Source organism: Neopsephotus bourkii, unplaced genomic scaffold (assembly GCF_033783945.1).
Source record: "Neopsephotus bourkii isolate Nb327-2 ecotype Australia unplaced genomic scaffold, CSIRO-AGI_Nbou_v1 NB_95, whole genome shotgun sequence".
Lineage (NCBI taxonomy): Eukaryota > Metazoa > Chordata > Aves > Psittaciformes > Psittacidae > Neopsephotus > Neopsephotus bourkii.
Window position 1 is genome coordinate 1224882 of NW_026900612.1, and position 72089 is coordinate 1296970.

Below are 72089 nucleotides of genomic sequence, written 5' to 3' on the forward strand. Positions count from 1 at the left end.
AATAGACTTTCTTGGATTTTGATGTCTGTTCAAAAAAAATGAAGAAAACAAGACAAATGATAGAAAAGACTTAAGACATTATTCTAAATTTTATCAGAAATTTCTGATAAAACATATGGGAACACCTCATCTGGTTTTAATAAGCTTGAGATCATCATCAGCAATTAACTGCAAAACAGAATAATGTTGCATTGACAAGCAAGGGTAATTGTGCTCATTATATTGCTAGAGATGCACTTGATCAAAAAGAAAAACACTGTTTTCCCTGAAGTTCATTTACAGTATTAAGGTGGAATCAGCACTGAGTTCATGGGCATTAATCAGACAAACTGCTTCACAGGGAAACTGCTACCAACCTGTGAATGCCTTGCACGCTGTCAACATGCACTATGGGTCTCCCACTGGACATGTGTATCTCTTTTTCCAAGGCTGACAGTGCTATTTTTCCATTTCACCTGAAATACCCATATTTATCCATCAAGAAGCAACACCAGCCTCTTCTCATTCTGCATAGTGGAAAGAAAGTGTGAGGAACTGCAGGGTGCACAGATATCTCTGTGAACTGCTCTTTGAAGGAAAACAAATTGCAGTGAATTTATATGGAAAGGAAAATATAGCAGAACCTTGTTACTACAAAAAGTGAAAAAGCTGATGGTGACATAATTACAGCCATACAAGAATGTGAAAGAGGCGATGTCTGCAGGGAGAGGGAAGATCAGCTAACATAACTGGGAAAAGGATAAACTGCAGGACACAAAAATAATTTGCACAACAAAAATTGTCATAGTTTTTCTAATTTAAAGATGGGATTTTCAGTTTTGACTTTTACACTAATCTCTCTTTCTGGGATGGGACAAACTGGATCACCCTGAAAATTTACGTTTCTCTTTTTAGCCAAAGAACATATGCAACCAGTAAATGGTGACTTTATAGAGGAATTGCCTGCTTTGTTTGGGCCTTGTTCTGCATATGAACAAGCACTTCACCCATTCCCCTTGTCCTTGCCTCTTATTTCCATAATTACCTGCATTTATTGCTTACTGTGAATATGATGCATTTAATGCCTCAATTTATTCAAATGAAGTCTGCAGCTGTAGGTGCTCAGTGTTGCACCTACAGTTTTCCTCCATGGCTTGTACTTGTTTTCTTATCCAGTGTAACCAAGTACCAGTTTCTTCCAGGGATATACAACAACCTCTTCTCCAAGCTATCAAACTTCTGGTTGTGTCAGTACTTACTTAGTAATGTCTATTTTTTGTTTAGGAAATATGTGCCAATATGATGCCTGCACCCATATTTTCAACAGAAAGACCTGTCGTTTGAATTATAGCTTTTATTCTACCTACTGTCAGTGCCATATCTTTTTAAGCTCTTTTTCTGATTTTTTTTTTTCTGGTTCAGAATAAAGAAAGATCATTACTCTGTTTTTGTGCAAAATTAATCTTTTAATTTATAGTGAGCCCTTTAAATTTCCATTTTGTGTAAATATTTTGTATGAGAGTCACATATGCAAACACGCAAAACAATTTTTAGTATTCCATGAAGATACATGGAGGAGACAAAGAAGAGCATACGACAGAGTTCATTGCCAAATTCAAATCTGCATCCAATAATTCACCACTGTGATTCCACCAACGACAAGAATGTTACATGGTTTAGGGTAACAAAGTTCAAGGAAAAGGCTCTGAGCCTTTAAGCACAGAGTCCTTTTATTAAAAGAGTCAGGAGGCAGCAATTAAACTCAGTTACACTGGGATGAATGTGCCCTCCCCATGCCCAGCTCAGAGACCACACACACGCCTGATGGTTCTTGGGGGATGAATACACCCTGCTCCAGTGAAGGGACGGGTCAGTTATAGTCAGAAGTGCTTTGCAGTTTTGGCTCAAAGGTGCAGCCCTGTGAAGTACTTAGAGATACAACCCCGTACCATGTAGTCTTTTCTGATGGAGTTGCCATTTTCAGAGTATGCAGAACACTGATCCAATTTGCACAGACCCTCAGCATTAGCATAGACCCATTTCATGTGAGGTCTTTGAACACTAGTTGCCTCCAAATTCCATTACCTCTCTCCCTGCTGGGTTTTGTGCTTTAAGTATCAGACAGGGGCTAGGAGAAGAAAAGAAAAGCAAAAAACCCAGTAAATTAAATCCTAAACCCAAATAATTAGACATGTTTTGGTTAGTTCTCCAAACTCTAACTTACTGCTGTGTCTCTATTTGGCAGAATATAATCTGATTTTTTTCTGTAGACTTGACATGCAGGTCAGTTAATCCAGAGGTTCATAAGTATGAATGAGGCAGAGAGAGAGGCAAACACCAACTTTCTATGTGTTTGTTGCAGCACTTTGTCTTTGTTTGCAGCCTTGTCTGATGTACAAGGAAATTTCAGAGCCATCCTTGCTTAAGGTATGCTGAAAAAAACTTCATTTGGAGAGGGAAAGAAATGCAGGACAACTCTGCAGTCTGGCTTAAGGTAAAAATATCTCATCCTTTGTCACTAATGAGAGGTAGGCTCGTAGTTGCTGGATAATTTTAGGAGGAAAACTGCTCATAGAAATATGCTGTGTGGACAGAGGAGAGTTTTAGCTCCACACTGAAGGTAGCAGGCATTTTTAATTAATCCAGAGGTGAAGATCCAGCCCTGGCTGGGTATGAAGGGGACTCATTGCTTTTGAAAATTAGATGGAGTGCAGGACAGCTGAAGGAGTAAAGTCCAGCTAGTTTGATAACCTAAAGCTTTTTTACTTCTTTGTGTTCAAGAGCAAGTATTTAAACTTGATGCCCAGAAAATACAGGGAGAAAGCCTATTTCTGCTATGTATCTGACACTTTGGTGTGCTCTGAATCATCTCTGCAAGTGAGGGCACCAGTACTCAATGTCTCTAAAAACCTATTTAAATGTAGGACCTACCAATCAAAGGCAAGCGAGTCTCCTCACACGGACTAGACCTCTGCCATTACAGGGTGTTTTGACTGTATTCATTTCAAGTAGCCCGCAGCATGACCCACAACATGCTAACCCTGGCGTTGCAAACTGTAGACCTGCAGCTTCTTTTCATAAAGAAGTTCTTCTACTGCAGGTTAGAAGGGAGGGGAATTTGCACTGCACATATTCTGTACCACGTATGTCACCCAATCTTGTACTAGCAGCAAAGTCTTTGCTAAATGGGAAGATCATGGACAGTTTGTTTAGGGTAGGTCCCTATCCTTTGGCATGACTGGCGTTACAAATCTGACCCCTAGTGCAACTCAGATACTTTACATGAAACATACACTAAGCATGTCTGTATGGCATCTCAGTAGAGTGTGTATCTATGTTATGATGCAGTATTTGCACTGAGACCCTGAGCACAGCATGGCATTTCCATTCATATACTGATATACTGGTTCTTCCACTGTGCATGTCACTGAGCACAACTGTTTGCTTTTCAGCAGTGTTTGCTGCATTGGTTGGGTTTTCTTCAGAAAGAGAATTCTTACTTTGCATGATTCAGGCACATACTGGGAGTAGAAGGGAGTGAGGTTTGTGGTTCTCATTTCTTCTTCAGGGAGCGAACTTTGCACTGGCTTTCAGGGAAGTTGTATCTCTCACTCAGGGGCTCTTCACCCTGTTAGGGCTCCACAATTCACAGGAGCAGATTCTTGAGGGTAGCGCTTGGATCCATGAATGGCTTTTTTCCAGTAGCCTTTTCACAAGACTTCTTGGACCTTGTCAGCACAGAGCAGACTATGAATTGGATTTCAGATTCTCTGGAAAGCCACTTGCAGGACTTGAAGTAAGATGCAGTTGAGTAGCTGGTATGATTAGGCAGGTACCTCATAGCATTTCTTACCAGCTAGAGTTTTCCAAATGCTGATGGCTTTATGCACAGTTCTCTCACACTGCTGCAGTTTTCCTGCAAAAAAAACAAAATACTGCAGGTACAAGGTAAGGTCACCACCAGAGGAGGTAGAAGTCTCTGAGTTGGAAAGAAACAGCAGAGGATATTACTTGTGCATGCTGCTATGTAAGAGATTACTGTCAGGAAAGACTGAGCTGAATTGACACCTTCAACAAAGAAAGGACATTGCTGCAGCCACATACTTTTTTAAATCCTTTCCTCCAAGCAACAGCATTACCTCTGCCTCACTAAGATTCAGCTTCAATGAGCTCTTCTTCCTTCCTAAGACTGTCCTGATGTGTAGGATGTAGCTCTGTGGGGTGACAAATAGGAAAGGCTGTGTGTTATCTATGCTGCTGGCACTCAAAGCAATGGTACCTAATCAGTTTATCTTTGGGTTTCACAGAGATGTTGAAAGAGGCTAGAGAGGAGCTGACCTTTGTGAGACTCCACAAATAAAGGACTTGGAGGTCTTTTATATGTAATAGCTTTGTTTAGTCCATTTTAGCATTTCATCCTGCAGTCCTGACATCTGCTTGTCATGACAAGGCAGACCCACATAGTCTCCAGGATCAAAGCAACTTCATGAGGTTGTTAGTTGGTGTTTGGTTAACTACACAGACCTTGCTCAGGAGCGGGAACTCAGCCAGTGGGTGGCAATAAGCTGGAACTGATATACCGTGAGGCAGGAGGTTTCCTTCATGTCTGCAAGATGGAAATGGCATGGACTGCATTAAGAAGACTCTGGGGGACAGGAAGGAAGGGCGTATTTTTTACATCATCCAGAACTTCTCAGGTGCAACGGCATGCTCCCTGGGAGCAAAGACTAGCTGTTGACTTATGTGTACAATGTACTTCATTTCAGAAAACTCATACACGAAGAGCAGCTTTGCCTAAGAACTGCAATTTGAATGAAGGTTACCATAACAGTTTTGCATGGAGCCTGGTTTCTCACCATACCTTCTCAGGGTGGAAAAATAACCCACGAGGCTTAAGTCCTGCTTTTTCTCTTGGTGAAAGCTGCAAGCCCAAGTGGGGATCAGAATTTAATTTTGCAGATTCTTTGAAAGTGTCACCCTGCTCATGTGCTCCTTTTCATGTCATTACCAATATCCACAAAATATAGCCTGCTTTGAAAGCATTTCCAACCTTGACAAGAATAGAATTTCACCCAGGAATACATAGATTTTAATAGTTTTCATCAACAGACTGTGGACTTGCTAATAAGCACAAGAAACGTGATGGACGGGAAACATGAGAAAACTCCAGAAACTAAATGTTGTGAGGATTCATCTTCTTGAATGGTGATTCATGCATGCAATTCCCATGAGTATTACCAGGAGTTACGGATATAAATCCTAGCACATCAAAAGGGGACTATAACTCCTAGTGGTTAGGAATTAAAAGCATTCTGAGGGGCGCAGAGTCTCATCTTAAGACACAGAGTCACTGTGTGCATCTAAATCCCTAAACACCGAGATGTGAAGATGTTAGTATCACAGTATTAACAATGACTATGCAGCTTCTGGTGCTTTTTGATATTGTACGACACAGATACCTCTTTCCAAACTAGTGATTTAAAATTGCAGGTGGCTGTTGCTTTCAGTTTTCATCCACCCTGTAACCCTGGAGATGGTTTCACTAATCCAGCGCTTCCCAGATGTTTGCATCACAGGTGTGCAACAGAGTTCTTGTTGATGAGATTTAAACGCTTTTTTTTTTTGGTACTGCTTATGATAGGAGCAAAGATAACTACATCAGGTCAGATTTTTCATTATCACACAATCTTCCTTTCTTCCTTGCATTACTGATGCTGGGTTTAATTCTTTTAACCTGTTTTTGATGTTGTACATATATTTGTGTACAAGGTATGTCCTTGCCTTGAACCAGGATAGTAGTTTCTGCCTTCATTCACTTGTAAGCACTCTCTCCATGTGCACACTTGCATCACAGTCATTATTTTACCAGTGACTGTTAAACTACATTATTAATGACTTTTTGTTTGTTTGTTTGCAGTGCATCTACTTGTTAGGATTGTTTTTTTTTTCTAGTTTTGAAAACCTTTGAATGTTGTCACAGCACCTCCATATATTTTAAAGTCTGATGGCTACTCTAGTCCCCATTTATATTCCTGAGGTTTACTTCATGCCTTCTTTGCTTGTCTAACAGGGGATGACAAACAACATTTTGGTTGGAGTGAGATTCATCAACATCAGATGAAACATATCTTAAAAGTGTCTCTTTGTTCCCTCTGATTCTAAAAGGAGTCCAGAATAATTGGCTCGGGTGATGATGGGAACTCTGTAGGCATTTGCAGTCAGATGAGATGACTCCTACCTTGTGTGCCAAATACAAACAATAAGAAAACATGACTTAGAGCAGCCAAACACTGAAACTCACAGGAAAGTGGCCATAATCAATACATACATTAGGAAAGAATTCAAGTGATCCACAGACTTAACCATTTCTATTTTCTTTTGCCATTCCCACAAGTTGATTTGTCTTTCTCACCACTTCTCCAAAAGGAAGAAGGGGCAGACATTTCTCGAATCCACACCAGCGAGTATGTTTCAGAGCTTTCTCCCAAAAGTTTATCAACCTAAGGCCCCAAATATGCAGTAACTAGACTAACAAAACTGATCATCTGACAGTCAAAAATCTGGCAACCATGTAGGAGCAAAAATTGTGCTCTGAGAGAGGTATTTCCCCACATGCATACACATAAACATATTTATAAACCTGGAACATCCCACACTATCACATTTTCTCTGAACTTTTTATGCATTCCAAAGCACCCTGAAATAATTCTAGGATTTCTAGTTCAATTCTTGCAATCTAGAAAGTCAGACCGGTATGCAAAAGTGCCTCACGATCACCAGGTCCTCTACATTGATGCACCCAGCTTGCACCTGTGAAGCATTTTTTATACTGTATGGAGAATTTGGGGAGTTGTGCTTAACTTCCCTTAAGATATGGTCAGGTCCACCAACTTTAAAACTCATGGTTTTGAAGCAAAAATGCCAGGGTAAAGTTCAGGAAGTTGTATGGGACTTGCATAACTTTTGCTCCTGCTTTTAAATGTCTGAGGCCTGCAGACAAATAAAAACTTATCCATATAGGGCTATAGTATGAATTAAACAAGCAGGTACTTTCCATGATATTTTGTACAACAAGCAGCAACATAGGCGGCCCCCTTCTAAAAGGACTGCAGGATGGCAGACCAAATTTTGACCAAAATACCCTTAGAATGAAATAAATCCATCCCTAATCACTATCAAAGTTCTGAGTTTGCAGTAGATATCTCTCTTATCAAGGCCTATAGCTGGATGTGCTGATGTAGGTAACTTCCCAGGCATTTACTTGCCAGAGAAAGAGGTCATCTACGGGGTAAACTGTTGCCTGGAAGATGAAGAGGTGTGACCCAGCAAATAAATAAGTGTAGGAAAAGGTCTGCCTATACAGCAAAATATTACAGTTATAAATTATAATTCCTTAAAATGCCAGGGAGCTGGATTCACAAGACTATTCCAGCTACGCATCTCTATGTCTTACATTACACCCCCCCACCTACACCAGCTGCAACATTTGCCTTCATGAAAATAACCTTAAAGAGTATTCAGTAAGAGAATGATACTAGAAATAAGCACTATCAGTGTTCAGGTTTGTTATCATGCCAGCACCTGCCATTTTTAGAAAATAAAATAAAAGCCGTGGAGTACTATATTTTGCTTTTTCTTCCTATTACTGAATGAATTACTTTCCTAGTTATTCCACTGTCATTTTTACTGCCAAGGAGCAACCTGAATTTGCATTTTCCTCAAACAAGAATCAGCTGAACCCAAATTTCCTTTATAGCCTCTTGAAACACTGCAGTGAGTGAATCCACATTTCCTTTTTTCAAGTACTGAAACTAGAAACTTGGCCTTAGGAGTCACACTCAGCTACTGCTGGCACAGAAGCACTGCTGGGTGACATCTGTCATCAGCCACCGCTGAGCTGAAATATTCAGTTTCTAGCAGCAAGTTGTGCATTAAACAAGCAAGCAAGCAAGCAAACAAACAAAAAGCCTTCCAAGAATTCTCCAAAAGCAGTTTGAAGCAGAAGTGAATTTGAGAAAATTTAATATCTTTTTCAGACACTCATCCATCAGAAAAATTCACCTCAAGTACCATGTGAATTGTGCACTGAGCTCTGCACAGATTAGTTTGAATTGCAACGTGAAAAATGTCAGGCAGCAATTCTGACCGATCTAATTGTGGTTTATAGCACTTGTCCAGACAGAGGATTTTAAGTGGCACTTTAATCACGGGGAAATGCGTGGTAGACACATGCCTTTTAACTCCTCTATACAACTCTCCTAGAAAAAGATGTATAAAGAAAAATTGCCTTGAAAACTCAGCCATAGAAATTCCAGAAATAAGGTAAACATTTATAATATTGAAAGTGATTAATTCTAGTGACAAACATCCAGCAAAATGTGGAACTGTGTAGCATTTAAGGCCTTCAAATCAAGAATGGACAGGACATTTTAACATCATAAAATGTTGAACTTTACACCACCTTTAAATTAATAGGGTGATCTGCTCTGGGGTGTTCAGTATGTCAGATCTAAGGTTCACTTACCCTTAAAGTGCTGATTCCATGAAAGCAAACGGGTGCACATGGCTCTGTGAATGCCTCGTGAGATGGACCCGTTTGTCCAGAGCTCTAAACCCTGGGCCAAAAATGATTTAGGGACTAGATCTGTTCTTGGCTTAATCTGAAGCTGTTGGGAAGCTGTCTACCTCAGAAAGGCAGATTATGTGTTAGGCAAGACATGCTTCAGCATTTTCTATATATCCTCAGGGCCCCACGAACATATCTACTTAAACATTTTGCCATCCATTGCTATGGGATCCACGGGTTCCCTTCTTGATTCACCTTAGACCTTTGATATGGTCCCAAGCATGCTGGTTGTCCCACTCTGCTCCCCCCTCCTCAGAGTCAAATCCATTTGTCTATTTAAACTGCAAGCTCTGTGAGCAGGACTCTGATCCTTGGATTGATGCAAAATTTGTCCTAATAACACTCCTGACAGGTAAGACCATAAAACATTTCCATCACAACTTTCTCTTTCATGAGTTCTAAATAAAAATATATAAATAAATAAATCCTACTGCATTTCCAAAAGTGAAGTTAAATGCCTGATTAGAGGGCAACAAAATACTTCTTGTAAAGAACAAAAATCTAGCCATATTTAAAAAAAGGTATAAACCTGCTGTGGGTAAGAGTGTAAGTGTTGACAGGTTAGGTTGAGGTTTAGAACATTATTCTTTGCTCATATTTACCAGATTTCTTACCCACCATATTATCTGCCTTTTCAGATGTGCACTGCTTTTGATTTTTAATTGTTCTTATTTACCAAATGACTTACTCATTAGACTATCTACTTTTTCAGATGTATTCGCATTTTGATTTCACTGTGAAGAGAACTAGCATAATGAAATAGTGACACACGAGGCTTTCTCAGCCTTTGTACCTTTGATGCAGTGTCCACTGCTCCAGCAATTTAGTAAAAGGCCCTTTCTCCCTTATGTGGTCTGCAATTCAACTTTGCTATCTTCTTGCTCAGCATGTAAAGAGCATTGACCATGATGGGGCTGAGCTAGAGATGCCAGAGACTGTCTCCTCCACACCTTGCTGATGCGTGTTTCTGTCTTTGGTTTCTATCTTTGCCGAAGGTACTGTTTGAATGATTTGTGTCCCATTTAAAGGAACAACTTCACCACCTGAAATGGTTTGTAACACTGCATTTCTTTTCTCTAGGCTGATTGCTGTGGCAAGCTGGTCTCATGTAGTCAGCAGCAGAGCAACAGAAGCAGCCAGGGGTGTTTAGTTTCTCAATGCTAAACATGTTCTTAACTCTTCTGCTGGAGGGTACTTGAGAAGATGCTCACCACAGCCTGAGCCTTTTTGTAGTGGTGCTAAATGTGGTTCAAATGCACCACAGAAGATGGGGCTGCCTGTCACAGGCTGGAGTCTTAATGTGGGAGTCCACACAGGCAGTGGCTGTCGCTGGAGATGGATACTGCTCTCCACCATCACAGGAACCCTACACAATGTTCCCACATAATTCCTATCTAGATAGGGCAGAGCCATGTGATATCTCTCACAGCCACCCACTGCAATGGCATACCACTGTGCACACATCCTGCAGACCCCAGTTTGGCATGCCTGCACTGCCATGGAGCAGTAAGGGGAAAATTGCTTCAGTTGTGGGATTTTTCATATTTAACCTCATCTTCATGAGCATTCTTCACCCCTTGGTGCCTTTGAATTTGCAACAGAAGTCCCTGAGGTGGGAACAAAAAAGGCAACTTTTGTGTGAAGAGCAGTTAACTCTGTGCAGTAGGTTGGAGGTTGAAGTTACTGTTTCCTTATACAAGAAAATCTATTTTTTTCCTGAATAAAACACAGCTGTTTGCACTGACTGCTTAAGAGCCCTCTAACATTTAATCTAAAAACCATCTTCAAGTGAAAGTTTGCTCTAGACCTTCTGGCAGCTAAAAATCTAGAACACAAGGGATATACTTTTCTAAAAAAAAAAAAACAACAAAAACACAACAAAAGATAAAATCTCTCAGTGCATTCTTGAGGAAAGCAAACAATTTTCCCCCAAAATTCTAATAATATAAAACTCTGGAGAAATTAGCAATAATTATAGACCCTGCTGTTCAGAGTTTTTTTACTATGTTTATATAGATCTCAACATACTACAAGCCTCTCTATAGTTTCAGATCTCTGGAAGTAGCAAACAAGTCTTAGGAAAGTATAAAAACCCTTAATATTACTTAAAAAAACCCTCTCTCCTGTCCTATGAATCTAATGTAATAACAGAGAAAAACAGTGGTAGCAAATATCAATAGTCTATCCTTCTGGATACTTCAAATCATTGTTTTACTAAAAGCTGTATTCATTTACAGCTTGAAACAGGCAGGCTGAATTTTAATGCATTTTACCCTCTTATTGTTTCATCTAATAAAAATGTCCTTAGCTCATGACAAACACAATGATGAAAACTGATGGCTGGATATGCAAACTTTGACCCACAGCAATACCTTACTATGTCACCAGCCGGGAAAATGCCAAGTGAAAACATTTTTGACAATAAGCAATAAAGGAACAGCATTCCAGGGAGGAACTCACACTTGAGGCTGACAACTAGGCGAGAGATTAAAAAGGAGAGAGTGAATTTTAATGACCTGGAATTCTCTGGAAGATAAGTATCAAAAAATTACAAGAAAGAATACAAACACGATAGAGCCCAAATACTTGTGAAACTCTAAGGGCCTTAAAAAAAAGGAGAACTTAAGTACTGTTACACTGCTCCTCCACTGCATACAGTGTATTTAAATATATCTTTGCTAAATTTAAGAAGGAAAGCTTTGGTTTTTCTTCTGTCTCTTTTCTGTCACTTATGAATTTTTCTGGAAGAATGACTTCTGAGTAGCTACCCTCCCAAAATAACTCTATCTCATCTTGACACCACTGGAGCTATATCAATACCCTTCACGCATTTAGACTGTCAGTGCCCACTATTGATACTGTCAGTGCTGGGGCTGATGTCAGATCTTCCTCTTAGTTACATGATGTATAACTGAAGTATAAAAGCATTTTGGAGTCGGGCGGCAAGGCAGAAGCTGCAGTGAGGGATGAGCAGATGAAACAACACCTTTTCCTGAAAGAGCCCAAAATCTCCTTCAAATAAAGAGACAAATGAGTGACCAAATGGGGCAGGTCAAAGGCACACTTAGCTCAGCATCCCCTTGCTCACATGTCTAGCAGCAGATGTCTAATAGAAAAAGGAAAAGAGCAAGCACACCTCTGTGTTTCCCTTGGCACGTCCAGAAGTTGTATCTTGGAGGACTATAACTCTGCTGGACTTCTGTTCCATTGATTTGCCTTTCCTTATCATAAATTTGAACATGATTTCTTGCACCTACTGAGACATTTGTCCAGAGAAAGATAATGACTTTTACCCAAAGATAAGGAGATTGCAGTCTTCTGAAGTCAGGAATCAGAAGGAGCTCACCAGACCTGCAGCAGAATCAGTACAAAGATCCCCCGCTTGGTGGCCAGGGTCCCCATCCAGCTTGTGCTCTGGTTTAAGAGCAATCTAGGGACATACACATGTATGCATGTGTACGCAGAGATGAATGTGACTTGTCAAATCAGAGCCCACATGTTCATCTCAGTCAAAGGGGATTCCTCAAATAATATTTTTCTAATCTTTCTTGCCTAAAAATCCACATCTGCCTGAATTCAGAGCAGAAGATGAAGGTGTTTTGAGGGCTGAAGGCTGATGAGACTCTTATAACAATTAAAAGCACCAGGACCCAGACACTTCACATGGGGCACCAGTGACTTGCCAAAAAGCTCTAGAGAGATTATTAAGGTTTCTTGTGGACATTTGACCATGAAGGTGCTTGGCTTTTCTTCCCTTCATCAGATTCTACAGTCTGTAAGTACTAGCATTTACCGAACACTTTTCTTACAGGGGTGGGGGTGAGAGGGTGGAGGGGGGCAGGGAAATGAAAAAGAGTAAGAACTGTACAAAAAAATAAATCCTGCTTTTGTTCTGGATAAAAGTAGGTCAGTGTTTTCCATCCTCACTGTCAGTTTTCTGCAGTGTTATTTCATGCAAAGCATCATCATTCCAGCAAAAGGTATTTATAAAGTGAGCTTTGACAAAATAATTGTATATTTTTTATTGCCAGAAAGGCTTTGGCATCTGTCACTGACAGGGAAGATTTAAGATCTAGCTAGAATTTTCATCTCTCACAATGACTTGGCCTATATTGTCTAGATCTAATAGATCTGATGTTTTAAAACCCTTTGTGCAGTAAAGCACTATAAATCGCTGCTGTTAGAAATCCCACTCCTCCATGGAAAACTTTCAGTGGGAGCAGTATAAATGTTTCCATGATTTATCTTCACCTGGCAACCCCACAACCCCTCAGTTCTCTTGATTCAGATTCAAGAAAATAGTACCACAAGAGAGCTGGAGCATGCCAAAAATAGTACCCCATGGGACAAGGAGGGTGCCAAGAACACAGACTATTGTGGGCAGGGGGCATGACAGAGGTTCTGCTGAAAGAAATCGGACAGCATTTTTACCAGAACTGGGGAACAAAGACAATTTTTTTCATTTCTCCATAATTTCCAACCAACTGGTAAACCAAGACCCTTTTTCCACACACATTTCAGTCCAATTACACAGAAAAAAAAAAAAGAAAAAGAAAAAAGTGATACTTGAAATTTAAAAACAAAGAGAAAAATATCCATAATATTCTTGCGATCTTTTTCAATGTGCATATAATCAGGACCAGCCAAGGCTTATCACATGCACACAAAATATTCATTTCAGAGCATTTACTCCATTGTAATGACACACAATCACTGCAAAGACAATGTCTCCACTTACTCCACTCTTTCCTCTTCATTAGGAATATACTGTGTCTGTAGAGTCCTTGGGACCCTTACCTGTTCGATGAAAGAGGATCTGCAAGTATAAAATGCAGCTGGGGTAGATGCTTATCATTGGTTCTCCAGTCACATCATCCTTAAATATATGAGAGACTCACCTACTGTTGATACATAAAACAAGCACAGAAGATCTGTATCAGTCACAGAAACAAAAGAAATATGGATTGAGAGGCCCAGAGCTCACTAACATTTATACTTCAAATAAAAGTGTGGTGCAGACTGATCAGCAAGACAGGAAGAGTTGAAAAAGAGGCATGCACAAGAGAGAAGCACAGGAGACCTGCACTGGCAAATATAAGAGACAGATGAAGGAAATGGGTTTATCTGTAGAAGCATTAGTAAAGGCATTGCAATCTGGCCTGCATATTTTCACTGTGGTTCATGCTTTTGGAGGAGATGACAGAATAAGACCTTAGATGGAGAGCGGGAGGAAAGGGGCCCCCCCCCCAGTTTAGCACATCCCTCAGCTTTGGAGACAAGGCAGGAGCCATAAACTAGTTAATCCCAAAAGCTTCATCTGAAATGTCCTAAACCAAACATGCCACCAGAAAGCATTCCTGCAGCCCTGTAATAGCTCAGCATTGCTCACAATAGCCACAGCATGTCCAGCAGAAGAGCAAGGTTAGTCAGTAAATCAATGTTATGTCAAATCCCAAAGTCAATCTGAGTCTGATTCATCGTGAAAACACAGCTCCCATGTCTTCAAACACAGCCAAATTCTTTACAGGAAAAAAGTCTGTGCTTCCCTGGGTGTTGTGGACAAGTAAATAAGTCTAGCAAAATCCAAACACAATTTGGCAGAATATAATACTTGTTGGGGATAATCCTACCTGCTGAAACTTCCTTTTAACCTCAGTGAAGACTCCAGTAGATGCTAAGTATAATCAGGACAGATACCAATTCTCTCCCACTGGAAAGCAGAGTGAACAGTCTTCAAAATATTATTCTTTTGTGTCAGAGTACAGCAGTGAAGGAAAAGTTCTAGAAATAGTTACTTTGTGCAATTTTCTTCTGAAAAGCAGGCTGGGTGATTTTGACTGTGGAAAGTCCCCAGGGTACTAGCAACATAATTCAGCCCATGCTTTTCAGGCCATGGGGAACCAGGATGTTCCCAAGTAGGGGAACTGCAGATTTCCACAGCAGGAGTTGGTCCAGTCTCTGCTGAATCCACAGCAGGTTGGGAAGCACCATGGTAATGCTGTTGTCAGCGTTTTTTACCAGTTGAAATTACCTCACTACAACTTCTGCCATGCCACCTAGCTTGAAAATGGCTCTCAAGTATTATAGGATAGGGATGACTGCTGTGGGCATCTAAAGATACACTTTACAAGTAGATTGTCCCAAGATTCCACAAAGAAGTTTCCTTGAAATGCCCATTATGTTACACAAAGTATTTATTCAACTTCAATTGAAGTTCTGATCATGCATTAATTGTAAATTTTGTTGAAAAACAGCATGAGTTTCCTGATGATTAAAGGACTGATATTGCTATTCTTAATTATCATTTGTAGTATGGAAGGAGGCAGTGTGATTTCCCCTGCAGAAGCAGGTGCAGTATATACCCACCTGAAGAATCATCCTGGATCTGGAAAACTCAGAAACCTAAACACACAGTGCAGACAAAAAAGCTACCATTATCTTCCTTCTCCAGATGGGGAACTGAGGCACAGAGAGATTAAGTGACTTGCCAACATCTGTGGAAGAACGGAAGATTAAACCTTGATCTCCTGAGTCCAAGTCTGGTGTTCAGTCACCAGACCAGCCTTACTGTTCCTGCTAATGTGTTATTGCTATCATCTGCTCCGTAGTTTTTCTACTGATTTCTACCTAATCCCTTTTCAAGGTAGCGCTTCAGGGACTGTTACTTATGTGGGTCAGGGCTTGATACAGCCATGCCAAAGAGGGACATACTGTTTCTTCTTGTGGGCACCACTGGCTTTGCTGGCAGGTGCCACTGCTGAGTGGCATCACAGGACAAGGACTCACAAAGTCATTTCTACTTCAAGGCAGAAAAGCCTGCTGTGAAATCAGTAGGCAGAAGGGAAAGAGTAGACTGTTTGCTGTGGCTCTCACTGCATCCGCAGTTCCAATCCTAGAAAAGCCTAAAAAGAAGCATGTTCATGTAGGAAGAAGGCTTGTAAGATGGGGCTGTAAGACAAGAAGAAAAAATCTCGAAAGCTTACACTGGATGGATTCCTGGACTCTCAGTATTTATTTCTTGCGCTACAATACCACCTGCAGGCCCCAGTCCAGGACTGGATGCTGCTGAGAAAAAACGGTCTTATAACCCAAGAGGACAGGCCCCAGCCCTCAATCTCCAAGGGAGCTTTTCCCACTGCCAGGGAGGTTTTGGATGATGCTCTGCGTACTGTCAGACAGGTGTACCCCATGCTGCATCATTACATGCATTGTCCAAAACGGTCCCCTCAACCCAACCAAACACCTTGCAAAAAACTCTGTATGGAGAAGGTCTGCAATGAAAATAAGCCTGAAAATGGTCTTTGAGGTGGAAAGCTGCAGGAACCAAGTAACAAAGTTATTTCCTGCACTGGTTGCAAAAGGTCCTTTGTCTTCCACCAGCAAGAGATACCTCAGCATGTGGACCCAAATAAGATTGCCCTGCTCCCCCAGCCCATGCCAAAATGGGGGGGAGAGTGGGGGAGGCTGCCACCACCAGGCCCTCTCTTCAACGCCTGTCACCCCGATTGCGGTGGGCGAGAGATCACAGGCAAGCAGCGGTATCTGCTCAAGAGACATCAGATGTCTTCTGAGCAAGGGTAATCCATTTAATTCTAGAGAAGTTTTTCCACTCAGAGATCATACACACTGCAGATCACAGAAACACATGCAAGCATGAAATTTTGTTTTTAAGAATTCTTTTCCTGGGGCTTCCATGTAAAGTGGCAGTGAATGGGAAAAACTATAATCATGACAAGACAATTACAGAGGGGTTTTTTGCTAAGCATGAAACTTTGAAAAAATATTTTGGGAAAAGGGAGGTAAAAAAACAAACAAACACAATTTTTGTCCAGTTGTCTTGTTGCACATTAGACATCATGTCATATAAATTACTTTAAAAATAATAATAGGCTTTAAAGTACCCAAGTCAAAGAAAAAATAAATGTTTGAGTTTGAACTACTTTTCCTGCTTTGGCTCTTTTAGTGACACACCGAGCATACAAATGCAGAAACAGCCTGCACCCTCCTAAATGCTGCAAAACACACACTTGTGCTTTTAGCATGAAAGGACTAGGAGACATCCATTAGTATTTCTGGGATTATAGTGAGAAAGCAGGAGTGATAACTTTGATGTTCTTAAAAAAAAAAAGAAAGGTGAAAAGACAGAAAGCAATGAGTGTTTTTTTTTTTTTTCTCTTGGCAAAGCCCCCCAGGAAAGAGCTAGCATGGAGAATGAATTCCCTCTCATCTTCCAGAGAGGTAATTCCTCCCCTTCCAGCCTAAGTTCACTGACATGGCTGTGTGGGGAGCTGAGATGCTGTGTGTCTGAGCCCTGCTTAGCCTGTGGATAAACAGAGACATTACTTTCTACAGCAGGCATTTAAAAGTTATTCAGTAGCAAATATTCCCTGCAAAATGAATAGGCATTGTAAAGAAATGCAAAATAGAACCATGAAATGCATGATCTCTGCCTTGATGGTCTCAAAGATAGTAATTTGAACTCTGGGGAAGGTTTCTAACTTGCTTGCTGTTAAAGCTGGTCCTTTCTTGATGTACGTCTCTTCTGATATAAGGACAACTTCTTAGAGGTTTTCACAACTGCCTTATTCATAACTGCAGCATCCCAGTGGCTTTGAGTAAGAAATTGAATGTCTGGTAAAATCACAGCCATAGGATTCACTGCTAAAAAAATTGCTCTGAAATTTTTCAGCTGTCCTTACTTGAGAGGCAGGGGTTTAATGCTGGTTGCTTAGGAGGAAAATGGCATAAAGCAGAAAGTCTGAAAGGGTTTACCTTGATTTTGTAGCATTGCAGCATCCTTTTAGGTCTCTCATCCCTGCGTCAGACAATGCTCAGCGGCGATCAAAGATGTGGGAGCTACACTCAGCTCCTCCAGATCTAGAGACAATCAGCAAAATAATTTGTCAAATTGTCAAAACTTAACAGACATGGTAGAGGATCAGACCAGGGAAATCTGGATAGACTGTGCCTTCACCCAGTCCTAATCTCACCACTGGAGGCTGTAAACATGATGGGTAAAGTGACAGTCTGGCTACAAATCTGTCTGGCAGCTTCATTAGACATCTTTCGCCTGACTGATTAAACTGCATTTAAGACTCACTTTCATTTTTTCAAGTCTTTTGTTTAAATTAAAAGGTCACGTTTTCAAGTGAATGATCCGCTGCCCTCTTCAGTCTCCTGCCACAATACAGTTACATTACTACTAGTGTTTCACAAAGCGCTGTGAATAAGATCCACAGACACCAACAAATGTCACAGCCATCGGAGGTTACAGAAAGGGTTTTTTGTCTGTTCACTATATGCCACAGCAGGGATACAAACTTGAAACGTACCCCAGCCTCAAACTTAGGCTATTTCTGTTGTGCACCAGGGCACTTGCAAAGAGGACTTGCTACTTTTGCAGATTTATTAAAGCAGCTGGCTTTGCTTTGTGCATCTCGCTCCACCTTGTTTTTATTGCTTCCTCACCACTCAGAAACTGAAAGGGATTTCTGATGGTTAGACAAAAACAAAACAAAACAAAACAAACAACAACAAAACCAAAACAACAATCAACCAGGACCTGCGATCTGGGGTCTAATGCTGCCAAGTGCTGAGTGCCATCTGTTCCCACTGGCTCTGAGTGGCCGCGGGGCTGCTCCAGAGCTCACGGGATGGGGCCCCGGCGTGGCGGAGCCCGACGGAGCGAGGCAGCTCTCCAGAAGATGTAACACAGCATCTTGGGAGAGCTCCCAGTTTACACCTCTGCGTCTCTGGCCTGCAGACAGACTGCACTTAACCTGCCGCCCTGCAGCCAAGTGCTGCTCTGAGCTCTCAGAAAATGCCAAGTGCACTCAAAGCTGAGAGAGATGTCCTGGCTGTGCCTGAGACTTATGTACGCTCTGTTTCTAACTAAATAGAGACAAGGAATTCCCTATTACCTGTGCTGGGAGGTGATGATGCACAAGCATTGCAGTTTCTTATGTCAGACTGACGCCACTGATGCTGGTTAAAAAAAAAAAAAACAAAAAAAAAAGAAACACAATCCCCCAGCCTCACTCACACTTTTCCATAGGTTTTTGCTTGGCAGTGTGCAGCACAGGGATGAACCTGAGGGTCAAGACATGGAGTTCCTGATGAGGGCGATGGCTGAGCTGTGTGCTCGTCTCAGGTGAAAAGCAGAAAGCAAGGGAATCAAATAAAAAGGACTGAAAGCAAAACATGGTGTCACTGCCTCAGAGGAGTCCTTGCTTCCTGCTGACAAGTTTAACTCCAGCATGAAGGGGTCAGTTGTGGCTGGTACAAAAACTCACTTTACACCAAGGGGATGTAAAAGTTGACTGAATTTTTACTAGGTAAGATGAGCCTCGCAAGTGCTCTGCTATAGATGAGAGTCCTCTGCCCACTGAACTGTTACATTCCCTAAACTGCAAGTCTGTTAACGAAGAACATTACAAATGTGACTTAATAAACTGAACTGTAGCTTGGTTTGCAATATCCATTGTGTCCTGTGTCCAACATGCTTCCGCCCAAGTCTTTTTTCTATAAACCACATTGCATAGGAACTTTGGCTGTGAAATTTTACACAAAAATGTATTTGGTAGAGAGTTACTTCCCTTTATTTTCATGTACAATTAAATCCTCAATAATCACTGAGGCTTTTAGAAGTGGTGGTGACATCATAATCTCCCAGATACAGTGTTTCCTGGAATTCAATCGATAACAAGCACAGGTATATACTGATACTGCAAACACAACCCTGCCTGCCTGCTGCATTTTTAACTAATTGTGGGGGTCAAAGGATGGTTAGGTATAACATGTATGTTATTACCCTAAAATCAATCTGGCTTTTCTGACCCACCAGCACCGAAGATGTTGATATCCTGTAGTGTAACATTTGCTTTAGGCCTACTTTTTTTTAATCAATATGCCTAAGATTCACATGCATGTATTGACAGCAGAATAGATCCTTTAGCCAGTAAATCCTTGACATTTTTATATCATACTATAAGCCCGATTATCCTCCTTTTCCTCTGTTCCTCAATCAGAAATTTGAAAGGCAGAAGAAAATCCAGAATACACAGTAAAATTTTCCAAGTTGTGTGCATGACTGTGAATAAGAACAGTGAATATGATCCAGGAACAAGTAAGAATATTTTGGATATCAACAGAGCTAAAGTAGTGTTTAAGGCTTGTCTGAATGGGCTTGCTTTTGTAAAGCCAGAGGACATTATGCAGTTAATGTATAAAAATTAAATAAAGTTATCTTTCTTTTCCATTACCTAAGAGAAATACTTCTGAATGACCCTTTCCTTTTCTTCACACAGCCTACTTTTTTTTCACAACTAGCTGACTCTGATAGGCACAACCATTCCAGTAAGCCCTCAGTTTGTGCTGCTAAAAATTATATCAGTTATCCAGGCCCTTACATGTCATTTAATAGCTACTTTCACAGAGAAGGAAGAAAGAAACAACTACAATAAAATGCAGTTAATTATGAACATGTTTAGAAAAGTCTAATGAATAATAAACAGTGTTTTATTTCCTCTGCCTATGACACAGTGGCAAATAATTAAGTATCAAAAGAATTCAAAGTATTAGGTAACAATCAGAAAACTTGTGCAAGATTTTTTCTGCTCAAGTTTAATTGGTTCATTGTTCCCATGAACTATAAACCACGGGGTTGATAGCAGTGCTAAAGTTTACTTCTATAAAGGAAGATTAACATATTCAGGAACTTTACCCTAATCCTTGTTTTGCGTTAACTCAAGCATATTGGATTAGTAATTCTTACCTACCACCCACTAGAGGAAAATGGGTTTCTCTTCTCAGACAACTGGCTGTATTGTACCTTCATGTGCATTATCTGCACTGAAAGCATTCTGCAGAAAGAAATAATATGAAGTGAAAGGGAAAAGAGTTTTACACTGTGATGGCAAGAAATAATTGCAGACATTACAGAATCTGAGCTCTACTGAAAAGCTAGACCCATTCCTCCCCAGCTCCTGTGCTGTTATTTCATGCAAAATGAGAACAAGCCTTCCCCAAATTTCTCATTCAGGAAAATCATGAAAATGAAGGAAAGTTGATTTACTAGTTCTGATTTGGAGGCTTGTGAGGTGTGCTGGCAGAAAGGGAGCAGAGCTGGTTTTGTGGTTAACTGACTCTGCTGAGTGCTGGCTGTTAATGCAAGAGCTGCAAAACCACTGGGCATCTGCTTGCTCAGCCCTGCTGGGAAAAGGAACAGTTGCTGCAGGAAGCATCCTATCCTCGTGGTCCTCCTACTGTGTGGACATAGTGCAGTGTGGACCAACCACTAGTATCGGTATAACCCCTGGCCCAGGGAAATACCCCACTGAAGAGTTAGACCCAACAGGTGTCTCCCATACAGCTCATGCCCCATTTTCACTAATTAGAATCACAGCATGGTTTGGTTTGGAAGGAACCTTAAAGGTCATCTGGGCAGGGACACCTTTCACTAGACCATGCTGCTCAAAGCCCCATCCAACCTGGCCTTGAACACAGACAGGGATGGGGCAGCCACAGCTTCTCTGGGCACCCTGTGCCACTGCCTCACCACCCTCACAGTGAAAAATTGTATCTAATCTAAATCTACCCTCTGCCAGTTTAATTGCCTGAACAAAGCCAGGTCCTACTTATAGTGAACCCAGTGCCACATCTTCACCCCTGCAAAGAAGTTGCAATTACTCGCTCTCTTTGTAGTTACTTTTCTCCCAACTTTTGTCCTCTTCAAGAGTCTATATCCCAGGCCCTCCTGCTCCCCCTCCATACACAAGAGCTATCCCTTTACCCCAACAGGAGAAGGACAAGATCATGAAGGCCAGCAGAAGGACTCGATGCCATGCAGGTTTCCGTGAAGCTTGGTAAGTCCCAATCATCTTCCTTCTTACATATATGGACAAACTTAGACCAGACCCTTCTATCATTAATCAACAAGTTATGCCAGGAAATTTGAGGAGATTTTGAACAAGAGAGATGAGATTGAGACCTAAATTTTCTTGGCTGCACAAAGTAAATTTATTAGAAGCTGATTTACTGTCCCAAAGGTGGGGGCTACGTGCTCATCTCTGCCCTATCTGTAAGTCACAAACCCTGGTGCACCTCTGTTCTCTAGCCCAGCTGCCTGCAGAGTATTCATCCTCCACCACCCTTCATTTGGCTACAGAAAATACGAATTTTGGGGTGCAACAGATGTGCAGTGCTTCCTATAGTAGGACCCTGATCTCATATAGACCTGTTCAGTACAACTTTAAAGCTTGTTAGATTACAGCCAGACCTGTAGTGAGTTACTTCCCTATGTCTGTGGAACAGCAAGAAAATGCCGGGGTGTCCTGACAGTCCTGCAGAACCAGAAACAAGCCAATGCATTTCCGGGGGAAATTGAGGGGTTTTCAGAAACACATATGTGATCTCCCTTTGAGCTGTGCACTGCTATCACTTGAAAGCTTTTTCTTCCTGGAGAAAACGTTTCTTTTGCCATATCAATAAAAGGAAAATGAGGAGTGGATCGATAAATTACTCAGACACTTCCTGCTGACTGTTATGAGAGCTGCCCATACAAATTTTCCACCTTCTTCCTTTTTCATGGCTTTCCACCAAGCTGTGCCAAATACACTGCATATCACTTACTGTTTGGGATTTTATGAAGGAAAAAAATAAATAGAACCTCCAAGTACTAATTTCAAACTGTTGTAGTGAACTCTCATTTTTTATTACATAATAGAGCCTTTTGTCCTCAGTTTTCCATCTGTTTGCTAAGCATTTTTCACTTGAAGACTCAATTAGGACAAGAAACCCCCACACAATCATTCAATTCAAAAATTAATTTGGAGATCAAGGGACTGACTTAGGCCTATACCAGTGACTAAAAGCGATTCAGCCTTTGTCACATGATCCAAGAGAACTGAGCAACAACAGTTTAGCTGCTTTAATCCTACTTAATTTGAGTGCAAAGAAACTCACATGTGCTCCTAAGAACATTTTGCAAGTACACTGTGTCCATTTTTCTGGGTCCCCACGTTCAAAGACTTTGTTTCATTGAGAGCTCATGACATCCTTGATTAATAACCCCCGTACAGACAAATGAAACACACATTATTTTGCAGAGGTAGCGAGCAACCTACTCAGAAAATATCCTGCTGAGGAAGAGGTGGTTCGGATAACACATCTTATAAGCAGGAGTGATAGCAAAACCGGCATCTTTAGGGTTTTTGGTGGTTGAAGCAGGTCCCACTGTGCCAGGGAATGTAGAAAACAAGAGATACCATCAGTGACCCAACAAGAATATTTAAAGAAATAATACAAATATGTCACAAGAGGTCTTAGCAGTGTCTTTCTAGTTTTATAACTTTTTGCCCATGTTTTGTGCAGGCTATAGGGTCATTAGCAGTGAAAGGCTATCTCCTCACTAGCTATCACCAGGTGGCAGGAGTATGTCATCCCAGGGCCGTGTAACAGGGTATCAGCCCACCTGATGCTTGGCTACAGCCTGTTCTTACAGGGCAGCCAAGCAAATTTTCATTAGATGAAGGAAAACTTGCAAAAATCCCATCCAGGAAACACACACACGTACATGTACCCTTTCCCTCTCTAATGCCTTGTGCATTTGCTGGGTTTGGAAAAACTTAATTAAAGTCAGTTGTAAAATTTCCAAGTAAAAAAATGTAATCCCTTACAGTAAATGTGCTGTGATTGTTCTGGCTTCACCCTGCTTCTCCCCCTTGACTGGTCTCATGGTGAGACAACATAATCTGAGAGATCAAAAAGCTGAAACTGGCCATGTTTGCTTTTCATCCTCCCTCTAATGAATCAAATGACATTGGAGAGGACTTCAACTGCTTGATCCAAGCAAGGAGCCATGGTCATCCCTGGATCTAGCAGTTCCACAAGTTCAGTAGCTGGCTGCCCAGTTCACATAAATGCCTTTCCTGGGCATGAAATGTTCTCCCTGCAGGAAACCTCCCTTTCCAGGAGCATGATTGCAGAGGACAACTTCTGATAATGTCCTGGTTTTACCCTCTGTCTACAAGAGAAGTGCAACATGAAGATATAACTTCTTTTCTCCTATCCCCTTCAATCCCTAGATGTCTGGAAAGGAGTCTCTAGGGGTTGCATGGAGTGCATGGCACCCCTGCTCAACCTAGAGGACAGAACTGCAGGCCTTCAGCTGAAAAAAATGTGCTGGGGCAAGGGGATGAAAATGGGGTGAGGAACCCAAAGAAAACTCCTGGGCAGAAGCCCTGATCAAGGTGGGACACAATGGCTCTGTGCTGCAAGGCACATATTTCTCCCTTCTTGCTGTTCTGCTGGGACTCAGACTATGTAAGCCTGTGTTTCTAGGTCCATGACTTGTCCAGCTCTGAAGGCACCAGTTTTCTGGGAAATGTGCAGCTGTAGATGGAGTCCCACTTACAGATGTTGCACAGCAAGCATCATAAGCAGACAGTTGGGACTTAACATGGAGAAATCCTCCTTGTCCTCACCTTTTCCTTAATTTACAGCTGCATCAAGATCACTGGTGAGCTGATGTTCTGGGAAAAAGTGCATAGACACAGCCATTTTCAGGAATTGGTTCATCTAAATTGTATGTGGCTCTGTTAAAGAAAGAAGCCATACAGAAAGGTCTGTGTCAGAAACCCAACCAATTCAGCATCAAAGAGAGAAGAAATAACAAGCAAACCTTGCCCTCCTCCCCTTACCCATGTGGCATATTTTATCTAGTCGGAGTGGCGGTGCTGGTGTGGTGCCAGGGTTCTTGCCGATAGACCCAAGCAGCTCTGATTAAGAAATATAACCAAAGTAATTAATGATGGGGGAGGACTGACTCCTGGTGCCGATGGTGGAGCTGGGATCTGCCTTGTTCTTCGCAACAGTTAACCTCAGAAAGAGTCAATTAGAGCAGGACTTCCCAACCTTTTGCAACAGACACTCTCACTTTCTATTAAAATGGCTCACTAGGAACTCAGAGAAGCAAGTTTGAGTCAGCAGGCTGCACAGAGCATCAGGCTACCTGGACCTTTGTAGCTTCTGACTATATTTCTCTGACATGCCAGTTTTTAATTTTCAAAAATATTGTCTGGATTTCACCCAGGATTTATAGAATCATAGAATCATAAAATAGTTAGGGTTGGAAAGGACCTTAAGGTCACCTAGTTCCAACCCCCCTGCATTGGCAGGGACACCTCACACTAAACCATGTCACCCAAGGCTCTGTCCAGCCTGGCCTTGAACACCGCCAGTGATGGAGCATTCACAACTTCCCTGGACAACCCACTCCAGTGTCTCACCACCCTAACAGTAAAGAACTTCTTCCTTATAGCTAACCTGAACTTCCCCTGTTTCAGTTTTAACCCGTTACCCTTTGTCCTGTCACTACAGTCCCTGATGAGAAGTCCATCCCCAGCATCCCTATAGGCCCCCTTCAGATACTGGAAGGCTGCTATGAGGGCTCCACGCAGCCTTTTCTTCTCCAGGCTCAACAGCCTCAACTTTCTCAGCTTGTCTTCATAAGGGAAGTGCTCCAGACCCTTGATCATCCTTGTGGCCCCCTTCTGGACTTCTTCCAACAGTTCCATGTCCTTTTTATATTGACGAAGACAGAACTGCAAACAATACACCAAGTGAGGTTTCATGAGAGCAGAATAGAGGGGCAGGATCACCTCCTTTGACCTGCTGGTCACGCTCCTCTTGATGCAGCCCAGAATACAGTTGGCTTTCTGGGCTGTGAGCGCACACTGAAGCCAGCTCATGTTCATCTTCTCATCGACCAACACGCCCAAGTTCCTCTCCACAGGGCTGCTCTGAATCTCTTCTCTGCAAAACCTGTAGCTGTGCCTGGGATTGCTCCAACCCAGGGTTAGGACCTTGCACTTGGCATGGTTAAACTTCATGAGGTTGGCATCAGCCCACCTCACAAGCTTGTTGATGTCCCTCTGGATGGCATTCCTTCCCTCCAGCATATCAGCTGGACTACACAGCTTGGTGTCATCAGCAAACATACAGAGGGCACACTCAATCCCACTGTCCATGTCACCAACAAAGTTGTTGAACAAGACCAGTCCCAACACCCACCCCTGAGGGACACCACTTGTTACTGGTCCCCAGACAGACATTGAGCCATTAACCACAACTCTTTGTGTGCGGCCATCCAGCCAGTTCTTTATCAAATTGGTCAAATTGATGTCTCTCCCGTTTAGAGACAAGGATGTCGTGTGGGACAGTGTCGAACGCTTTGCACAAATCCAGGTAGATGACATCAACTGCTCTACCCCTATCCACCATAGAAGGTCACCAAATCGGTAAGGCAGGATACGCGCTTAGTGAAGCCATGCTGGCAGTCACAAGGCACCTTGTTGTTTTTCATGTGCCTTAGCATGCCTTCCAGCAGAATCTGCTTCAAGATTTTGCCAGGCACAGAGGTGAGACTGACTGCTCTGTAATTCCCTGGGTCATCCATTTTCCCCTTCTTGAAAATGGGGGTTAGATTTCCCTTTCTCCAGTCATCAGGAACTTCACCTGACCACCATGATTTTTCAAATATAATCACAGTGTCTTAGCAACTTCAATAGCCAGCTCCTTCAGGACCTGCAGATGGATTTCATCAGGTCCCATGGACTTGTGTACGTTCAGGTTCTTAAGATGGTCTCAAAACAGATCCTCTCCTACAGTGGGCTGAGAGTCTTCATTCTCACAGTCCCTGCATCTGCCTTCCAAGACTTGGGTGGTGTAGTCAGAGCATTTGCCAGTGAAGACCGAGGCACAGATGTCATTGAGAACCTCAGCCTTCTCCAAATCCAGGGCAGCCAGTTCTCATAGCTTCCGGAGGGGGCCTGTGTTGTCCCTAGTCTGTCTTTTATTCATTACGTAGCTATAGAATCCCTTCTTGCTATCCTTAACATTGCTAGCCAAGTTTATTTCTAACTGGGCCTTAGCTTTCATAACCTGGTCCCTAGCTTCCCAGACAACATCCCTGTATTCTTCCTAGGCAGCCTGTCCTTGATTCCACCTTTTTTAAGCCTCTTTTTTCCTTCAAAGTTTCCTCAGCAGCTCCTTATCCATCCAAGGAGGTCTCCTGGCCCTCCTGCTGCAATTCCTTCTAGTCAGGATGCAACACTCCTGAGCTTGTAGCAGGTGATCCTTGAATATCAACCAACAGTCTTGAGCCCCCCTGCCCTCTAGGGCAATATCCCACAGAACCTTACTAAGCAGGTTCCTGAAGAGGCCAAAGTCTGCTCTCTTGAAGTCCAGGCAGTGAGCTTGCTGCATGCTCTTCTCACTGTCCTGAGGATCTCAAATTCGACCATCCCATGATCGCTGCAACCAAGGCTGCCCTGGAGTGCCACATTTCCAATGAGCTCTTCCCTGCTGCTGAGCAGAAGGTCAAGCATGGCACCCTTCCTTGTTGGCTCCTCTATTACTTGCAGAAGGAAATTGTCTTCCACACAATCTAGGAACCTCTTGGTTGTGTCAGGAACATACAGTTGTTCCAACACATGTCAGGGTGGTTGAAGTCACCCATGAGAACAAGGGCCTGCAAGCATGAGACTGTTCCTATCTGTGTATAGAGTGCTTCATCCACAGAGTCCTCTTGATCAGGCAGTCTGTAACAGATCCCCACAATAATGTCCCCCATAGCTGTTCTCCTTTCAGCCCTGACCCACAAACTCTCTGTTGTTTGCTCACCTGTCCCCAGACAGAGTTCCATACTCTCCAGCCTATCCCTAACATAAATAGTGACTCCCCCTCCCCACCTGCCAGGCCTGCCCTTTCTAAAGAGCCTATAACCATCCATTCCAAAACTCCAGTCATAGGAGCCACCCCACCATGTTTCTGTGATGCCTATTATATCATAACCTCATAGACATGCCCACATCTCTAGGTCTCTTGTTTGTTCCCTATGCTGCGGACATTTGTATAGAAGCATCTGAGCCAAGCTCCAAATGAAGCCGGCTCATTGGCTGATGCAGCTGGATATCTCTATATTGCTCTGAGCATTTATTAGAGGTTCTGGCAGCTGACTGGGTGTGTTGGGATGGAATGATGCCCCCCTTCCCCAACACATCTAGTTTAAAGCCTCCTTGACCAGTCTGGCAAGCCTCCTACCAAAACTGCTCTTCCCCTTCGTCAGACCCCACCAGCCCCCATTAGACCTGGCCTACTGACTTGGGTCCCATGTTCTAGGTACCCAAACCCCTGACTATGGCATCATCATTCTAACCATTTATTAACCTCGCCAATCCTCCAACCCTTTTTGGAGTCCTCCCCTGTATCCTGGAGAATTGACAAAAAGACAGTCTGAGCTCCAGAGCCCCTAACCACCTCTCCCAGGGCTCTGCAGTCCTTCTACAGATGGTTTTCACGGCTTTTTGAGCTCTGGTCAATATCCTGGACAAAGTTCCAGCCTCTCCAGTGTTAACAATGGCACTTGCTCTGATTATCAAGGCAGATCTTGGTTCTGTCTGTATTTAGGTTACTGTTGTCAAGAAGGTCCACATATCTTAATGCTGGGTCAATATTCAGGCCTGCTGTAGGTGTGTAGATCCTCAGTTCTTCTGGACGGGTGCAGCTTTGTCCATCCTCAGATCACAATGCAGGGCGGGTTTTGGCATATTGAAGCTGATTTCAGCTTACTAGATTCATTATTATTTTGGTTCAGGTATTCTTTGTAAATTCAGTAATGGCTCTAGCTGGTTTCCCTCAATATAGGGCAAAGGCTAAGAAATAGAGCCTGAAAAGCAACTTTAATCTGTTTTCTCTTACACCCTTTGCACCAAAATAATAATAAAAGAGAGAACTGCAAAGGAATCAGTATTTTTAATTTTTCATTTTATTTTCCTCTTTTTGTAGTTTCTTTGAGGAAATCTGAGTGTCACACAGCAAATATCAAGTGACCCCAGTAAGTCCAAAACATTCAGGACTCTTCCTGGCTGGCCCTACTGGCTCTGCCAATGGGCAGACATGGATTTATCCCTCGTTTTCCTTTATTTTCCCCTTGAACTTCCAGACTGTCCATGTCCTGCTTAAGGAGTTATATGCAGAGTTCACCATGAGATGAAATCAGGCACAGGTTTAAAATAAAGGCTGATTTACTGCACACTGGAGAATGAGTCCCTGCTTCAAGCTCCTATTGCTGTTTGTGCTGGAAGTCTGTAGGCAGCTTCCACACAGGCAAAAGCTCCCCTGGATTGCAAGGAGTCTCTGTACTGTTTCCTTCACAAGTGAGACTTGGTTTTATTTAGCTTTGGTTTATGATCACATAGAAAACCACACTGTGTTGAGCATCAGCATCATAGTATAGAGGTAAGATCTGAAGCATTATTCTCCATTTTGGTCCAAACATAATCACTCTAAAACCCCCAAACTGAATATTTACCCTATTGCTGGAGACACTCATAGATTTAGTCTCCTTCCTACACCCTGTTTTCAACGCAAAACCCCAAGGTACATTTTCATTACATTCCTTTATGATCTTCATCTCAACTGGAGAAGTCATTTTCTAGCCTAGAAGGTAGAGGCTTTGCTTTATATTGTCAAAAGTAGCAAGTTTAAGTCCTGTGGTGAGGGTCATATTTTTTATAACAAACCTTTCATATCCATTATTATCTCCTTGTTAAATGGTTCAGTACATTAATTATCATTATCATCCACTATATTTTGTGCAGAATGAAAATATTTCAACAATGCCTTTGTCTGAAGAAGCAAAACATAATATACTATTTTATGAGTAATTTTCATGAAATTCTGCATGCATCCAGATCTTGTGAGGTAGGGAACACACTTTGTTTGAACTTTATAGCCTTCTTATTCAGTTTTCATTAATAATTTTTCCTTCAGTTCTCAATAGGTTTCTGTAGCATTGAGGGAATAATATCAGAGCCCTCCTGTAGCTAATTTAATATCTGTAAATTTCCATGGCTGATAAGCAACAACTGCGCAGACAAATAGAAAACTAAAATAGTGAATGTGGGAAGAAAAAGGACCGCAAATGAAAGTGGAGACTGCAAGATGCTGTGAAGTGATAATCATTGCAAAAGATTTGGCTTCATCATGTAAAACCACTAGCAGAAGAACAGTGATTATTATTTGTCCTCTAAAATAAAATCAAAGTTATACATTTGCTTTTTTTATTTTGTTTTTGTCTCAAAAATCATTCCCTTGATAGTTAGAAAATGTTTTTTTCATGGAGTTTTTCACTAGCCCTTGTTCTGGGCCATGGTCACATGCATCCTTAGCTTGCTAGAGGCACTGGTAAGGACAACAGTTTTTCCTGGTCCAATAAATAATTTTCTACTTCTTCCTCTCCTAAAGCATGGCTCTGACCCACACTCCTATCCCTACTCCTCTCCTCTAGACAAACAAGCCCAAATCAGCATCAAAGCTACCTTGTCCTTGCCAAACTTCCTGCTACATATTTCAGGACCACTCACAAAACTTTTTCATTCCCTCTCTGAATTCAGTTGCTTCCCCCATCCTCCTTACCTCCTTAAGCCCCAAATAGAGCCCCTATTATTTATCTTCTTATTACTATCTTAATTATCTGAGAGCTCATGCTCTCAGTTGCAGGCTCTGAAAAGCACACAGCAGAATTTGGAGCTGGATTTGGGATCAAGAGACTGCAAGAAGATGCCCAACCCAACTTCTGAGGACAAGTAGCATCCAAAGCAGCCACATAACATAGCCTGTGTCTCATTTCCTGTCCTCCCACACCATTGCAGGCAGTGTAAAGCCCTGGGCTGCACACTCACATGAATTTGGTCGCCACTTCAAAGGTGAACACAACATCCTGAACAAGAAGCAGCTCTACAAACACCATAGACAAACCCAGCAGCTTTGCAGTGTCTGTTGCTGTTGCTCTATTCACAGAAACTCCCACCTTTATTAGAAATATTGGTTGCTGCTCTATAGCAAACAAATCTTCTAGCAACAATGGTCTGCTCAGCAGTAGCTTGGGGAAAGGGCCCCCCTGGAAAGGATACTCATGGGTCTATCAATTTAAGATGTGTTTTTAAATCCTTGCCTGCATGACATAACTTGTTCTCATAAACTCCCCCCGTTGCACAATAGTTTGTTGCAGCCATCACATGAGAGAAAAACTACACTGAGATAGAGGACAGTGTATTGTGGAGTTTTTAACAGGGGAAAAGTCTGTAGAAGGACCACAGACCTTGCTGTATTAAATCATCCCTCCACAGCAAAGTGTAAATGGTCTATAGGCAAATGCAAGCTGGAGCGTGCAGAAAAGGTGTAATTCTGCTCTCTCTGGACAAGTCACGCCTGGTCGTACAAGCCAACCCATCCTGCCCAGACAGGATTGGAGCCCAACATTGGGCCACCAGAAAGACAGGATCTGCAGGAGGAAATAAATTCTTCTGGAGCCATGGCATCAACCATGGTGCCAGTCACCAGGATGTATCAACAAGCAAGTTATTCTCCAATCCTACAAATAAGCAAAACCCTGACGTCCGCAGACCTCACATCTCTAATTAAAATGGCCATGAATACTTTAATAAACAATGCAATCCATCATGTTCAGGACATAATAAAGAGACATGGAGTGGAAAAGAAGCTTTGCCCTTGTCCTGTGTGCCATACTGTATGTGTTTCACCGCAGGAAAGCATGTGCTAATTTCTTACCTCTCTGCTGACTGCACTGTCCTTTTGCATAGTTGCTGCTAAACTGCATGAAAGGTATTTCTAATCTTGTGATGGTGACTGAAAAGGGCTGAAGGACACAAATTAAGTCTCATAGCAATAGAGCAGCCCAAGAATGGAAGGTCAGCCAGTTGACTCTTCCCAGAATCCCCTGAACAATGCAATTATTCATGAAGGAAATTTCAAATTATTTTCATTAGACTTCTGTTTTACCAATCCAACCAAAGTGATTAATTAGGGATTAAAATATTTACTCTGCACATGCTGCCTTGGCACGGCACTAGAATATTTAAGCATTGTGCTAAAAGGGTCAGCTGTCTCCAGTACTGTTTGGAATTCATTCCCTATTTTCTGTGTAAAAGGGCATTGACACTCATGTCTATACTACACTTAGGATCCCATCAGGGACATGGAGAGAGAAATAACTCTCTATTCCTGCCCTTATAGCTGCCCCAAGTTGCCCAACTTCTTTACTGGGCTACTTCGGCTTAGAAGCAGACAACAGCAGCAGCAATGACTACAATATGCCATGCAGCAGGTTTAAAGTTCAACACTTATTCCACAAAACCAGAGAGGAGGGAAGTGCTTGTGAGAACCTGGAAGGACCAACTAGAAAAAGAGTGTTGGGATGGATCACAGAAGAATTGGGCTCAGGTTTGGTTACTGATATCCTGCACAACCATGCCCAGTTTCTTATTCTGACTTCTGATGCAATTTCTTAGTTTTAATTTGGTGCTCACCAGCAGCAGGGTGAGAACTTGTCATGCTCAGTAAAGAAGAGTAGTGCTTTGATTTAGGCCCAACAGAAAGCAAAACACTCTTCCAGTGAGGCTATCAGGATGTGGTCGATGGGAAGGTGACACCACTGCATATTCTGGTGTGGACATCCCACAAATGTTTGTCCTTACCTGAGCTTTCAGTTAGCATGAGATAGAATTAACACACAATTAGGATATGGTGTACACTGTAGTGGAAGCTAGTCTTAATGCAGGGATTTAGGAACCTTGGCTCTCTAAAAACAGAAACATGGACTTACCGAAAGTGGAATCGCTTTCACTGGGTATGAAGTTTAGAGAAAGGATCATTTTGCAACCCCCTTAAACAGTGAAAGAGTGTGCTGGAAATACTTTGCTTGCTGCAAACCAGAGCTGCAACCAGCAACCCAGATCAGAGCCTACAGCAAATGCCAATTTGCACCAACCTTAGAGCTCCTGGAATCAATTTGCAATTTGTCCCTCACCCCCACTTGTCTAACTCAATTCAAAGCAATGGGATATGCAACAAGGAAAGACTCCAAGAATGGTGAACATGAGAGACCAAACAACTGATGGTGCAGCAGGCCACAACGGCTCAGCCAATCTGCACAGGGATGTTTACATTTGTTTCAGTGCTGAGGATGACCAGGGCCCTGTCTGGGAACTCTGCTCTGGCTGCTCCAGCGGTGGCCACCGTAGGCACCCAGACAGAGCCGATGAGAGGGGAGGCTGCAGTGCAGACTTCATGGTGTAGAGAGTGCCTGCACTGGTGGTGTGAGGGAAAGGTGCACAATGGGAAGGGCTGCACTGGGTGCTCCCTGGTGGAGGCTCTCCTGCAGCAGGTGGCTGAGCTGCAGGAAGCTATTAATAGGCTACAAGATGTCAGGGTAGTTGAGAGGAAGCAGGACTGCTTGCTCCCTGCCCAAACTGCAGAGTCCTCAAGCTTCCCCTGTAGCTCATGGAGGAAAGAAGGAGGTCGTTAACCCGGGAAGCTGGGAAATAGTAACAAAACCAACAAAAAAAGGAGGAAAAGGACAATTAAAAGCAAGGGGCTTCCTCCTAAACCTGTTGCACCCACGCAGAACAGCTTTGCTGTCATGCAGGGCGCTCATAAGGAAACGCACTTGCGCCAGAAACAGCCGGCTGATGCACTGCTAAAGAAGTTGTCTACTGGTCCTGCCAGGAAAAGCGGCGGGTCGTAGTAGTAGGGGACACTACTTTGAAAGGGACAGAAGCACTCATCTGTTGACCTGATCCGGTCTCAAGGGAGGTGTGTTGCCTACCAGGGGCACAGATCAGGGACGTGGCAGAGAGGCTGCCTGCTCTGGTAAGCCCCACAGACTATTACCCACTTCTAGTGATACCTGTGGGTGCTAGGGATATTAGATAGCAGTAGCCTGGGGAACATAAAGAAGGACTACAGAGCCCTGGGAGAGGTGGGTAGGGGCTCTGGAGCTCAGATAGTCTTTTCATCTATTCTCCAGGATACAGGGGAGGATCTAAAAAAAGCTAGGAGGATTAGCCAGGTTAATAAATGGTTAAAAGGGTGGTGTCACAGTCAAGGGTTTGGCTGTCTTGAAAAATGGGACCCAAGTTTGTAGGCCATGTCTAATGGGGGCTGGTGGAGCTGGTCTGACAAAAGCAGGAGGCTTGCCAGACTGGTCAAGGAGGCTTTAAATTAGATGTGTTGAAGGAGGGGGGCATCATTCCATCCCAACACACCCAGTCAGCTGCCAGCACCTATAATAAATGCTCGGAGCAATACAGAGATATTCCGGCTGCTCCAGCCAATGAGCTGGCTTCATTTGGAGCTTGGCTCAGATGCCTCTATACAAATGCCCATAACATGGGGAGCAAAGATGAGGAATTAGAGATGTGTGCAGGTCTGCAGGCATATGACAGAATAGGCATCACAGAAACATGGTGGGATGGCACCTATGACTGGAGTGTTGGAATGGAAGGTTACAGACTCTTTAGAAAAGACAGGTCTGACAGGCGCGGAGGGGGAGTTGCCGTTTATGTTAGGAATAGGCTGGAGAGTATCGAGCTCTGTCTGGGGACTGGTGAGCAGTCAACAGAGAGTTTGTGGGTCAGGATTAAAGGGAGACCAGCTATGGGAGACATTACTGTGAGGATCTGTTACAGACTGCCTGATCAAGAGGAATCTGTGGATGAAGCACTCTATAGGCAGATAAGAAAAGCCTCACTCTCACAGGCCCTCATTCTCATGGGTGACTTCAACCACCCTGACATCTGTTGGAATGATGGTACGGCCCGGCACAAGCAATCCAGGAGGTTCCTCGATTGTGTGGAAGACAACTTCCTTCTGCAGGTTAAAGAGGAACCGACAACAAGGAGGGGTGCCATGCTTGACCCCGTGCTCACCAACACGGTGGTGGGCTCGTTGGGAATGTGGCACTGCAGGGCAGGCTTGGATGCAGCGACCACGAGATGGTTGAATTTGAGATCCTGAGGACAGTGAGAAGAGAGTGCAGCAAGCTCACTGCCCTGGACTTCAAGAGAGCAGACTTTGGCCTCTTCAGGAACCTCCTTAGTAAGGTTCCATGGGATATAGCCCTAGAGGGCAGGGGGGCCCAAGACTCTTGGTTGGTCTTCAAGGATCACCTGATACAAGCTCCGGAGTGTTGCATCCCGACTTGAAGGAAGTGCAGCAGGAGGGCCAGGAGACCTCCTTGGATGGATAAGAAGCTGCTGGGAAAGATTCAAATGAAAAAAGAGTCTTACACTAAGTGGAAGCAAGGACAGGCGGCCTGGGAAGAGTACAGGGATGTTGTCCAGGAAGCTAGGGACAACATCCAGGTTTTCCAGGTTAGGAAAGCTAAGGCCCAGTTGGAATTAAACTTGGCTAGGGATATTAAGGATAACAGGAAGGGATTCTACAGGTACATAGCAAATAAAAGACAGACTAGAAACAACACATTTCCCACCCCACCCCCCCCCCCCCCCCCCCCGAAGCTATCAGGAGAACTGGCTGCCCTGGATTTCGAGAAGTCTGAGGTTCTGAATGACTTCTTTGCCTCGGTCTTCTCTGGCGAAGAAGGATTTCCACGAAGGGGAAATCCTGCCTGACCAATTTGGTGGCCTTCTATGATGGGGCTACAGAACTGATGGACAGCGGTAGAGCAGTTGATGTCATCTACCTGGACTTGTGTAAAGTGTTCGACACTGTCAGGCACAACATTCTTGTCTCTAAATTGGAGAGACATCAATTTGATGAATGGACCACTCGGTGGATAAAGAACTGGCTGGCTGGCCGCACACAAAGAGTTGTGGTCAATGGCTCAATGTCTGTCTGGAGACCAGTAACAAGTGGTGTCCCTCAGGGATCAGTGTTGGGACCGGTCTTGTTCAACATCTTTGTTGGTGACATGGACAGTGGGATTGAGTGCGCCCTCAGCAAGTTTGCCGATGACACCAAGCTGTGTGGTTTGGTTGATACGCTGGAGGGAAGGAATGCCATCCAGAGGGACCTTGACACGCTTGTGAGGTGGGCTGATGCCAACCTCATGAATTTTAACCATGCCAAGCGCAAGGTCCTACACCTGGGTCGGAGCAATCCCAGACACAGCTACAGGCTGGGCAGAGAAGAAATTCAGAGCAGCCCTGCAGAGAAGGACTTGGGGGTGCTGGTCGATGAGAAAATGAACATGAGCCAGCTTCAGTGTGCGCTTGCAGCCCAGAAAGCCAACCGTATCCTGGGTTGTGTCAAAAGGAGCGTGACCAGCAGGTCGAAGGAGGTGATCCTGCCCCTTTATTCTGCTCTCGTGAGACCTCACCTGGAGTATTGTGTGCAGTTCTGGTGTCCTCAACATAAAAAGGACATGGAACTGTTGGAACAAGTCCAGAGGAGGGCCACAAGAATGATCAGGGGACTGGAGCACCTCCCATATGAAGATCGGCTGAGAAAGTTGGGACTGTTCAGCCTGGAGAAGAGAAGGCTGCATGGAGATCTCATAGCAGCCTTCCAGTATCTGAAGGCGACCTATAGGGATGCTGGGGATGGACTCTTCATTAGGGACTGTAGTGATAGGGCAAGGGGTAATGGGTTAAAACTTAAACAGGGGAAGTTTAGATTGGATATAAGGAGGAAGTTCTTTACTGTGAGGGTGGTGAGGCACTGCAATAGGTTGTCCAGGGAGGTTGTGAATGCTCCATCCCTAGTGGTGTTCAAGGCCACTTTGGACGAGGCCTTGTGTGAGATGGCTTAGTGTGAGATGTCCCTGCCCATGGCAGGGAGTTGGAACTGGATGATTTTGGGGTCCTTTCCAACCCTAAGTATTCCATGATTCTATGATACAAGTGGCTTTGCTGGCATTGCGATCTAACATGTCCTAAGCAAGTATGTCTCTGTGGGATAGTTAAAATGCACAGTATCTCCAAGCTGGTGAGTGCTGCCACTGCAACCTCACCCAGATGAAAAAGATGTATAACAGGATTTGCATTCCTTTCCAGAATGACTGCTGCAAGCAAACATTTCAGCACTTATTTGTTACCAGTATTAGTAGAAGCCTGAACCCATTTCCTGGCTGGTGCATGTTTCCTCAAGGGGACTGAAGTCACCTGTCACTTTCTCACATTACTTAATCATTTTAGTCCAAGCAGTAAGCTGCCAATCATATTTAATATTTAGTCACCTTGAATGCATTGCTACTGATTAAATAGACTGCTATTTCTGTAAACAACTGATGAGAGAATACTTACTGCTTCATTACAATTATTCCACCAGATATTAGAGCATTAATAATATGTAAGTCCAAAGAATATTTAGGTCTTCTCCTATTTATTTCACAAACAACATATTAATTGCTGCCATATTAGTAGAGCTATCAGTACTAAGTGGATAATACCCCTTCAAAGATTTCTCTTATAGCAACCCTTTTTGCTTGCATGCTTTTAAAGCATCCCTGCTGATTGCCCACAAAGAAATTTACCCTTACAAATTTATCAGCCAGGCACCTATATGTATATTTTTGTCACACAATCATAGAGTCATTGAATGGTTGGGTTGGAAGGGACCTCATCTAGTTCCAATCCCCTGCCAAGAGCAGGCACACCTTCCACTACACCAGGTTGCTCAAAGCCCCATCCAGCCTGGTCTTGAACACTGCCAGGGATGGGGCAGCCACAGCTCCTCTGGGCAACCTGTGCCAGCACCTCACCACCCTCACAGGGAAGAATTTCTTTCTTATATCTAATCTAAATCTTCCCTCTGTCAGTTTAAAGCCATTCCCCCTTGTCCTATCTCTGCAGGCCATTGTCAAAACCCCCTCTCCATCATTCTTACCTTTTAGCTAGTGGAAGGCTGCTCTAAGGTCTCCCCAGAGGATTCTCTTCTCCAGGTTGAACAAGTCCAGCTCTCTCAGCCTGTCTCCATAGCAGAGGTGCTCCAGCCCTCTGCGCATCTTCATGGCCTTCTTTGGACTCACTCCAACAGGTCCATGTCCTTCTTGTCCCCATGAACTGAACACAGTACTCCAGGTCTGGTTTGACATTTGTAATACAGAGAAAACAAGTGGCTCCTATTAAAGGGAAGAAGATGAGGATAGGACAAAGCCTGTACTGCAACTCATGGCAGGAGCATGATGGAAATCCAGGTATTCTGAGATCCTCCATGGCCTTAAACATAGTACATGCCCCTACCCTGCACAATGTATTCCTAGGGGCTTGGAGGATCCTCTTAGAACATCCTTGAAAACTTCATCAAGAAAAGTAAACTTATTGTTCATAGACTTAAAAGCAGGGGTCTTGCTTCCATCAGAAAGTATCTCACAGGGTCCACAGTTTAAGAAGTGTTGGAAATGATGCTGCAGAACCAGACTGAAACTGGGCATCGGGTTTTAACAAATTACATGTTTAATGAAGGTCTTTGCACACTAACAGTAAATTTATTGGGTGGGCTTGGCCAGGAACAGAAAGGTGAAGGAGAAATTTCAGAAAAGTAAAAATGTCACCACCATGCAGGCAGGACCTTCAGACCTTGCTTCTAGAAGGTTTTGTTTAGAAACTCAGCTAGAGCCATTTTTCAAAGGAACAGATAATGTATGTGTTTCTTTCACTTCAGTGAGAGAAGATGAGAAATTGTTATTTAAGGTTGACCCAAACATTTCTCCTTGTTTCTCCCCACCCCACTCACCTCTTCTCCTTCCTCCCTCACAGTGTTTCAGTTTGACCACCAAACTGAAAAATTAATTATTCTTACAGCTCTATTAAAGTATGATTTATGCCTGGCTGCTTACAGAGAGTCTAGCTGATGTATATAAAATATCTCTATTTCTTATTTGATTTTCCCTTTCTTTTAACAACTGTCCCTTCTTCAGATAATTTCAAAATACTCAAGTGCTCATAGGGTGCAGTGGATTGTACATTAATATGCACTAAAATGGAATAAAATATGAACCCTAGTGTTTTAATGCCACTGTTTTAACCCAGGATACCCACTCAGCAACTAAGCACCCCACAGCCACTCACTCCCTCCTCCCTAGTGGGATGGGAGAAAGCATCAAAAAAACAAAAGAGAGAAAACTCATGGCTTAAGATAAAGACAGTTGATTGATAGGTAACGCAAAAGACGTGCATACAAGCAAAGTGAAACACGGCATTCATTCACCATTTCCTACTGGCAGGCAGGTGTTCAGCCATCTCCAGGAAAGCTGGGTTCCATTATTCATAACATAGAATCATAGAATCATAGAATCATAGAATCATAGAATCATAGAATCATAGAATCATAGAATCATAGAATAGTTAGGGTTGGAAAGGACCTTAAGATCATGAATTTCCAACCCCCCTGCCATGGGGAGGGACACCTCACCCTAAACCATGGCACCCAAGGCCTCGTCCAACCTAGCCTTGAACACTGCCAGGGATGAAGCATTCACAACCTCCCTGGACAACCTATTCCAGTGCCTCACCACCCTAACAGGAAAGAATTTCCTCCTTATATCCAATCTAAACTTCCCCTGTTTAAGTTTTAACCCATTCCCCTTGTCCTGTCACTACAGTCCCTAATGAAGAGTCGATCCCCAGCATCCCTATAAGACCCCTTCAGATACTGGAAGGCTGCTATGAGGTCTCCACGCAGCCTTCTCTTCTCCACGCTGGATTTCCCCTTAGTGAAGCCATGCTGGCTGTCACCAAGCACCTTGTTGTTTTTCATGTGCCTTAGCATGCCTTCCAGGAGAATCTGCTCCAAGATTTTGCCAGGCACAGAGGTGAGACTGACTGGTCTGTAATTCCCCGGGTCATCCATTTTCCCCTTCTTGAAAATGGGGGTTAGATTTCCCTTTTTCCAGTAGTCGGGAACTTCACCTGACCGCCATGATTTTTCAAATATGATGGCCAGCAGCTTAGCAACTTCATTTGCCAGCTCCTTCAGGACCAGCGGATGGATTTCATCAGGTCCCATGGACTTGCGCACGTTCTGATTTTTAAGATGGTCTCGAACCAATTCCTCTCCTACAGTGGGCCCAAGGTCTTCATTCTCACAGTCCCTGCGTCTGCCTTCCAAGACTTGGGTGGACATGTACTTGGGAAGACAAGCACCATCGTACTGAACACCTCCCCCACCCGGCACCCCTTCCTTCGTCTTTCCCAAGATTTATATGATAAGCATAAATTTATATGGTCTGGGATATCCATAGGGTTAGTTGGGATCAGCTGTAATCACTGTGTCCTCTTCCAACTTCTGGTGCCCCTTCAGCCTATTCACTATTGGGATGGGGTGAGAAGCAGAAAAGACCTTGTCTCCATGTAAGCACTGCTCAACAATAATGAAAAAATATCTGTATTTTCAACACTATTTTCAGCACAAATCCAAAATTTAGTCCCATGCTAGCTACTGTGAAGAAAATTAACTCTGTTATGGCCAAAACCATCACATTCTCCACTCCTTAGTCCATACAATTTGTATCATGCTCAGGTACCATACTGTCCCATACAATCTCATTACCCACCATTCCACTTCCTATCCTTTGATATTATATATAGATATCATTCCCTTAGTCCATGAACCACCCTTGTGAAATGTCTGTAACATGCCTATAAAATGTCCATTGAGTTCACTTTTAGTCTATGACTTTGGGCTCCACCTGTTATGGTGGTCACTTAGGACAGCAGAGGTAGTGTGTTGTGTGGAGTTACTGGGCACCAAAGCCAGCTCAGGTTGAGTTACTGCTGCACTTACTCTGTTTCTTGTAAGGCTCGTGCTTCATTGGTTCAGATGGGGGACATTACTGTGGGGACCTGTTACATACTGCCTGATCAAGAGGACTCTGTGAATGAAGTACTTTATAGACAGATAGGAACAGCCTCATGCTCACAGGCTCTTGTTCTCATGGGAGACTTCAACTACCCTGATATCTGTTGGGGCAAAGGTACGTCCCAGCAAAAGCAATCCAGGAGGTTCCTCGACTGTGTGGAAGACAACTTCCTTCTGCAAGTAACAGAGGACCTGACAAGGAAGGGTGCCATGCTTGACCTCGTGCTCAGCATCAGGGAAGGGGTGGTTGGAAATGTGACATTCCAGGGCAGCCTTGGATGCAGCTATCATGAGATGGTCAAATTTGAGATCCTCAGGACAGTGAGAAGAGCATGTGGCAAGCTCACTGCCTGGACTTCAAGAGAGTAGACTTTGGCCTCTTCAGGAACCTGCTTAGTAAGGTTCTGTGGGATATCGCCCTAGAGGGCAGGGGTGCCCAAGACTATTGGATGATATTCAAGGATCACCTACTGCAAGCTCAGGAGTGTTGCATCCCGACTAGAAGAAAGTGCAACAGGCGGGCCAGGAGATCTCTCCTTGGATGTATAAGGAGCTGCTGAGGAAACTTCGAAGGAAAAAAGAGGCTTAAAAAAGGTGGAAGCAAGGACAGGTGGCCTGGGAAGAGTACAGGGACGTTGTCTGGGAAGCTAGGGACCAGGTTATGAAAGCTAAGGCACAGTTAAAATTAAACTTGGCTAGGGGTATTACAGAAAGGGATTCTATAGGTACGTAGCGAATAAAAGAAAGACTAGGGACAACACAGGCCCCCTCCGGAAGCTATCAGGAGAACTGGCTGCTCTGGATTTGGAGAAGGCTGAGGTTCTGAATGACATCTGTGCCTCGGTCTTCTCTGGCAAAGGCTCTGACCACACCACCCAAGTCTTGGAAGGCAGATGCAGGGACTGTGAGAATGAAGACCCTCAGCCCACTGTAGGAGAGGATCTGTTTTGAGACCATCTTAAGAACCAGAACATACAAAAGTCCATGGGACCTGATGAAATCCATCTGTGGGTCCTGAAGGAGCTGGCTAATGAAGCTGCAAAGCCACTGTTCATCATATTTGAAAAATCATGGAAGTCAGGTGAAGTTCCCAATGACTGGAAAAAGGGAAATATAACCCCCATTTTCAAGAAGGGGAAAATGGATGACCCAGGGAATTACAGAGCAGTCAGTCTCACCTCTGTGCCTGGCAAAATCTTGGAGCAGATTCTTCTGGAAGGCATGCTAAGGCACATGAAAAACAACAAGGTGCTTGGTGACAGCCAGCATGGCTTCACTAAGGGGAAATCCTGCCTGACCAATTTGGTGGCCTTTTATGATGGGGCTACGGAACTGATGGACAGCAGTAGATGTCAGAGACTCTATGTCGTCGCGATGCGGAGGGAACACAGCACAACCAATATGATTGATAAAGTGACCCGTTTATTCTGCTTAAGCCTAGGGTATATAGAGAGCTAGATTGCTACACACACACATTCTTGGGAAACTCCTGTGGTTACATCCCTTCTTCTAACATCCTTGTTCCTCCCTTCAGGATACTCTTTAACTACAAGGTCAGCTTATCCTTTTGCACAGCTGGTGTTTTACCGAGCTGGGTTTCTTACTGACTTTTACAAAACTGGTCCCTGGCCAAGTTCAGCCATGGGAACGTGACCCTTGTCTGCTAACCATGCTTCCACAGGTAGAGCTTTTGATGTCATCTACCTGGATTTGTGTAAAGTGTTCAACATTGTCCCGCACAGCATCCTTGTCTCTAAATTGGAGAGACATCAATTTGATAGGCGGACCACTCTGTGGATAAAGAACTGGCTGGATGGCTGCACACAAAGAGTTGTAGTCAATGGCTCAATGTTCATCTGGAGACCACTAAGAAGTGGTGTCCCTCAGGGATCGGTGTTGGGACCAGTCTTGTTCAACATCTTTGTTGGTGACACGGACAGCAGGATTGAGTGCGCCCTCAGCAAGTTTGCCGATGACACCAAGCTGTGTGCCACATGCTTTGAGAGGCTTCAGCATGACCTCATGCACAGACATTGATGCTTCAAGGTGTACCTGCTACAGTATGAACTTACCCACAGCCACAAATGCTTTGAGATGTACCTTCTCCATCATGGTCTTATCATTGGGCCACAATCATTTCAGAAGTACACCTGTTGTGACCAGACATGACCATGGACACAGAGACTTTGAGATGTACCTGCTTTGGTGTGGACTTATTTACTGCCACAGACCCTTTGAGGTGTCCTGCTCCTACATAGAGAGCCATAGTTTGAAGTCCCTTCGACTCAAGTTCATACTGGAGTTCCAGCCTCCGCAGTACAGCAGCACAGAAACAGCAGTGATGTCCTGGCCATCTGCCAGACCAAACACATCACCACTGCTGCTATCAGAATGTTCCCAGACACAGCAGAGTCAGATGATAAGCTGTACAGCGAGCAGTGGAAGCAAAAAGCAGACACTAATGAGCACTAGGGTCTAAGACACAGTAAGGCAAGCAAGACCCATGGCAAGCTCAGAAGCCTGCTATGAATAGCCAAACAGCAATAACACCAATAAGAATAATGCTTAATTTGAGCTGGAAAGGTAAAATTGCCTCATCACTTCATAATCAGAATCTTGTGTTACACAAAAATCTTTAGGTACATGTTACCTTCACTGTACACAGTGATGAATTTCTCTGTAGCAAAACTGCCTAAAATGCAAAAAACCCTAACATTCATGCAGCTGGTTAAGAGGAACAGCATACAAAAAAAAAAAAAAAAACCCAAAACAGGAGGAGTGCTTATATTGTCTTCTACTTCTTCTGCTGCCTTGTATTTGTTTCTCCTCACAGAGATGCATTATCCTGAGATACTCCACTGTGTAGCAGCAGAAGAGATCCAGGACCATTTCTCTGCAGCCAGCAACAGCCCACCTTTATGCACAAAGTAAGACAATTCATGGCTTTGGGCTGTTTCTGTTTCCAGGAAATAGCAAATCTGAACAAAGGAGAGCACAGAAGTATAGCTTCCACAGGAGAAACTTCTGAGCATGAGCTACAACATGCTGCTAAGAGATACCACATACAGCTAGGGGAAACCAGGACACTCACAGGCAAGATCCAGTAGTTAGGATAAAAGCGTCAGATGCTTCTTTTTGTAGCTCAGTAAGGTCTTCCTGAACACTCAGGAAAATTCACTACCTTAACCATCTTCTTGTGTAAATTATTCAGCCAGGAGGGTAGGAAGCACACTGCTTGAGTGAGGTGATCAGCAAAATTAGCAACCAACTAGAACTAACTACGCCTTGTTCTTCATCTGTCTCTGCCCATTCTCTCAAAGAGATTTGTTCTTTGGGGAATTTGTGCTCACTGCTTCCAGCATGGGCAAGGCTGTCATGCTTATGCTTTTCATGGCCACAAAGCCAAGAATGGATCTGTTTATTCCTATATTAGAAACTACATGTCCAGCTATGAACCAGCAAGGCTTCAGGGTTCACCGCAGATGTAAACCCAAAGATGAAACAGCTGGAAGAAGACATGAAGCATTCTTGGTATATGTGATCTAAGCTAGGAAATTACTTCCAGAAGAAATTACACAAATATAGGGTCCAGCTGGATTTACATCACAAGACATCTAACGCACTTGGAAGAACCTATAGTGATCAACCCCACAGTGGCTTGCTGCAAGAGACAGAAATGTTTACAAATCCTACCTGCTACTACCTCCTTGCTTGTCTCAAGACACAGTAGCACTGGCCATTGGTTCAAAACAGACAACCAAAGGATCATATAAATTACAGTGCTATTTAACTTACTACATCATTTTAAGCAGCATTTCAGATTGTAGAACACACCCCCTGTTCTGACCAAAAAGGTCTTATTTTTTCCTCTCATTTAATTTTAGACAGGTGTCTGAAAACATTTACTTTCCAGTCCAGCTAAGAGAGCTGGCAGGAACAAATATTAAAATGTTCAGAATATCTTAAAGAGCAGAGTTGGTGCTTTTTATTGTTGTTTTATAACTTTGCTTTAATCAATTTTTTATCCATTGACTCCCTTGCAAGTTCCGACCAATATAATTAGCAGTATCTAAATTAGTTATCACTCAAAATTACTTTCTTCTTGGAAAACCAGTTTTATTTTAAAATTATAGGTGTTGCCATAGGCTCTGTTAGACCTATATGCAAGGGCACATTTTAAGTAGATAATAAGTTAATCCTAATTAAAAAAAAATATTCTTCCCTCCATAAAATGTTAAGATTTGTGAATGACCTTATTTTCCTTTTGGTAGACATATTGTGACAATCAACTGCTTTTCATCCATATACGTACTCTTCACCTTCCATTGAAACATTATATTGTTCAGCTAAGCTCTTACATAAACTAAACATATGTCTTAATAGTCAGGTTTATCTTCACTGCAGATATGATAGAGAGCAGAGAAGCCAACATTTCCAAAGAGTGCCTATTTTCGACCCTGTTATTTGCACACTGTCATCAGTAAGTAAGACTGTGTCTTCAGTAGTTGCCAAACACCATCAATTCCTGTTAATTTCAAGGCAAAGAGCAATATACCAGTACATCTGGTAAAACATCAGCCAGCTCACAGCAGCATGAGATGAGAATGGAGATGCTAAGATGCCACATCTCCCAGATGTGGCTTTGGACCCAAGACCTACCCAAGGTGTCTGGTGCGCTTAGGTAACCCAGCTAAGCCACTTCAAAGGCACCAAACTTAGTGAAAACAAGTCCACAAGATTGTTATCTGGCTTTGAGAATGTTGGCCCTGATGGAATTTTTTAGGTACCTATGTTTGGAAATACTGCCAGGAGATTTTATACATTCTCATAATTGTTCAAGCCATTGAGAGACATGCATGCTCAACATTACTGCAAAAAACTGTTTGTGGATCTGCACTGAGCAGATTACAGGAACAGGCTTTAGTTCTTAATCTCCAGTTATTTTAAATTGATGGGTCAATTGCTGAGGTATCTCCAGAGGGGACGCCTTCAACACGGGAGCGGGGGGAAGCTCAGCGTCCAGCAGCTTCAATTCAGAGCGGCAAGAGCCACCGAGGAAGCTTCACGCACCCTCCAGGCCTTTTCCAGCAGCAGACAGCTCCGCTGACGTGGGCAGGGACTCACGGGCGGCGGTACTAGGGGGGACCGCGGCTTCGTGAGCGCTCTCCTCATGACCAGTTCCGGGTCGGGGAGCTCTGCTCTGGCTGCTCCGGAGGTGGCAGCGTAGGCACCCAGACAGAGCCGATGAGAGGGGAGGCTGTAGTGCAGCGCTCGGGGTGTCGAGAGTGCCTGCACTGGTCTCTTGGGGCCAGGGTGCACACCGGGCAGAGCTGCACCGGGTGCGCCCTGGTGGAGGTCCTCCTGCAGCAGGGGCTGAGCTGCGGGACACTGCCAATAGGATTGAAAGATGTCAGGGAAGCTGAGAGGAAGCAGGACTGCTTGCTCGAGGCCCAAACTGTGCAGGGGCCATAGGCATCCACCATAGCACATACAGGAAAGGAAGAAGGCATTAATCCAGAAAGCTGGGAGCTAGTAACAGAAAAAAAAAAAACACCAAAAAACCAAAACACCACCACAAACCAAAACCAAAACCAAACCAACAAACAAACAAAACAAAACAAAACAAAACAAAACAAAAAAAAAAAAAAAGGAGGAAGAGGACAATTAAAAGCAAGGGGCTTCCTCCTAAATCTGATGTCCCCACCCAGAGCTGTTTCACAGTTCTGCAGGGGCTAATGAGGAAGTGCACACCTCACCACATGAACAGCTGGATGATGCACCAGTAAAGAGGATCACTACTGGTGCTGCCAGGAAAAATCAGCGGGTCATAGTAGTAGGGGACTCTACTTTGAAAGGAACAGAGGCACCCATCTGTTGGCCTGACTCAGTCTCAAAGGAGGGGTGTTGCCTACCAGAGGCTCAGATCAGGGATGTTGCAGAGAGGCTGCCTGCTCTAGTAAGTCCAACAGACTATTACCCGCTTCTCGTGATCCATGTGAGTGCTAGTGATCTAGATAGCAGTAGCCCAGAGAACATAAAGAAGGCCTACAGAGCCCTGGAAGAGGTGGTTAGGGGCTCTGGAGCTCAGATATTTTTTAAATCAATTCGTGACGATACAGGGGAGGACCCTAAAAAGGCCAGGTGGATTTGGCAAGTTAATGAATGGTTAGAACAGTGGTGTTGTAGTCAAGGGTTTGGGTATCTAGAGTGTGGGACTCAGTAGGCCAGGCCTACTGGAGGCTGGTGGAGCTGGTTTTGGTAGGAGGCTTGCCAGACTGGTCAAGGATGCTTTAAACTAGATGTGTTGGGGCAGGGGGGCATCATTCCATCCCAACACGCCCAGTCAGCTGCCAGCACCTCTAATAAAAGCTTGGAGTGATGCAGAGTTATTTCAGGTGCTCCAGCCAAAGAGCCAGCTTCATTTGGAGCTCACCTTAGGTGTGTATATACCTCTGGAAAGCAGGCTAAGGCACATGAAAAACAATGAGGTAGTTGGTGACAGCCAGCATGGCTTCACTAAGGGGAAATCCTGCCTGACCGATTCGGTGGCCTTCTATGATGGGGCTACAGAACTGATGGACAGGGGTAGAGCAGTTGATGTCATCTACTTGGAGTTGTGCAAAGTGTTCAACGCTGTGCCACATGACATCCTTGTCTCTAAATTGGAGAGACATCAATTTGATAGGTGGACCACTTGGTGGATAAAGAACTGGCTGGGTGGCTGCACTCAGATTTCTGGTCATCAGCTTAATGTCCATTTGGAGACCAGTAACAAGTGGTGTCCCTCAGGGATCAGTGTTGGTACCTGTCTTGTTCAAAATCTTTGTTGGTGACATGGACAGTGGGATTGAGTGCGTCCTCAGCAAGTTGCCGATGACACCAAGCTCTGTAGTTTGGTTGATACACTGGAGGGAAGGAATGCCAACCTTATGAAGTTCAACCATGCCAAGTGCAACGTCTTACACCTGGGCTGGTGCAATCCCAGGCACAGCTACAGGCTGGGCAAAGAAGAGATTCAGAGCAGCCCTGCAGAGAAGGACTTGGAGGTGTTGGTCGATGAGAAAATGAGCATGAGCTGGCTTCAGCGTGCGCTTGCAGCCCAGAAAGCCAACCATATCCTGGGCTGCATCAAGAGGAGCGTGACCAGCAGGTGGAATGAGGTGATCCTGCCCCTTTATTCTGCTCTCGTGAGACCTCACCTGGAGTATTGTGTGCAGTTCTGGCATCTTCAACATAAAAGGGACATGGATCTGTTGGAACAAGTCCAGAGGAGGGCCACGAGGATGATCAGGGGTCTGCAGCAGCTCCCGTACAAAGACAGGCTGAGAAAGTTGGGGCTGTTGAGCCTGGAGAAGAGAAGGCTGCATGGAGATCTCATAGCAGCCTTCCAGTATCGGAAGGGGGGCTATAGGGATGATGGGGATGGACTATTCATTAGGGACTGTAGTGACAGGACAAGGGGTAATGGGTTCAAACTTAAACAGGGTAAGTTTAGATTGGATATAAGGAAGAAGTTCTTTGCTGTGAGGGTGGTGAGGCACTGGAATGGGTTGCCCAGGGAAGTTGTAAATGCTCCATTCCCAGCAGTGTTCAAGGCCAGGTTGGACAGAGCCTTGGGCGACATGTTTTAGGGTGAGGTGTCCCTGCCCATGGCACAGGGCTGGAATTTGATCATTTTAAGGTCCTTTCCAACCCTACCTATTTTATGATTCTATGATTCTGTTTGAAAGGGGACAGCTACTCCTGTGGAGTCGCAGTTCCAAATCTGAATGTAGCTGACAGCTTTGAGCCACTGTGTTTTTGCACCCCAAGGGGAGGAGATGTTCAGGGAACAGTTTACAGCAGAGGATGACAAAGGCTATTTAGTGATCTCATTTCTCTGTGGAAGTATCTCTTGGTGACTGGAAGATATTTCCCTTGGCATTCCTTGGTGGCTGTCTTCCTCTTAGAGAAGAATTCGAGTACACCTATCCACCTGCAAAGGACCTGTCATTTATCCCTTCCCTAGGGAAAGAAATATGGGGTGGGGATGCTGGAGAATGGCCAGTCTCTTTCAAACATGGAAGAGGAGTAGGGTATAGCAGAGGATGGAAAATATCAGAGCAAGACTGGCTGTGGGCACATGACTGCAAGGTTAGCTGCAGTGCCTCCTGGGGAAAGCACTGGTCTTACCAAAAGACCATTTTAATTATGTCCCAGTGTCCTTTAATGAACCTTCAGCACAGGGTATCTGAATCAGCTTTACCTCTCACTCAGTTCCTGCAGGAACTCACTGCAATAACATCTGTCACAAACTGCTCCTTCCATGTATTTACCCTTCAGTCCCTCTCACTCTCTCATTCCCAGTTTCATTTCTTAAGAATAAGGTGGTGGGAAGGGAAAGTTCAACAGGAATCAAAGAGACCTTATCATTCAAATGTATCATTTGAAATTTCGTAAAGAGAAAGCTGAATAATTTCCCACAACCTGAGGGCAGTGCTATCTTTCATCCTGACTTACTCTGCTATTTACAAAACTGTATAATTACCAGAGCAAATGCCACGTCACAGCCTGCACCTGCTATTGGCAATATAGAGAACATGTTTCTGAAAGTAATAATTAAATAAACGTGTCCTTCGATCAGCTTCATCTAGTTTTGTAGCTCCTGTGTTCTTTAAAAGGAGCAAAACAATGCATTTGTGCAAAGAACATTCTCTTCCATTTTAATGGCAATTATTACCTGTAAACTAGACATAGTAAGAACTATGAAGCAGATGACTGTGGTCTAAAAAAAACCCCAAAACAACAGAAACCCAGGCAAATATACCCACTGGAAAATCAAAAAGCTAAAACTGTAAAGTCACTGTGTGTGTAGTTGTGTGTGTGCTACAAAATGGTTCTTTTTAGCCTCAGCATCTGAGTATTCCCAATGGAAATGTTATTATAAAAGATAACAGGTTGTTTCAGCAGAACTGATCAAAAAGTGATTGCAGTTTCAGGCATGGTCCCATGATGGGACTGACAGTCCTGAGTGAAAAGAATTATTTATACCCAGCAACTCATTCTTGGGTGGAAGATGCATCCAGGAAGAGATGGACATGCTTGAAATCCTGGGAAGCAGACACAGGGTAAGGGTGTGAGGAGAGGATTGACTGCAGGGAAGAATCTTCTCTTCTACCCTTCATTTCTACTTTGAGCTATGCCAGTAATACTGCTGCGAGATCTGCCAAGTGTGGTGTCCCTTGCAGGATGCATCCAAAGAGAGGATTCAGGTTTTCTCTGGGATTGTAGCAGCCTCCTAATGCAAAATTCACCCTAACCCAAGCCAAGAGAAAAGGCAGATGCTGAACCTTCACATAGACAAGACAAAAGCTGGGGCTCAGATATCTACACATACCTCACATCTGTCACACACATCTTTCTACATCTCTTCATTATGTATTTTCCTCTCTGCCTAACTGACATCTGTGGTTCATGTTCCTTTTATATTGCACTTTAACACAGAACTCGGTTGAGCAACTGGGTGGGACATTTATCCTGTGTCACCACTGGCAAGAGCCATATGTCACGGCTCCTTGCCTACTAGAAGTCAAATATACAGTGTAAAGCCATTTCACAACACAGTTTTGGAAGATGCATGCAAGGTAAGATCATGAAAATTAAAGGAGTGGAGGGCTCTATTTTCCATTAAGGATTTGCTGACAAAGAATCTGTTGGCAATTAATAGATTAATAAACGTTTTTGTAAATGTCTCATGAACTCTTACTGAGTTTAGTAAGGCAACGATCCCAGTTCAGCAGCCCACAGAGCACTTGGTCTGTGGTATTTATAGCTGTGGTTTGTAACTCTTTTTTCACAACTTTCAGTGCTTAAAATTTTGCTACAGTGGTCCAGTCCCTGCCCAGTGTATTTAAACCAGTTGCCAGTGTTGTTCCTCATTACCTCCAGAGACACCTCAGAGCAGTTCTTGGATGACTTTGGAAACCCTTCTTTTGGACCAAGCAAAATAAGCAATTTCTGACTTCAAAATGCTAATTTTTGTTGCCCACTACGCCTTTACGAAGTACTGAAGATTCAGTAATACATTGTTGCTACAAAGCATGTTTGAAAAGGCAGCATGTGCTAAATGTAAAGGCAACAGCAACATTTCAGGAAAATCCCAACAGATGACTCCCACAGGCAAACAGACCTCAGGAAATACCCTTCATAATCACATCTTTGGACACTAAGGAAATTACCTCTACTAAAGATTTGCTTCCTTTCCTTTTCAGTACTCTAGATATTCGGAAGCTCTTCCTGGGATTTGCAGTGATTCTCACTTAAAGAGTAATTTATTGACACTCCTAAGAGAACGCTTTAGTTCGCAAAATATTATTCATCAAAATGCTACAAAAAATGGCAGTTTTATTATGATCCTAATCTATAAAGCTTTTTGTCTATCTTTAAAGCTATGGTTATCTTGAAGTGCTTAGTCTCATATTCATTGCTTTTATAATTGGACAACATAGAACAATGGGAGATTTACTAGTTTATTAAGAACCAAAATTAATGTAATCCAATATCACCCTTTGTTGAAAGCCACCTACAAAAGAATTGCATGAGGATGTGGAATGAATAATCTTTCTTGTTTTTCTCCTCTTGAAATCACTATAGTGCCTTTCCAGAGCACAATAAACGGCAGTATGTTATGGAAAACTAGTACAAGTCTTACCAGGTAAATAAGTTCAGTAGATTTTGGGGCACTGGCACAGTTTATTTCTGTCAAATATTTTCACAGAGGAATCCTTTATTTGAAGTGATCTTTATGGTCCAGACTTGAAAAAGAAAGTCTTAAAATCAACAACCTAGTTCTTGTTCTACAGGCAACAATACGGTCATTAAACCCAAACTCATTTGTTTTTTTCATACCATTAAAGACAGGCTTGTGCATGAAGCAATGTTTCTAAGATGGGAAACTAAAATTTATACCAGAAAAGGTAGGGCAGTTCAGCACCAGGAAATAAACCAGACAGAATTAGCTCACTTTACAAGATCTAAATCACGCTCCACACTAGCCTCATAAGTCCTTTAAAGACCAACTGAATGATTAATGCTGAGCAGGAGTCAAATCTTCAAGGATAAGAGCAATGAAAAAAATTGAAGCAATGTGTCCCAGTGATGTGTCCCAGAGTTTAAACCAAGTAGTCAAACAGACAAAGGGATTTTGATGTTTCCTTGCCATGGACAGAACTAGTTTTTCAAGTCCTACATCCTTTCTAGGTTGAGATGAAGTTGGAAGAGGTTGAAAAAAAATTCACAAATCCTGTTCTGTGTGAAAATGTGCTTTGGTTCAGCAAAATTGACTCAGAAAGTGTATTTCTTTTACCACCTTGTCCTTCTGAACCCTACTTCAAATCAGAGGACCAATTTTCTATTGCAGTACTTTATCATTGTTCAGCTATATAATTAATTACGACATTCCCTCCTCTGACCGGCCCTCAAAGTGCTTTTATAAAGAAAGAAAATGGCACTATGCCTATTTTACAGTCAGAGAAACTGAGGCACAAAATGACAAAACATTACGTTCTCATTGCAGACTGGACCTTGAGATGAGACCAATGCAAACTATTAAGAATCATTGTTTCTTGAAACAAGGAAAGGTCTAGTCCTCTGAACCGAGCAGTCACCAGGGACACAGACCAATCTTTGTGTTTGGTTCTGGTATGCATGTTGTTTCTTCAGCTGCAAATCTGTTTTCCTGACTGGTTGAACTGTTCACCAAAGAGCTGTCAGGCAGTCAGTACCTGGTCATACACATGACCTGTCACATGTCTGGGTTACACCACTCCCTGAGAAGTCAATGGTAAAGCTGCACTTGGCTTTACTAAAAGTCTCTTTGGAACACTTTTTTCTGTGTTACAAGAAATTGTCATCTTCAGTTATCTGCCTTCTCCTATGTAACCCACAAACAACAGAGCCATCCATGCCCATTTGCTGTGTTTTGTGTTCCTGGGAATGCTGACCATCTCTTTGCTAGCTCAACCAACTCTTAGCTTGCTCTGTAGCTTCTGGGCTTTGTTGGAATGCCAAGTAAAAAATGCATCAAGCTACTTGGAATACACCTTCAGAGAGACACTGAGATTTTCAGGAAGGGAACCAGAAGGCAGAGGTGTAATAAATTAATCCTTTAGTTTTAATTTATTTAATGTGGTGTTTCTGATGGCTGTTATTCTTACCTCACTTTCCTGCACCATGAGCTTGCAGTCTTCTCATCTCCAGGGTGAATAAACAGGATCATGATTTCTGTGAGAAAGATAGGAGATGTATCTTGTGTAAGACAGTTCAGCTCCCCGCCTCTGGACAGCTGGGAAGACCGACGGGAAAGGCTCAGCATGCAAACTTGCCATGGCTCAGCTCCTCCCTCCCCACCAGTAGTACTGGCAGTAAGCACCAACTGCTACCGGGCCAGGACACTTAGATCCTTTCCCTGCTGAAAGTCACAGGCAATATGCTGGATTGGTACCAAAGGCTCCACTGACCTCAGTGGCCACTGAAAACCAGATCCTATGGGATCTTCTTGCATTTACACCTTGCAGAATATCTGTCTGGTTCTGCAAAATGCCTCAAAGGGGAACTATTGCTTCAAGCTCCCTCAGGCAAATCATACCTAGGATTGTTTATTAAAAAAACCCTTTATTTATATTGGCTTAAAAAATAACTAAACATTATTGTTGATTTCTCTGCTTTTTTGCAGCTAACGGCAGGGCAGGATGTAATTTTTTCTTTCCTTGGGACTTGTTAGCTCTTTTGCATTTCCCCATAGATGTTTTCTATAAAGAATAAAAAATATAATAAATAAATTGAAAAAAAATGCTTGTAGACCCAAAAGAAAGAATTCATCTATTACAAAATAAAATCTCTTCTAGTAGCTATTAGAATGCATTAAAAATATTCCCAGGACTCTCCCCTCCAGTTATGTTGCAGAAGCCGTGCAAATAATAATTATGGCTAAATGCACTACAGTGACAGTCAATATTGTACTTCCCAAGCTAGTACTCATTATTCTTTATGGAACTCATGCATTTTGTGAAAGATCAAAAGATTTACATATCATATGGAGTGCTTTAGGGAGTGACTTGCTGTGCACTTTAAATGCACAACGTTCCACAGCCATTTAAATACAGATTTCATTTCTGTCTTCTGTGTGATATTAAATTTGAAAAAAAAGAGGGAGAAACAGGCAAAATCAACTTGGGTACCTTTGTTCACATCATGAAATACAATTTTACTTTGGTTTCGATATAGAAGTGTATTATTTCTATGGGATGTTATTGAATAATCTTCTAGGCTCAGCACCGGCCTTTGCTCATGAAAGAGATGAAGGAAATAATTTTTTTTTATGACCACTACAGGTGAAATCATCTGTTCTTCCATGCCCTGAGGAAGGGGACAGACTCCAACATTCCACTTGGCCTCCCTCCACCGTCGGCTTCTCTGCAACATCCCCCAGTTAGTCTGGTCTGCACTTGTGGGTGGAAAGTAGCAGCAAATGAAGAAGCAGCTGCAACCGACTTCCTTAGTGCAAGAAAGAAAGAAAATGCCATGATTTCTGTGCTGCCCTAGACTGCGGCAGTCAAGGCAGATCACTGTGCCGGCAGCCTGCTTGTGTGCCCTTGGGTGAGCCACTGCACACAGGTTACTCTGTGGAACACAGAGACACAAGTGTCTTTTTTTTTAACCTTGCCAGAATGTTGTGAGGATAAAGAAATACATTAAGGACAACTGAGTGGTCAGTTACTATGGTAATATGACCACATGGCTGTGTAGCGAGGCTTTGAGGCTCTGCCACACCTACATTCTACATATTCATGCTCTTGCTCCATATTCATTGCCTTTTAGCATGTGCCTAGCTGTGAAAAGATCAGCTCAGGCCTTCCATCTACTTTCTCTGCCCCTGTGGTTGTGTCATGGGACCAAACACGGTGTATGTGTCAGGCAGTGAACTCTGCCTTGGACATTTCCCATTTGAAGGTGAGATGGGATCTACAGACAGCCTGAGCTACGTTCCTGGGAGACCTGGGAGTACACCAAGGTGGGACCACTCCTGAAAGTAGATTTTCAGCATGATCTTTGTGACCAGAGAAGCATCGTGCATGAACACCATTTTTGGAAGCCCTACTGAAGTGCAGCTGCTGTGTCTTTGACCTGCACCTGCAGGTAAAATCAGAATAAATCAGGCATATGGATGCTAATCCTGGCCTAAACAATCCAGAAGAGGAGCAGATTGACTGGTTTTGGGGAAAGAGAAGGGCAATTAGAGCAAAGGGTGTTTGGAAATTTAGCTTAAAAGGGAAAAAATAAATTGTCCTGCACATAGTTGGTCTTCTGCCAGTTTGTACACCGCGGTATTTTCTCTCATTGCAAAAGCACAGATTCGTCTTTCATTCATAAATGAGCTTTATTCTCAAGAAGGGTCCTGTTGTGAGGGAAGGTGGTTAAATGATTGTTGGTTTAGACATTGTTATATGCACTACAGTCAGAGACCCTAGTGCAAAAAGGATCCTAAGAAGGAGAAAATTGACTGCTACTGCTGAACCCAGGACACCACCACAGGTATAACCTGCTGCTGCGCTGGGGAGAACGTCAAGGGGAGAATGCTGCCACTGTTCTGAGAGGCCTGTGGCGCAGTTTTCCTTGTGCTTTCTGCATCCTCTTTCTGTCTCTCCCCTCATTTTCCCTCAGCTACAAGTTTGTCATCTGCTGTCAGCTGTGCACCCTGCAAACACAGCTCTGCACAAAGACCACTTTCAGTGGCCATAGGTCAGCATTCTTGTGAGGCAGTCTTGCATGTCCATGAACTCCCTCATTGCCTCAGCTTGGGCATCCGGATCCTGTGCCAGATGCTGGAAGAGGTTGAATGGCTCGGCTCCTTGCAAGGCTGGGGGCAAGATGATCTCCTCAGGAACCTTCTCATTCCCAAAGAAGAAGTGGTTGAGGCGTTTCTCCTCCAAGCAGTGGCACAGGTACCGCATGATGTCATCCAGCCGCAGCAGGAAATGTGTCCTGTGCCAGCCTGACAGGGGTATGGTGTTCAAGAGGTGCATCACCACTGTCTTCAAGGTATAGGTGGAAAAGCCTGTGCCCACCAGAATGCGGGCACAGAGCTGCAGGCATCTGAGGGGGAAGCTGGCATCTGGGGCCTGCCTGGTCATCAGCTCAAAGAACGTTGCCTCTGCCACAGCGCAGCTCAGTGTCCAGGTTGTGCTTGGGGTGAAGAGAGCCTCACTAGGCTGGCTGCTCATGAAGATGTGCGAGTTGCCTTGCTGCATGCCCAACGTAATTTCAATGAGGATTTGCTTCTCTGGTTTTGCCACCTTGAATTTGCAGGAGCGGCTGCAGGGCAGCATAGTTAAACACCACTGGTGTGAATGAGGCATAACCGCCCAGCATGCTTTCACCAGCTGATGAATCCTGCAAGCTGTTTTCTGCACATCTAGATAGGAGCCGGTGCAGAGGGTGTGTAGGAGGCTGGGGCCCTGATGCCTTCTCAGCTCCTCTTCGTCGTGGTGGACGAAGCACAGCATGTCCCCCACCAGCTGCTCTCTCATGCATGTACACTCCAGCTCCACGCGGATGCGGAAGCTCCTCGCTGGCATCTCCCCCAGATTGCAGGGCTCCGGGAGAAAGGTGTGGCCAGGTGGGGGGGCCAGGGGCACAAGCACTTCATAGACGATGTCTTCTTCATAGGGACTCCAGCCTTCGTGTGTGCTGCCTATGCCAAAGCATGGTTCCAGCACTGGGAAGGAGCTATCTAATAAGTATTGTCTGGCAACAAGGATAAAAGCATTCACAAGGTTCCTCACAGATTCGCACTCTGTGAACAGGTTCTGATCAGGCCATTGTATGTGCTCCTCAAAATGCCTTGCCAGGTCATTTGCATATTCACTGACTTCTTCCTCTTCGTTCTCCTCCTCCCACTCTTCCTCTTCTCTACTGCTGCTGCTGGAGCTGTCCTCTTCACTGCTGCTGTCCTCTTCATGGCTTCTTCTCCTGAGGCACCAGCAGAGCCCAAGAATGAGGAGGAGCAGGATGCCAGCAACAGCCCAGAATTGCCAGTGCTGCAAGGCAGCAAAGAGCAGGCCTCTCAAGGCCACCGGAGTTTGCTCCTTGCTCCTCTGCCACTGGCTCTTGTGCTCCAGCTCCTGCAGCAGCTGAGCCATCGCCCAGCTCAGCTGCTTGTCACGGTGCTCCATGCGGTCACGTGTGGCTTCATCCAGCTCATCATTGACGAAACGCACATTCAGGATGAGCTGTTGCAGAACCCAGTGTAAGAGGTTTGTGACAGCCATGGCCTGCAGAAGAGAGAAAGAATTCAGTGGGGCTGGGAGGGAGGGAAGGAGGAAGGGAGCTGGTGGCAGGGGGCAGTGGATGCAGGAGCTGCAGGGAGCTGGGGACAGGCAGGAGAGGGAACGAGGCAGCTGGGAGGCAGCAAGGCCTGTGCGAGGCCCGGTGCCAGCAGCAGTGTGCCCTGCCCATGCGCTTGCAGCCAGTGCCTCGATGCAGGGTGAGCACCCACCCCCAGGGGGCCAGGTTTCTGCCCTGGCCCTTGTCCAGCCCAGCCTCCCCCCTGCATGCACACTCACTGCTGTCCCAGGCCGTACTGGGCCAGTGCTGCCTGCTGGCACCCTCATAACCATCCCCCATTGTGACTTGTCCCCTGTGATGTCACAGGCGCTGGGGGCGCATCATTCCTTCACACCCAGCCCAGTTCAGTGACTCACAGCTGCCCTCGTGCTCTGGTTACAGCTTGGCAGCAGTCAACTTTGTTCAGAGAAGCTTGCATGGTGCTGTATTTTGTAATAAATATATTCTGCCTGCCAACGGAAATCTCACCATCATCGAATATCCTGAGTTAGAAGATGTCTGAGTAGCCTAGCTGTACGCCAAACATCATCTCAATGAGCATGGTTCTCCAAGAGACATCTGTGGTCTGCACTTTGCAAGAGCAGCTGGAGGGCAGCCCATTTATGCTGCAGCAGTGTAGGAGAGGCACCAACATCCTTCTGTGGCCTTTTCTAGACACTCTTTGCCATGCCTGTAGTGATGCACGAGGTTGTTGTAACTGAAGTGCAGGACCTGGCACTGATCCTTATTGAATCTCATATCCCTGGCCTTGACCTATAGATCCTACCTGTCCATATTCTTCTGCAGAGCCTTCTGATCCACAATGAATAACGCAGTTGGTGTCCTCTGCAAACTAGCCAAGGCTGCAATTGATCCCCTCGTCCAGATCATTGATAATAATATTAACAGAACTGGCCCCAGCACTGAGCCTTTAGGAGCACCACTTTTCACAAGCTGCCAACTAGATTTATCTCCATTCACCACCACTCTTTGGGTTCAGCCTTCTGGCCATCCTGAAAGATTGTCTGTGAAAACAGAAATTCCTCTTCCACCTGTGAGCTCTCTCATTCCTCATCAGGTATTGCAGTGCTATGGATGGTGCATAAGTCCTCCAGAATAGGTACAGTTCATGTGGAAATCTTCCCCAATAGTATTCTGCCATTATATTTCTATATTAATTGGCCCACCTAAACTTTCAAATTTCAGCTCCATTCCCACTATAAACTTCCCAAATTTTAGCTTTGCAGTTTCAAGGTGTCCTGGGTTTAGCAGTAGCAGTCATTTTTTCTCCTTCTTGGTAGCTGGTGCAGGGCTGGGTTTTGACTTTTGGGCTGGGAACAAAGCTGATAAAAATGCTGTTTTGGTTTGACCAAGGACTTTGTGAGCCTCATGCTCTGCCAGGGAGGATGGGAAGCCGGGAGGAAGCAGAGACAGGACACCTGACCCAAACTGACCAAAGAGGTATTCCATACCACAGCACATCATGCGGAGGGGGGAACTGGGAGTTACCCGGAAGGACAGGGGGTCTGCCGGGTCGGACTCGTTGTTCAGCACGTGGTATTGTACTCTTTTCCCTTCCTATTATCTCTTATCATTGTTGTTAGTGGTGGTAGCGGTGGTGATTTGTGTTGTACATTGGTTGCTAGACTGTTCTTATCTCAGCCCGTGGGAGTTGCATTCTTTCGATTCTCCTCCCCATCCCTCTGGGAGCGGGGAAGGGGGGGCAGCCCCTGGGGAGGTGGGGGGGGAACGTGGGCCTCCATTGCTTCCAGCCTGGCACCAATCACTGGGAGTGAGTGCACAAGCTGTCTGGCTGAGGTTAAACCACGACAGTTCTTTTTGGCGCCCGAACAGGGACACGAAGGGGTTGAGATAACGACAGATCTGACGGAATTAACAGTCACTTGTCACAATGCTGATTTATTGGCTCTCAAAGTTGTTCCTCTTGATCTCACAGTTTCAGTATATCGTACCTTACTTCCATTTGGTATTTGCTGTATTAGTGTTTTTCAAGTGTGGGGCTTGGGCTAAAGTTTTTGTCTCATTGTACTTTATGGTATAATGACTTGTAATACAGTAGAATTATTGATCATGAAACTTATCTGGCTTATGTTCCCAGTATGGTCACCACCTTTATACTTTGGGAGGTATATAATAGAAGTGCTTAGCAATTACACATCTTTTTTCTCCTTCTCGGGTGGTCAACCTGTGAAGGAGACATTCTTTTACCCTCCCAGTTCCCCCCTCTGTTCCCAGCCCGAAAGTCAAAACACAGCACTGCACCAGCTACCAAGAAGGAGAAAAAATGACTGCTACTGCTAAACCCAGGACACAAGGATTCCTAGATGGGCATGCAGGAGAAGTTGAAGGTTAGCTAACTGTAAAAGATACAATTATTATTCTCTATGAAAACAAAACAAACAAACCAAAACAAAACAACAAAACACCAGTAACAACAGGAGAGACACAAAATAATAACTCAGCGAATCTCTCAAGCTAATTGCCAAAAATCTTTACAGTGATGCTTTGTCTTCCTACCAGCTGCAGATCCCAGCCCTTATTCTGTCCTCTACACTGCAATACTGGGCTTTCCCTTGCACTATAATGAACTAGAAATAAAAGAAATACAGAAACATAAAGGCTGAAATTAAAGCGGAAGAGCAACACTAACATGGCAATAGTGATGTTAGTGCTGAAGTATTCCCTGGGAGCGTGAGCTGGCACATATAATGGACACCCAGATATTTGAAATGCAGCCAAATAATTTGGCACGTCTCTAACTGGCACAAAGCAGTCTTAGTAAAGCTTCCTACTGCTCCTGGCACTTTTACAGCTGTCTTTCTTCATCTTGCTCTTCCCACTGCAACAGCTACTCAACAGGTGTTTCTACAGACACAGCGTGTTTGGCAGCTGTAACCCTTCAATATTATCGCTGAAATACATTTTTCTCCCTCTCAACAGCATCACTTGGGTCTGTTGCTCAGAGGCCAGCATGACAACAGGGACAGCTTACCAACTGGATTTGGGAAAAGGGGACTGTGTGTTTGGGCAGCCAGATATTCGAGTTCATAAAACAGTTGGAGAATATCAATGCTTGGCATGACCAAGCTGGAGTGGTGCTTTGTTTAAGTTTATCTGGAACCTATCTTCTGCTTACCTGGCTCTTTCCTGGTTTTGATGTTCTTGCCCCAGGACCTCTTGGTCCCACACACATTTTCTTAATTGCAAACAAGTCCCCATGCCTTTGGGCTCCTTATAATTTTTCATAAGTATTGAGTGTCTGCTCTGATCATGATGGTTTTTCTTTGCCTAACCCTACTCAGCCTTCAGTCCAAATGTGCTTAGAGAAAAGATAGGAGAGCTCAGATCCTGGAGGAAAACTGGGAACTGTATGATTTTCAGAACGTATGACCCAGGGAGATTCAAAGGTGATTAGTGTTCATGAGAACATTAAAATTAATAACTGTCTTGTTTTCTTCATTTTCAGCTTACCTCTGCAGTTTTTTGGCCTTGTGTAGTCTTTTCTGTTTTCTGATCTCATACACACCAGAGCAGTCTCAGCTCTTTCAGTGACGCAGTCTGGTTTTTATTGAATGTTGTCTTTTTTAGGTCTCTGGTACATAGTGTACATCAGAGAAACAATGCAGAATGATTTTCTCTTAGGAATTAGTGCAAGGCCACACGATTTTTTTTTAAATATCTTTTATTGATACATAAACAAATGTACACATGTGAAGCCAGAAGAATGGTAGTGCTGAAAGGTCCATTTGACTCATCCTCCCTCCAATGGCTATAGAAAGCAAATGGCTAATGGCAGGTTTACAAACCAGACTGATGTTTCCATAGCACATTTTCCCAGAGTGTAAAACTTTGTGGCTGAGAAACTTCAACAGCAAGAGGAAGATGGTGCTTAATAGCTCACAAACAACTTTATTTTCATTATCTGCTTACATTTTGAACTGATACGACCTTAGAGCATCCACCAGATCCTGCAGCAAGGAGTTCCACCACTTTACAACATTGTGTGCAAAAAAACACATTTCTTGTTTGTTTTGCACCTATGACCCAGGAATTTTGTATGATGTCAATGTATGATGTACAATGTCAATTGTATTAGAAGAGATTTGGAAAGGGTTTCTCTTCCTCCCCATTTCTACAGCAGCCATGATTTCACCATTATGATTTTACCAGTATATGTCGTCCCTCCATTCTCTCTTTTCCACAAAGTTTTTGACACTGGCCTGGAAGTGTCCCAGTGGATCTTTACTCTCTTACCTCCCCAGAACATCTCACCCCTCTGAAGTGTCAGAATAATATTTCTAACCCATATTTTGTCTATGCTAATATTTCTATTTGTAGACACACTTGTTAAACTACAACTAGGTCAATTAAAGAACATCTCTCATGGTATCTCTGCCACAGAATAAAACAGTGCATTAAATCGTTGTCCAGAGCATCACAAGCACTAACTTTCTGATTAGGGCTGGAAGGCCGCAAGGCTGTTAAAGACCTGTTTCCATTCTCCCCAATGTTGCCATTAATATGTAAAAAGCTTAAGCTTGCTAAAGGGATTATTTCCCATCCTATCTGATTGTAAACTGGCATTTCAATGATTACATGTATCTTTTTGTCATTTTCTCATAAAACATCTTATTCTTGAACAGCATAATTGGCCTCTTAGTAATGTTTAATGAATGATTAAATCAGCATAAATGCAATATACAGCTCTACTTGGAAAGCATGTTTACAACCTCCAGAGCCACAGAAACATATTTTTGTAACATAGATTTAAATCCTTGTACTTTTCTAATTTGGACTTTCTGGTATATTTCACATTAAGTACGTGGGAAAGTAAATATGAATTTGCCCATATGAGCTCAAAAGCAATTCAGTCAGTTATCTTTTTAACTGTAATTTTTAACCTATGTATTAACATAGGTTTTTATTTAAGTATATTATATAATCTTTCCAAATTAAAGGCCAATTAATATTACATAATTTCAGAGCTCAGGCAGGCAAGTCCTTGTAGAGATGGCCAAGCAAAGACACTTGCAATGACACATTACATTAACCAGAGACTCTAGGTTTTGCCCAGGCGAAAGAGTCCATGTGAAATAAAGTAACAAAAGTTTATCTGAGTGTAAAGAGAAATGGAAAGATATTTCTTCAAAGGAGGGAGAAATACAGAAAGGTACAAATTCAGTTTGCTGAAGATATGAGGTTGAGAGGCATTTAGGAAAAGTGAAAATCCTGTGGGAACACGATGATGATCTCGGGAGTCACAGATGTAAGGGTAGTTTAAGAAAGTTCACTTTAAGGAATGCCCCTTAGCTGACAAAAATCAGACATAAGACTCGGATACGCTATTTTGAGGGTACCTGCAGGACCCCAACATCCTGTGACAATGGAAAAGCCAAATGCAGTCCTAGAGTTATCCAGCCAGATGCAGACGATGGAGTTTGGAAAGTGTCACTGACCCTTTCCAAGAACACTTATAGAGCAGGTGCCTCATTCAGGAGAAATCCTCCCATGTTAACAAGTACAGAGAAGAGATGGGAATTTCATTTTTCCAAGAGAGGATGCAAAACATTCTGCTTTCCCTGTAGAAATATGGTAGGAAAGTAAGTACAACAAAGCAAAGAAACCGACTTAGACAGAAAACTGGCATTAGTAGAAGAATATACCACAACAAGCCAAATAGATTCAGGGTGGAAGTTAAGTTAAGCCCCCAAATGCTTCAGTGTTGAAGCAGTTCTTTGACAGATGCTGCAGAGTGAAGAAAATGCATGGGTTTTAAAATGAAGCTGGATTTCTTTATGAGGGAGCAGGAGGTCAGTTTTCCCTTCAAAGCTACCACCTGAATTGCTCAGAAAAAAAGGTTGTCTACGTGATCAGGAAACAAAGCGACACTGCAACAGCGTTCTTGAGATGTGTAGAGTATATGCCATGCTGCTGGGTTGACCAGGTCTTCTAACCAGGCTGAAGACACAACCCACACTGAGATGTACAAGAGCTGAACACCTGGGCCCTCCAGCATCTTTAGGCTTCTTCACATGCCATGTACTCTGTTCTTCTCCAGGTGCATTTACATAGGTGCCTTAGATGACAGCCAGTGTTTATATGGGGTTGTTGAGGTTCATGAGAGGTGAAGTCCATTGAATGGAGCCATTATAGACTTGTTCGAGAGTGACAGTGTTGTAAAGGTTACTCTTCCAAGCACAGTCTGGTGTCTGGCTTTTCACCACTAATCTGCATTAATACCTGCTTGCAAGTTACTGAACAAGAGTTAACATACACCAGCAAAGTTTGCAAATGCTTATGTAGTCAAAATAGGTGCCAGAAGGTTCAAATAAAATGAATATAGGCAATTCCTTGAAGAATGATCACTGTTTACTTGTAAGCAATTCAGGCTAAGCAAAAACTGTGGAAATTTTTTTAGGATACATGTGATGATTCAGTTAAAAACAAGTCTTGGACAATGCTGGCCAGCAAACTGTCTGAATGTCTCAGCTTTCTTTGTACTTCTACTCAAGAAATACCTATACTGAATCTGGAGAGGAGAAGAAATGTTTCTTTTCATCTAACCAGTGCAGTGTGATACTTGTACAAATGTAATTTCCTTCTGCTCCCCAACAGTTCTAACCATTCCTAATATGTTTGTACAGCATGACTCTGCTGTCAGGACTCCCTCTTTCTGCCACTACTCATCCTGTGGCTCTGTCCATGGAGCCCAGCTAACAGGAATTCTGCCCTGCAGCCTGCTTCACCTGGTAACCCTCCCATCTCTTGCTTCCCCTATACTGGACTGCAGCATGCTCTCAAGGCCATTAAAAAAAGAAGATAATTGAGTGGTCTGTTTTGGTGACAAAGGCAGATGAAACAAAAGAAAAAAGCTAAAACAACTCATAGAAATGGACAGACAATGTCTTACAGAAGGAATTTCAGCATTTCAAAAAAAGGTGGAAAATTAATTTTCCCTTTTCCGAGGTGTCCCTGTAATTCTTCAGAAGGGACAGGGCAGCTTTACCAGGGAATAACATGGTTCAACTAGTACTTCAACAATTTGTCCAGCTACCACTGTACCACAGACTAAATGTGAATTTGGCAAACACTTTGCTGGTCTCATCATCTGCTTTACAAAATCACTGAGGGATTTTAAAGAACCACAGGCAGGTGGACTTCTAGTTGGCATCACAATTTGGATTAATGAAATGCCCTACACACCAGTAGGAGCAAGTGTTACAGCTCTCAGCGAAAGCAGCCTGGATTAATTAACTAACAATATAAGAATAAAAAGGCAGGCACTGAAATAGACAGAGGTTCACCAATCTGAAATAACAAAAAGCCCAAGCAGGAAAGACAAGAGCATAATATTTTTACCAAAATGCAAGGAAAAGTTATCAATCAAAACCTTTGGAAATTTCTGCCCAACCTATCTGGTGTTACGGCAAGATCACAGCCCGAAGTTAGTACCCCAGGTTTCAGCAGGATCCTAAGCTGTTTTTTAAATGACAAACAAAACCACAGTATCGTATCATCATTCTTCAAAAAGATTCTGCCCCAGCATTCCCACCCCTGACAATACAGCACTGGGTGATGAGGTTGTCTGAAAGGCAATCTCTTCTAAGAGACACCAAAATGTCCGAGAAAGACGTTCCTTGGAAAATATTAGGTGAAAAATAATTGAATCAATTTGATAGGTGGACCACTCAGTGGATAAAGAACTGGCTGGATGGCCACACACAAAGTGTTGTGGTCGATGGCTCAATGTCCAGCTGGAGACCAGTAACAAGTGGTGTCCCTCAGGGATCGGTGTTGGGACCGGTCTTGTTCAATATCTTTGCTGGCGACATGGACAGTGGGATTGAGTGCACCCTCAGCAAGTCTGCCGATGACACCAAGCTGTGTGGTTCGGTTGATAACACTGGAGGGAAGGAAAGCCATCCAGAGGAACCTTGACACGCTTGTGAGGTGGGTTGGTGCCCACCTCATGAAGTTTAGGATTAAGGTGCCAACCTCATGAAGTTTAACCATGACAAGTTCAAGGTCCTACCTCTGGGTTGAACCAATCCCAGGCACAGCTACAGGTTGGGAAGAGAAGAAATTCAGAGCAGCCCTGCAGAGAAGGACTTGGGGGTGCTGGTCGATGAGAAAATGAACATGAGCCAGCTTCAGTGTGCGCTTGCAGCCCAGAAAGCCAACCATATCCTGGGCTGCATCAAGAGGAGCGTGACCAGCAGGTCGAAGGAGATGATCCTGCCCCTTTATTCTGCTCTTGTGAGACCTCACTTGGAGTATTGTGCGCAGTTCTGGTGTCCTCAACATAAAAAGGACATGGAACTGTTGGAACAAGTCTAGAGGAGGGCCACGAGGATGATCAGGGGACTGGAGCACCTCCCGTATGAAGACAGGCTGAGAAAGTTGGGGCTGTTCAGCCTGGAGAAGAGAAGGCTGCGTGGAGACCTCAAAGCAGCCTTCCAGTATCTGAAGGGGGCCTATAGGTATGCTGGGGAGGGACTCTTCATTAGGGACTGTAGTGATAGGACAAGGGGCAATGGGTTCAAACTTAAACAGGGTAAGTTTAGATTGGATATAAGGAAGAAATTCTTTCCTGTTAGGGTGGTGAGGCACTGGAATGGGTTGCCCAGGGAAGTTGTGAATGCTCCATCCCCGACAGTGTTCAAGGCCAGGTTGGACAAAGCCTTGGCTGACATTATTTAGTGTGAGGTGTCCCTGCCCATGGCAGGGGGTGTTGGAACTTGATGATCTTAAGGTCCTTTCCAACCCTATCTATTCTGATTCCATGATTCTATCATTCTGAATAATCAACTTTCCAAATTGTTGCAAGATGCCATATTTCGTGTTTTACATAAACTCAAATTAGCCAATCTTGTGTTTTACAAAAATATTAGTAATAAAATATAAAGATTATGCAGTGTCAAACTCCTTCAAGCGACTGCTGATCTGTCACTAAGGAAATCCTCATCAGCTGTGTTTGAGGGCTTCATGTGAACCTAACAGCATGTACTAAGCTTCTCTGTTTGTACTCTGTGCCATGGTACAGTAGCTTCGGTCAACACAGACACCTGGAGATGACTGACTTCAAACGCTGTTTATTGAGCAAGCATCCACCATACAGCTCAAACGATGAAGAAAAGTAAGAGAAAAATATGGACAAGTATCCCTATGAATGTGACTCAGGAGGGACACAAACCAGCCAAGAGTATTGAAGAGTCAATGGTGAATATCCTATTGCCAGAAACATTTGTCTAATGAAACAGGCCAAGAACAAAATACCTAGTGTACCAAAACCTAGAGCCAAAAGTGGACTTGGATATCTATATTAAAAGCTCTGCTTAACACTCAATGAAATTCTCTGGATGCTGCAATTTCCACCAGAAAAGTCTTCATAGTACCTGAATTTCAGCTGCTGGGCACTCATCTGCCCACCTAGGTCCTCCAAAGCATTGGTGGGATTCTTACACTGGATTCTTCTAGAGAGGAAAAAAAGAGGCTCTACTTACTCAAAAATAAAAAGGAAAGGGCATGGACATGCTAACGGTTAATATGTTCTGTTATCCTACCCAGGTTTCTCACATGTCCTATGCTGAACCTTGTGTAAATCAGTGTCAGAAAGAAAGTGGCTCTTGCCTGTATGTTCAGGGTACTAATTTGCCACATCTGAAGGAACAGTTAAATATTTATGTACAGCAAGAACAGTCTCTACAGTAAAAGTCAGAGAGAGACTAAACTCAGAACATAGGCCAGTGGCCTGGGCTTTCTTCCAGAAATGGGTTAGGAAGGAGTTCAAAGCTCCGGTCCTTCTCACAGCTCAGGTAACTGGTCCCACATCCACCAGTCATCTTCCTGTGCATCATGGAGGAAGAAGCTGTCCTGCCCCAGTACCTAGTATCAGGAGATAATTCACCTGCATGAACCTGATGTTGCGGAAGCCACTATCACTGCTCCTCAATGTTTCCTAGCTGTTGGAAACAAGCTACTGCTTTTTACCTCCAAGACTCTTCCCAGCCCCTTCTAGTGAAACCTACCATCTCCCTGTCCCTACCAATAATTAATATTGCCTTGACAGACCTGACTCTGGTCTTACCACCTGTCTGTTGCAGTTCCACATGTATTTTCTTCCAAGCTGCCTCTAATGCCTCTGAGGACATTCTTCATGTGCATCCCATATCTGACCATCATTCCAAATCTCTCCTCTGTGCTTTCGTAAGTCCAAATGTTTTGACAACTGTCAGACTGCTGGATCAATGTAAGTGATGTCAACCATGTTAGCCAACACTGTCTCCTTGTTTACACCTCTCCACAACTCTCTCCATTTCACTCCTATACTGAGGTTGTCAGCTCCTTGGGGCATGCATAATCTTTTTGTTCTGTACCTGTACATTGCCTACACAACAGCACCCTCTGATTTTGAGAGCCCACATTACTACACTTGAATTCCTTCCTACTTCCAATGTTATACCTGAGTAGAACTGTACTGTACCATGTATAAACCATGAGACCTAGGGATGTTTCCAGCTTTGAGGTTCAGACAAAGGCTCCAGCTGCATCCCTGACTCCATTTTATTGTGTGAATTGGGTGCAAATCTTCCTTTCCTGAACCTGATTTCTTTCTCAAGAATTCACAGTGTATACCTGTGTCATTTGCTGACTCCCCCATTAAAACCATTCAGGAAATAGGATTTATGGGGCTGACTTGTTTCTTAGCCCAGCCATGACCCCCCTGAAATGTGAAAGAAAGGTCTGGTCAGACAAAGAACACTTGGCTCATTCTTCATCCCTTTTCCTGAGATGTCTTAGCCTCAGATGCACTTAAACCGTATGGAAGGGTTATGTTCTGTGGCAAGATCACATGAAATGGAGACCATGTCTTCTCAGTTCTGGCAACTCCTTAATCAACAACCGCAGTGGTTTAGTTTCTAAATAATAATAAAGTTTCTCACAATCCTTAGCTATTCAGTCACACCACTTGCGTGAGAGGACACACTGTTGTTATCATGTTGTAAGGCCAGACGAAGGAAGCAGAGACAAAGAAATCACTTATTTTGCAGTTTTAGAATGATTTCCAGGGGATTACAAATCTACGTGCTTTTGATGCGACTTACTTGAAAAGGTACATAGTAAAGCCCTTTTTCTCTGGAAATGTCACCCCTCTATTGCTCAGGTCAATCTTTTTTTTCACACCAAAAAGAGAGTCTAGAAAAAAGGAACTAGAAATGAAGTCAAGGTTATACCGGTTAGACATTACAAAGAGAACTGTGAAAGAGAAGGATATATGCAGAAAAACAGTGAGGGGCACAAGTCAGAAAGGGAATATGGAACATACAAAGCTCATTAAGAAAATAATTGAAATCTTTCTGAGTTTCCCCACCTGATGATGGCTAAAGGCTGTGCAATTGGAACACCTTCTGTACAGCACATTAGAGGGAGAGAAAATGTAAGAGAAAGATCGAACCGGGCAATACGTCATGAAAGAGAAGAAAACATATTATTCTCCATTCATGTGGAGGGAGAAAATGTGTTGGCATCCTGTTCTACTCTAGAGGAAGGCTGGGCACTGTGTCTCCTCACTACCCAGTTGTTGTCACAGTCGCTCATCACTGCTGAGCAAGCTTTAGCAGTCTGTCTGTGTATGGGGCTACCCTGTATCACTTCGTCCCAGGGAGGGTATGCCCCATTTCCATCTCAGGGCAGGCCATTTGGCATGGCAGAGCCATCACAGATGGGTGGGCAAAACCACAGCTGGCATTGCAGTTTGCGTTTAGCCAATAACCTGCCAGCAGCCATGCTTCTTGGAAGTGCTCATGCAGTAAATATTTCACTGAGTGTTGCCCATGGCCACTAAATACTGACAAATGCTTCTATAGCAAAGGCTTGGTATCCGCACCTCAGATCTCTTCAGTCCCAAACTTCAGCCTTTCTTCCACTGACTCTTCTTCACAGCGTTAAGATTGCTGTGGTGGGATAAGGGCAACACAGCTGTACGTACTTCCTGCAGTTCTTTTTCTTATTTCTGCCTTTTTTGGTTGGTTGGGTTTTTTTGTTTTTTGTTTGTTTGTTTGGTAGGTAGGTAGGTAGGTTGGGGTTTTGTTTTTTTTTGTTTGGTTGGTTTTTTGTTTTCTTGGTTATTTTTTTTTTAATTCTCAAAATTTTATTGTTTCTGGAGAATTAATTTAAGAAAAAGGCTTAGTTTTCCTGTTTTCTGGGGTTTGGGTTGTTTTCCAGATCAACAAAGCCCACTACAAACCTGTGCTTCCAGTGAAAGGAAAAATTCCCTTGCCAGAATTAAGTAGAGGTGGTAGAAATGAGGATATTTGAACAAAGGAAGCAGTAGTGATCACTACCTCATCACTGGAGCACACAGGGAAAGGACAGAGAGAAATGGAACAGCAACAGTGAGAAACAGGCACACATATTCAGTCCCTTTGTCAAAAACCTTGTGCTGCAGCATTTCAATTAACAAAGTAGGATGGTTTACCTGATAAAATGCTCCCTGTGTGAGTGTAATTACATATTTGTGCCCCACAGAGATTTTTTAATTTCTCCTCAGTTTGTTTGCCTGGGAAGTATTTGTCACTGGAAATGTTCTTGATGTGTCATTTTAAGGCAGGGTTGGCCAAATGTGCAGTTTGTTTTCATTTTAGATTTACTTCACTGAAGGATTAGAAGATAATGTATATTTTCAGCTCAAAGAAAAAAAATCAGTAAGAAAGGTGTTACATCAGCTGGTAGCAGGAAAAAAAAAATGAACTCAAGTGCATTCAGAAATGTCACTGTCTTTTTTTTTCCTCTGCCTCATGCTTCAAATATATTCTCAGGTGCTTGAACTAGATTATTGTTCTGCCCCTTTCATTTTGTCCTTGCACCCCAAACTCACTTCATGTGTTTTCAGAGAGACTGCAATGAACAGGCAGAATTTTGGTCATTGTTTTCTTATTATTTAACCCCCTTCCTAAGCAATCCCTGCCTTGGAGTCTTCATGCTGAGAAACAGCCCACCTCCAGCAACATGCTACAGATGTGCTCAAGCTGAAGCATGCAAGCAACGGCATGGCATTCAATAAGCTTCAAGTTACACTTGTCTAAGTACTCTGCTGGGTCAGGGCCTGGCAGAATATCCATAGAAAAGCACAGGCAAGACTTTCAAGAGCTTCTTGAATGCTTAGTGAAGAGCAGAACCCTAGCCCCCATCAAAACCTAGCCTATTGTTGGTTTTCTTCCTTATTTCCCCTAAACTTCTTCAGAAAGGATGGAAAAGGGTCTGAAGGTCAAAACTTTGCATCAGTTTTGGCTGGAGAATAGCACAACAGAAGGTCACTGCTGGCCTTGGTGGTCAATATTTTTCTAAGAGATTATTAGAGAAGTTTCCACAAGCCATGCAGTAGTTCAGCCAGTGTTTGAGAAGCCACCACCATGTGAACCATTTTACTGAGGATTATGCTAATTTAATCTTGCAGGCAGGAAAAAAGTTTGAATGGTGTCAGGAGGCAAATCTGCAACATCTGCAGCACTGGATCAGGACTGTCACAGGAATGGTTCTGCTGGAGCAAGAAGAGCTTTACATCTGGAGATGACAAATATCCATATTCACATCCTTGACTTGACAGCAATTTTTGACACTGTCATGACTGAGTTCATCTTACAGGCCTGGTGGAGATAAACGGAGTCATGAAGTTGGCTTTGGTTATCCCTCTCAGATGGATCCCGGAGGGTCCTAACTAGCATCTGTTCTGTCTCTTTGAGGTTGCACAAGGCATGTCTTCTTACTATCAGGTTGTGTGAGAACTCCAGGAGTGAGGCTCAGAGATGTTATTTGACTTTGTTTCTTGCCAAACTGTGACACTTCCCTATCACAGCCAGAATTGTCTTTTCTCCCCCAGCTGCCCCGATGCCCATAAAAGAAAAATACTAGATGAAAGACAAAAAAGCTGGCTAAAGCCCAAGACATGGTCATGGGAACTGATCTTGGGGATGAGGAAAACAAGCAAAAGAAACACCCTAAAAATCTCAACCCCTTCAACATGCCATCAGAATAACAGTGTTCTGTTACAGCTTCTATGCAATGGGGAATGGAAGATTTCCCCACCACACATACTTTGGTTACCCAAGAAATGTAAACTTACTTTCATATACAAATGTGAACTGCCACTAGTGTGTTGTGTAAGGTTCCTGTTCTGCACAAGGGTGTCAAACCACAAGGGAAAACTCATAAGGGTTAACATACAAGGGAGAGCATTCTAGTGCTGCGCAAGATTTATGCACCCCTTTAAATCAAATGCTAACCTGCAAAGCATTCACTGGGCCATTCCCATTCCAGACACCCTCCCTGTAATCCAAGATGCCATGTGAAATTGAGGCAAGCCATTCTCAGATGCACAAAGTCACATCTGACAACCTAGGCACAGAAAAAACTAGGGTACTGCACACTGGCCGAAACTTTCCCCATCCTGCTGGGTGAGATGTCTCACAGTCCTTATATAAACCCATTCAATGTTTTGCAAATGTTTTCATAGACAAGAAATGCTACTGTACTATCACACACATCCTCAATTCAGCTGGATACCTATTAACTTGCAATCCTGGCAGTAAGCAGTAGATGTTCCAGGTTCCAGGGGCAGCCATTTGGCTCTCAGGCAGCTCGAGTGCAGCTCCGTTGGAATTCAGCATCCGAGACCTGCCATCCAGACCTGTGCCAGCACAAGGGCTGCTTGGCAGGCCCACTCTGCAGGTTCTGGAGAAAAGTTAGCAAGGACTTCTGACTGGGCTGCCAAGCATCATAGCACCCCAACTGTGCCTAACCATGTGCAGCATACACAGTGAGGAGTCATTGCTACCTACCACTCTTGAAAACCCTTGAGCTCCCAGGGGCATGAGGTATGCCTTTTAGAATCATAGAATCATAGAATAGTTAGGGTTGGAAAGGACCTTAAGATCATCAAGTTCTAACCCCCCTGCCATGGGCAGGGACACCTCCCTCTAAACCATATTACCCAAGGCCTCATCCAACCTAGCCTTGAACACTGCCAGGGATGAAGCATTCACAACCTCCCTGGGCAACCTATTCCAGTGCCTCACCACCCTAACAGGAAAGAATTTTCTCCTTATATCCAATCTAAACTTCCCCTGTTTAAGTTTTAACCCATTACCCCTTGTCCTACCACTACAGTCCCTAATGAAGAGTCCATCCCCAGCATCCCTATAGGCCCCCTTCAGATACTGGAAGGCTGCTCTGAGGTCTCCACGCAGCCTTCTCTTCTCCAGGCTGAAGAGCCCCAACTTTCTCAGCCGATCTTCATATGGGAGGTGCTCCAGTCTTTTGCTCTGGGACTTTTTACATCTGAAGACTTTGACACTGAGCCTGTAGGGACAGAAGAGACACCTACTCATTGATTACATGATCTGCTGAGACTCCGTCTCGC

The 72089-nt window shown here is 43.6% G+C and overlaps 1 protein-coding gene and 2 long non-coding RNA genes across 4 annotated transcripts; 1 reads left to right on the forward strand and 2 right to left on the reverse strand.

Moving 5' to 3' along the window:
- Nucleotides 1–13269: 13269 nt before the first annotated feature.
- LOC133213397 (uncharacterized) lies at nucleotides 13270–37457 on the reverse strand. Of its 2 annotated transcripts, none has more exons than XR_009725811.1 (3): nucleotides 37316–37457; nucleotides 17378–17482; nucleotides 13270–13481 (listed from the first exon to the last, which is right to left on the reverse strand). It is a non-coding gene; the product is annotated as an uncharacterized LOC133213397 (long non-coding RNA). The 2 variants fall into 2 exon arrangements; XR_009725809.1 differs by lacking the exon at nucleotides 37316–37457 and adding an exon at nucleotides 20383–20467.
- Nucleotides 37458–42576: 5119 nt separating this feature from the next.
- Nucleotides 42577–45301, forward strand: LOC133213405 (uncharacterized). The gene is made up of 3 exons (XR_009725812.1): nucleotides 42577–42871; nucleotides 43122–43215; nucleotides 43609–45301. It is a non-coding gene; the product is annotated as an uncharacterized LOC133213405 (long non-coding RNA).
- Nucleotides 45302–55053: 9752 nt separating this feature from the next.
- On the reverse strand, nucleotides 55054–56896 carry LOC133213406 (inositol 1,4,5-trisphosphate receptor-interacting protein-like 1). Its single transcript, XM_061355611.1, has one exon. It carries the CDS (start codon nucleotides 56593–56595, stop codon nucleotides 55054–55056), a length of 1542 nt encoding a protein of 513 aa, XP_061211595.1. The 5' UTR covers nucleotides 56596–56896.
- Between the last annotated feature and the right edge of the window lie 15193 nt (nucleotides 56897–72089).

What these genes read in the sequence shown, in the direction of transcription:
- LOC133213406 (XM_061355611.1), bottom strand. Translation starts at nt 56,595, where the DNA reads ATGGCTGTCACAAACCTCTTACACTGGGTTCTGCAACAGCTCATCCTG.